At 36.7% G+C, this 72,089-nt stretch overlaps 1 protein-coding gene across 1 annotated transcript; it reads left to right on the forward strand.

Moving 5' to 3' along the window:
* The first annotated feature begins 4,312 nt into the window (after positions 1-4,312).
* On the forward strand, positions 4,313-39,618 carry postna (periostin, osteoblast specific factor a). Its single transcript, XM_053475938.1, has 23 exons — positions 4,313-4,465; positions 4,936-5,034; positions 12,089-12,153; positions 13,644-13,801; positions 13,957-14,121; positions 14,525-14,671; positions 19,053-19,197; positions 20,483-20,695; positions 21,405-21,539; positions 23,297-23,445; positions 23,775-23,911; positions 24,338-24,468; positions 24,581-24,711; positions 28,262-28,364; positions 29,328-29,395; positions 29,597-29,642; positions 31,097-31,129; positions 33,550-33,711; positions 36,785-36,862; positions 37,859-37,918; positions 38,039-38,113; positions 38,219-38,260; positions 39,006-39,618. The coding sequence occupies exons 1-23, from the start codon at positions 4,326-4,328 to the stop codon at positions 39,059-39,061; spliced, it is 2,538 nt and encodes an 845-aa protein (XP_053331913.1). The 5' UTR covers positions 4,313-4,325; the 3' UTR covers positions 39,062-39,618.
* The last annotated feature ends 32,471 nt before the right edge of the window (positions 39,619-72,089 follow it).

A 72,089-nucleotide genomic window follows, 5' to 3' on the forward strand; every position in this document is an offset into this window, starting at 1 on the left:
TTTTATTAGTGCATGTATACCATTAAGATAGAAAGTTTTCTCAGTATGCTGGAGCCAATATTGGACTGACTGCTTTACTTCTGAAATGCTGGTCTCAGAGGAACGACTTTAATAGCCCAACCATGTTGAAATGGCTTGGAATGAGGTCAGGACGGTATGGGGGATGTGGTAAAAACTTCCAGCCAAGTTCTTGTAGCTGTGCCAGTGGTGTTTGCAAATGATTATGTATACAGGTCCCACAGACAGATGCGTCTTTTCCGTGTGTTGGCAACAAGTTATCTATTTTCAAAGATCAGGTTTTCCACTCATGTTTACAGGAACAACTGCAGTAGGCTTCAGGCCACCTTGGCCAGGATCATCATTCATGGACACATGGACATCACATCTTTAAAACAGTTTAGATTGGCTTAGAGTCTCATCACTATACTGTGCTTGAAGTCTTCTGTAAATGGCAACCAATTTTCTGCCTTTATTTAAGTCCCGGTTTAACTTGAATGACCCTTGTATACGTTTTATAATGCTATAAGATTTCATTTTGATATATATTGAATATTTCAAATAAAAAAAACATTTGTAAAATTGTAAAATTTTAAGATAAGCAACAACAGGGATCCGGGCTGTTTAGGTGATTAGCACATGGAGGAAGTGATATCAATGTTGGTGATGTTGCAAAGTGCAAAGCTTATAACCAACATCCTCTGAACATGTTTATGTACACTTCGGAATGAAATGCAGCTTGACACCGTGTTTGAATACTAAACAGATTTTTTTTGGAATACCTTGCCCCCTTTGCCCCTGACGTAGCCTTCACTATTCTAGGTGTGGCAAACCATAAGAGTTCAAAAGGTCACTCAGGTAAGGCAGTGCAAGATATGGATATGATTAAACTTGATGAAATCGTGTTAGTCAGGGATCTAGTATTTAAGATAATGATTGTAAAACGACAAAAAAAATATATATATTGTAGCATTTTACCGCTGGGAAGGATGTTGGAGAGACAAGTGAGCTTAATTGCTGCCCAATGCGATAGCTGGGAGTACTTTAATATGCACACGGCATGTATAGCATGAGCAGCACATTCACAAGAGAACCTACCTCCAATTCAGCCTAAGCATGAACCGGAGCACATTCCACACGTCACACACCACACACAAACAGGGCCGAAGCCACTAACCCAAACACCCTTCCCCAACATGGTGAACACACAGACATCCCCGCACGGCATGCTGGTCGTCAGCCGCCGCCCCGCCCACACCACAATATCATTTAGTCTCTTGTATTCTATTCAGTCTAGAGGCATGTGCAGACATGGTTGTTGTTGTTGTTTTTTTTCCAGATTTTCTCCCTAATTTAGTCATTTAGTCATGGCCAATTCCTCCCCATCACTTGGGGGCTTCCACATTAAGGCTACTACTACCATTCAGCCGGGAGGGCCAAAGACTGTCACGTGTTTCCTCCGAACCGTGTGACGCCAGCCGACCGCATTTTTTCGAACAGCCAATCAGCGTCTGCTTGCTCACGCACCGTTAGGGGCGGAGTAACACACTCGGAGGAAAGCGCTAGCCGCTCCTTCCATGTGCGCGAGCTTACAGGCACCCCTGATTGGCTGTAGAGCCGTGATTAATGTGCAAAGTACAAAGTACTTCTCATCCCTCCCCTCTGAGAGAGCTCGGCCAGTCAGCTCTCTCTAGACCGTCGGCTGTGAGAGGTAACAGCATCACCCGGGAACCGAACCAGTGATCTCCGGATGATAGGGCGTCATATTACTGTTGGTTTGCCAGTTGTGTGCCTTTTTTCTTTTCTTTCTTTTTTTTTTTTTTTTACATTTGTTGAACTAGGCAGTATGTGGTGTTTCTAACTGCATCAATAGGCAGAGAATTTGTAAGGCTGTGATGTGCATCCGTCCACTTTAAGAACCAGCTTGCCCAGCTTCAACTTCATGTGGAATGGTAAGCCTCCTTTGAGGTTAGCCATCCACACTAGTCTTTATGACCCCCTTTCAGGTTACTACATACAGTACAAGTTTATCCACATATTCTCCATGTCTTTTTATAAAAAGATTTTCAGGGGGAAACTGTGCACTGGACCCTGCCCTCAGAGTGGGCAGACTTTACTTTTGACAACTACATTTGATGAAACTGAAATCCACTGAGCATGCAGCCATTATGGAAATGGTCAGTTCTGTAGTGTTCCCAGTTTTCATTACCGGAGTTGTAAATAATAAATTCCAGTCAGGCATGGCTGAATTTGAATGATGCATAGTCACTCACAATTTTATATCTGGTTCCATATTTATGTCGATTACTGTATGTAAATTCACATGGAATTGAAATACAGCCTCATATCATTAAAGGTTAAGCCAACAGATTCTTGTACTAACACTATCACTGACATTTAGTACTAACACATCCACCTGTGAGTTTAAGACGTGTCTGGCTCTCCAACTATGACTAGCACACACTGAGGTGTATTGCATTGCAACTGATATTTAAAAATGCATATTTGACATTTATATCATATTTGATTCATATTATATAGGTGCTTGCAATACATATGATATGCATAACAGACAATATAATTATAAATGAATCAGTGAGTTTTAAGAAGACATTTAGGATTCTATTTTATGGCACTTAAATTAAACTTTCATTTTAAGCATCTGCATGTATAATTGTTCAAATAGGCATGCACAATTAGGCATTTCATCAAAATATACAGTATATCCCTTGAGGTACCTAAACAATTATTTGAATTGCTTTATTTAGATGTTTTTATTTGAGCTTTCAGAATAAAATTCAAAACACTGCATCAACACTGATTAAATAAATAAACAGTAATATTTGTTTTATAAACAGGAAAAGGAGAAGAACAAACTCTTGTCAGTTGCTATAAATAATACAAACTTGCATATACTTTTAACATCTGAGCAGTCAGTAATGCAGTGCAAGGTATTAGTGAAAAATAATGTCATATCCTTATTTGGTAATCAATGTTAATATGTTAATGTTGTGTAATGTTAATGTTATGGCTGATCTGTGTTTGTGCAAAACATTTTTTATTCTAGTGTATTACTCAGTTTCAGTTATCGGATTGTACTAGATACTAGATACTATGTACTACAAAAATCAATGGAAAAATTCAAAACACAAAAAGCAATACAGGCTCAAGAGGCTATAATAAATTTTTGTGTAAGAGTTATATTACCCAAAAGGATACTAAAGAGTCATAAGTATTAAGGCAAGGAATGAACCCTCTAGGAATTAACCCAAAACACCCTGAAGTTAGAGATTGATTTGGTTTTCTCTGTTTATGGTCATAAACAGGTTTGTATCCACACCATCTGTTCAGGACTCTTCACTTGTAATTAAAAAGTTGCTGGCAAATAAAAAAAAATCTGGGTTGTTAATCTTATTTGAAGATTTATTATGAATAGATATAAAACATGGTTGTAGTTCAGATTGCATATTAACTGATAGAAATAGTGATCATAAAACAAAATATATAATAGGGGCTCTGCTTACTACATCCACTGTCTATAAAAATCAGGTACTTATCAAAGTTCTGGATTTTTCATTCATGATAAAAATGCTGTGGTGTTGCGATGCTACGTGTCCACCACTAGAGGTAGTGATGCACACAGTTTAAGTTAAACATTAACATTCATTAAAATGAAAAGCAACTCAATTTTCCCATATTGAGCATCAAAATTCTTCAGTCCCCTATTGTGCCTGTTCTAAGCACCTCTCAGACCCAAAGAGAGCGAGTAAAGTGTAACTATGCTTCCTAATTTTTTCTCAATTTTATAATCCTCTAGTCCCACTGATGCTTATCTGAAGCTCAGAAATAAGAAGAATGAGGTGGGAGTTACAATGAAGTAAGCCTCTTAAAATCCTCATAATGGTACTTCAGCAGGTTTTTGATAGGGATTAAAACTATATGGATCTCCAATATTTACATACAAAGACCAGGCAAAGACAAAGCAACTTAGTCTAACAAGAAGGAATATGGAAACAAATCACACAATTAGTATAATAAATAAAATGCAACTCATTTAAGTGTAAGTGTTAAAGCATAAGTCAGTGTAGCTATGTATAATTTACCCTCAGGTCTTATTAATGAGCATGAGATGAGCTAGGTGCTCAGGGCTTCCATGGAGAATGTGGTTCTGTACAGTATGGGACAGGTTGATATTCTCGCTCTGTGTTCATTCCCTCATTGTGTGTAACCAATACAGCAACTGTGTGAGGGTTAGAGAGGGGAGGGGTGGTATAAAAACTGCCTTGCTATAGTCTGCTCCCATTTTTCCTGGTTTGTCAGTGGTTTTGATGTGTGGGGCAGAAGCCAGGATGAAGCTTATAATTGTGGTCACCTTTGCTCTGCTGGTGCTTTTCTACCTGGACCAGGTAGACTCATCTGCTTATGACAAGATTTTGTCACACAGCCGCATCAGGGCCAAGAATCATGGGTAAGGGAATATTTTATGTAGGTATTTTTCATGGGAAATGCATAAAGGCCAAAATTTTGCTACAACAAAGTTGGGTATAGCACATTTGCCATATCAATAATACATTTTAATTGACTTTATTAGTGTTAGACCTCTAATTCATGTTGGTTAAAAAAAAAAAAGAAAAAAAATCTTATGTCTTATGTCTGTAACCGCAAATTTCATTCATCATGCTTAAAGAAGGATTTCAGGAAAAAAAATCACACTGAATCAACAATGAGACTTGCTAAAATGGTTTAATTGCTTCTGGCTTTTCACCACATTGCATGCAATTTGTCAAGAATGTCATACAATTAACCTGCCTAACTGCATGACTTTAAAATCGGTTAATCCAGGTTGGGGAAAAAAATCTGTATTTAATTAAAGGGTTCTTTCTTATCTCTTCATTTTTTTTGTTTAACTGTGCTTTTTACACTCTCCATTTTCGACAGGCCCAATGTGTGTGCCCTTCAGCAGGTAAGCGGTACCAAGAAGAAGTATTTCAGCACATGCAGAAACTGGTACCAAAAAACCATCTGTGGAAAGAAAGCGTAAGTGCTTAGACCAGGTGCCCCTGTAATCTGTTGTCAGTGAATTGCCCTTCACATTGGTGATGGGTGGGTCTTTCTTTCTTTCTTTCTTTCTTTCTTTCTTTCTTTCTTTCTTTCTTTCTTTTTTTCTTTCTTTCTTTCTTTCTTTCTTTCTTTCTTTCTTTCTTTCTTTCTTTCCATACTTTCGTTCTTTAATTAATAATGGATTATTCATACCAAACATTAAGCTAATGATATAAATGAAGAGTGTTATTTGCCCAGCTGTATACATTTCTTAGCTGTGCTACTGTATGTGTTCTGAAAAAGAGGTTGGCTGACTTTGTCTTTGGGGCAGGAGTTTCGTTGGATTTCCTCTATGATTCTAGGAATAAAATTCTAATCCTAGTTATAAAAATAGCCACAAACCTGGCCTCAAATCAGTAGCAAAAATCTTTAGAAAAAAAAAAAAAACCCACTACATTGTTTTCAGGAACATGGATCCCTAGGTTAATGGTCCACATCTTAAAAAAATACCTGCTAAAGACTAATTGATTTTAGTTTAATTCAGAACATTGTTAGAGAACTTAATTTCATTAAAATTTTCAGGACAATGTTGCTTTAGTGATATGGGATCTTAGAACTTTTCTATAATTATCTTAGCACTAACAATACAAGTGTACTGATCTGCAATATGCAATTTTGCAAATATGCCCTGTTGTACAATATTTTTTTCAGTTTGGTGCATCTTAGAACAATTAAATCAGGAGATTTAATGTGGAACCAAATTCTTATACAAAATGTGATCCTGAGATGGCTACCTTATGATATGATAAGCTTGGCATTTATCGTATCATATAATTATGCATACTATACTGTACTCCTTTATACATTTTAAATTAATGTTTAAATGTTGCACTTGTACTCATTTTTTAAACCATTTAATGAGGTAAAGATTTGTTCTAGTAGCCTAATGCAATAAGGTTTTAAAGTTAAAAAGTTAAGTTTACATTTAAGGTATATAATTTAGTGGCATGTACAGTCATGTTCCAAAACTAGTACTTACTCTTTTAATTTTAGTTTTTTTTTGTGTGTGTAAAAACATATTAAGAATCATATGATTGTAGCAGGTCTTAGTATCAGGTAAATACATCCTCAGATGAACATATAACTTCTTTTATGGTGCCATCATTTATCTTAACAAAAAAACAGCCAAAATAATAATAATAATAAATGTGGCAATACTAAGTACCCTTATGAGTCAATAGCTTGTAGATCCACCTTTAGCGATAAACTGAAGAAATAATTTACTGTATAACTTTATCAGTCTCTTCCATCATTTCATTAAGGTTTTTTGGAATTAGCTTAAGCACAACTCTCCTAACTCTCAGAATTTTAAAAGTGAGTATTAACTTTGGAATATGACTGTATGCCTTTTTATTGTTAATTACATATGTAGCATGTGTTTAAACCAACTAGCAAATGGTCAAAGAGTTAATTAGCACTGATTTAGTCTTCATAGCCTACTGCTCTGCTCAGGCCAGCCAATAGAAAGTATGGAGAAGGGACAACAGTTTCCTAATTCAGCGCCTCATCCACACTCACCAGCATACACCCACACTCTCAGCTTTAATACCAACATAATCGATTTCAAATACGTCTTTTAATCATGTAATTTGGTAAAGCTGAGCCATTTTGCTCCCATCAATCTAAAATTTATTACTAATAAACTACAATCAGTATGATAAATAAATGTAAGAACTTAAATATAGTAAGTACTGTGTGGAAATTGGTTACTTCAACAGTAGACACATTTTTTTTTAACATTTGGCCATTTTAATTAACCTATAAGATATTTAGCCTATAACAGAAACGTTGCATAAGGTAGCCTGTAGTTTCACACTCTATTCTATTATCATATATTATATTTTCACAAAGGGCGCATTTTAGAACCAGATTTTTTATCAACTAATCCCAGTCCTTAAATTGTTGCATCATCCCTAGCAATGGAGTCAACCACACCTCCTCAATAAGATAAAGTTTTTGTACTTTCCTTACTCAGAGTTGCTCTAAGAAGTTTCCTAAATCACTTTTAGGACTCCCAGCTCTGACTTTTTAAGCTAAGATATGAGCTCTCTGAGAGAATTCTAAGAAGCTTTGTAAATACAGGCCCAGCCTTGTAAAAGAATGCTAACAAAGAGCTCCTACAGTAACTTGGCTTAAAAAGCTCTAGCTAGGAATCTTTGCTTAAAATTGATTTAGGACCAATCTCAGAGCATCTTTGAGCAAATAAAAGATAAAAAAAAAAACTCATATCTTATTAAGGAAGGCAGGGTTGTCCCCCATTGCCAGATATTATGCATTCTTCTAAAGACTGTGATGGGTTGTACAAATTTTTTTTTAAGTGGGTCAGGGCAGGTCCGGGTAATCTTTACAAAAAAAAAAAAAAATCAGGTGGCGGGAAGGCACGTCCATGACCTGCAAAGTGTAATTTTATTTATTATAAAGGACAAAATAAAAAAAAATCTATTTCTGCTTTTATTCCCTCTTTCTTTTACTACCACCAACCACACACAGACACATGTGCAGACAGATTTATTGTTAGAGGCTGACTTTTTCCCTTAAATGGTGCAGTATCTGTAGCTTTTGTTTACACTGTGCTTAAACCACTACCATGAAATTTCTTTTAAGTGTTTGTCATAAGTCTGGAACAATGTATTTAGCATATGCTTTTTATTTTTTATTTATTATATTTATTAGATCCTCTCATTTACGTACATTCATAGCATTTGACATCCACCCTTTTCCAGAGCGACTTTTATCTTATCACGCATCTGAAAAGTTGAGGGTTAAGGGCCTTGCTCAAGGGCCCAACAATGGCAGGGAACAAAGAGTACAATTGTAACTCATTTCAAAGCTGTCTGATTCGTATGTAGCAAACATGGGCACAAGCACGTCATTTTTGTATTTCTGGCATATTCTCCTTTGCATAAGAAACTACTAAACCTCTTAAAAATCATCCCCACTACTCCTAATAGTTTTTCACCTTAGAAGATCTTTTACGGGTTAAGATGCTTTATGAATGACTTGTATTTTTAAGAATAGGATCTTCTCTTTAATTTTGAACCAGAATATTTGGAAAACACGGCCTAAAGTCTTGGAACACCTATTTGAATGTATTCTACAAAGAATTAAGGCAGTTCTGAAGGCAAAAGGGAGTCAAACCCAGTGGTAGTCATTTTAAGAGGTAGTACCCCATCTTCTAATTCCACATATAACGTTTTTTTATCATGCCATTATTTATTTAAGAAATATTAAGCCAAACAGAAAAAAACATGCAGCCAACTGCTACAAATCATTTGCCCTTGATTCATTAAACATCAGCAGGTGTGCAGACCTCTATAAAAGCAAAGTTTTGGCAGTTTGCTGGTCTGGAGCGTTTAGGTGTGTGTTAACACAATGCCAAGAGGGAAAGATATAATCGACGGTCTTAGAGATGCAACTGTTGCTGCACATCAGTCTGGAAAGGATTATAAAACCGTTTACAAACAATTTGCAGTTCAGTGTTGTAAGAGGAAAGCATTTAAAACAGTTGCCTATTATGTTTGGGGAAAACCACAGCATTTTAGCAGAAACACCCCATACCCAAGCACGCCGTTGGAGGGGTGATGATTTGGGCTTGTTTATCAGCCACAAGACTGAACTCATTAGTATTCGAAAAGCAAATATGAAGTCAGCTCTCCGACAGCTAAAGCTTAGTCGAAAGTGGGTCGTGCAAAAAGACAATGATCCAAAGCACATCAGTAAATATACAGTTTATTTAAATAGTTTTTTAAAAAAAATTAAGGTTTTGGAATGGCCAAGTCGAAGTCCAAACTTAATTTTAAAAATGCATTACAATGACAAGCCTTAGAAACTACCAATTTACAGGACCTTAGATTAGCGCCCACATAAATGCTTCAAGCAGCAGACATATTTTAACATCCACTGTTCAGAGGAGACTGCATGAGTCAGGCCTTCATGGTCGAATTGTGGCAAAGAAACCTTTACTTTGGAAGAATAACAAGCACCAGAGACTTTCTTGGGCCAAGAAACACAAGGAATGGAGATTAGATCAGTGGAAAACTGTCCTTTGATCTAATAAGTCAAAATTTTAGATTTTTGGTTCTAATCACCATGTCTTTGTTAGACATCTGGTTTGTAATTAGTGGGACCATTATTCGTTCTTCAACAAGACAATGTCCCAAGACATGTTATGTAAAAACAGATATGTTATATTTTGAGAGTTTTGGTGTGCTCCATCAGCTAAACCAGCCTCCACAACTACCTGATCTAAATCAGTTGAGATGGTTTGTGATGAGTTGGACCAGAGAGTAAAGGAAAAACAGGCAACAAGTACTCAACACCTCTCTTCAAAATTGTTCAAAAATAGTTCCAGGTGATGACCTCATGAGGCTGATCAAGAATGGCATTCTGACATCAGAATGCCAATAGTGTGCAAAGTTGTCATCTAAGCAAAATATATAACACTGGATGTGAGCTTTAAATATACCTGAATGAGACACTGGTCCATCTCAACACATCCTGCACAAACATTCCTATCCTATTTTGTAAAGCCAATCCACCTACAGACATATTTTTGTGAGGTGGGAGAAACTCAGAGAAACCAGAAAAAAAAAACATGTGCATGAAAAAAATGGCGAACTAAACCAACCTCAGTATCAAACCTTTGATGTTAAATGTTTACATAGGATTGATATAGCCAGAGACATATTAATTATTTTAAAACTGAGTTTTGTTTGAGATGATTGGATACTTTAGACAAAAGTCTTCTTCATCTTTTCACTTTTTCAGTAATAATTCCTTTTTTTTACCGCATGATTTTCTAAGAGGTTTGAAAATATGAGCATGAGTCTGAGCAGTCATTCTTACTTCACTTACTTCCTGTTATTGTATCCTGTTTAAATATTGGGAGAGCTAGCTACAGTATGTGCAAGCTGACCACATCTTTATGCTATTTGTGTTCTGGCATGTGCTAATAATAATAATATGTCCAAATATGCCTCTGGATATATAAAGCGAACACATACAAAAAAAAAACAAAAAAACAAGAACTAAAAGTTAAGTCTCTCTCAAGAATTTATTTCTTTTAAGAACTATTTTTCTTTATTAGAAATAACACTGATTATATTATACAGTGCTGTATAAGAGTCATGGTTTGGATGTAAATGAATATGTTAATATCTCTCCGAATCGAAACTAAACAGCTATGTGACCATTTGTTAATGAGGCTAACTGGTGCAGGGGAAAGCAGCTCTTGCTAAGGAATTTGTGGTCATATCAGGTGATGAGTCAAGATTTACACTTTACAGTTTTACACTGTAAAGTGTATTGAATGTCCAGGTTATTAGTTGATTTTTTTGTCTTCTCTGATGCCACAGGCATATTCCAGTATAACAATACCATTGTACATAATGTTTATGTTCTGGGAGCATAAGGAATAATTTTTACTCATAAACTCTCCACCATGGAGGTCTGAACTTAGCCCCAGTGTTTTTCTGAAGATGGCTTTACAGAATTATTATTCCCTCCTTTTATCAATGCAAGATCTTGGTCACAAAATTAATGCAGCTCTGAATAAAAATAAATGTGTTGACATTATGTAAGGTTGTAGAAATATAGTTACGTAAATGCTCAAATATCTGCATGTGCATTGTTTTTTAATAAGGCAGTATGTAAATATATACACAATATACAATATGTTAATATTTTCCTTATACATTTTTATCTATTTACAGTTGTTTGTTTTCCATAGGTTTTTCACCTCTGAGGAGTTGCATAAAGAAAACAGTGATATGTAGTATTTGATAAGAGTGTTTTATAACACTATACACTAATGATCCACACAGGCTGTTGTGTCAGGAAGTGCCTGGTTCTGTCTTTATTTGTGTCTATAACAAACTACCTCATTTACCCTTATCATATATTCAAAGAGTTTCAGACACTTTTACTCTCTCCCTCAAACTGGTCACTGGCACCATGCCAGGTTGTATACTTGTACCCTTTTACAAGGAGAAGGAAAAAAAAACATATGTATGCTTTCTTGGTAGTGCATTTTAGGAGCATGATAAACTAAAAACACACAGTTTTCTCTGGTGCCTACTGAACCCTGACTGCCTCTAGCCTGGAATTTTGATTTGTCAGCCTACTGATAGGCAGGGAGGAAAATGTTGAGTTGCCCATTGCCTCAGACACAGGGAGTATTGTCTAGAAACAGTGTAGCAAGCCAGGAGGCAGGGATGACAGAGATTCTGGATTTCAGAAAGAGAGTAAGGCAAAATATAGACATTAGCAGAGGCAGACAGATGTACAGTACAGTACATGATGTGCAGAAATGGGAAAGTAAGCTACTCAAAAGAAAACAAAGCCATTATTTTGGGCAATACCTGGATATACTTTTTTTCCCGAATATAAAAGGATTTCTGGGTGGTCTATTTAGTTTACACACATTAACGCACAGTTCGAATTTAGAATTTTGATAATGTTTTTTATTTCTTGCTTTCATGGCGGTAGTCTTTTCCTAAAAGTATGTTATAACCCCTGTTAGTAAGGTAGCATAGTGATTCAGATAGGAGGGTTCAAGACCCACCTTAAGGTCTGTGTGCTTGGGTGGGTTTTCTTTAGGTTCTCTGGTTTCCTCCCATAGTGCATGCAGATTAGGTTATCTGTCATTTCCAAACTGCCTGTAGTATGTGAGTGAATGTGTGTGTGCTTGTGTGCCTTATGATGAATTAGCATCCCATCCAGGCTATACCCCAGCTAGTGCCCCAAGTCACCTGGGAAAAGCTCTGGCCTTCCCACAGCATTTCACTTCCTACAGTGCTAATCATTACACTACCATTATTTTTATTATTTAATACAAATATTTTTTTTGTTTTTTAATTAAACAAGGTTTATTTTTATGAAATTCTAATCAAGAAATGAGCTAGACCAAATAAAGCTGAGAAAAAAACATGTTCCATTGAAACGGGGTTATGTTTGCCTGTAGGACTAATGCTTAATGCCACTTATTTTGCAGGAATGTCTTATATGAATGCTGTCCTGGTTATATGGAGCTGAAGGGGAGGAAAGGCTGCCCTGCAGGTAGGTATCGCCTGATAAGTAAAAATTTCAGTAATTATTTCAGTGCTGCTTTTATATACTACTCTTTATTATAATTTAATATATTATTATTCATTCACTGTAAGATTAACCCAGTGTAAAAACATTGCAGCAAAACCTGTCATTAGAGCAGAAACCACTTTTAGAGACATTATTCTTACTTGTAGTAACCCTCATACTGTAAACGCATACCCAAACTGGAGCACAAAACAATTGCTATATGTTTTTCTTGTAAACACTTTAACATGGACCTCAATATTCCACTTACAATGGAATGAAAACCCAATCAGAATAAATTGCATTATGTAAATGCTTCATACAGAACAGAAGGCTGAATTGTAATGAGAGGAGTGGTGTAAACATTTGATAATCCGTTCAATAGATATTTATCTTCTGTTGAAATTAATAAATTCTTTCCGCCCACATTTGCCCCACATGGGAGTAATATTAAGTGACATAATACTTAAAACCATGAAACCTACCACAGAAACCAAGATTTGCTAAAAAAGAGGAAAAAGTGTGACCTAATCTCAAAGTTGGAAAACATTCTTCTTCTTCGTTGTCTTCTTCTTCTTGTTCTGCAATCAGATAGAAGAAATAATGTCCATGTAAACATGGCTAATTAATGACTGCATATCATTGCAAATCCTGAAAAATTTCCTGAAACATTAAAAACATTTCAAACAATAATAATAATAATAATAATAATGATAAATAAACAAACAAACAATCACATTGTTTATTTCTGTCACTGTAAAACAAAACTAACAGCTGGGCAAGATGGCTGGCTGAAAACAAGAAAACATGACGTTTGTAACGCTGGTGGCATTGCAGTTACCCCAGCAGTCATGCACTCATAAGTTGCTATCATCAAATACCAAAGTGGTACCAAAGTGAAAATGGTAGACAGATAATACAGTATTAACAAAAAATTAGCTTCTTCCTGTTTTTATTTTGGCATATTTGTCACACTTAAATGATTTAGATTATTAGACAAATTTTAACGTTACACCAAGATAACCCGAGTAAATACAAACTGCAGTTTTTAAATGACGATTTAATTTATTTGTTAAAAGGTGTGAGAGTGTTTATGAGATGCATTAGAAGACCTTCCCATTTGGATAAAATTAATAATTGGGGAACTGAAAAGAAAACTAAAAACTAACACAGCTCTGCTGTCTCCTCGTGACTGAACTGTGCACTGAAAACTAAAAATATTTGTGCAAACGCTTAACTGGTGGCATCTTTTTCTCTCTCTCTCTCTCTCTCGCTCTCTCTCTCTCTCTCATAACTTCTTATTAAGACGATGGCTGGGTCTTTGCCTTGTCACTGTCTTGGTACATCCTTTGTCTTGTCTCTGCAACCTAAAGCCTAAGTCAATCGTAGCAGTTGTTGTTCTACAAAAAGTCTAGTGTAGTGAATAAAGTTGCCTTAAATTGAATATTTTATCTGCATTTTACTTTGTTTTCCAGCTCTCCCTATTGACACCATCTATGGCACATTGGGTCTGCTAAAACTTGATATTGCACATGGTTATTCTGACCTCTCCAAGATTAAAGAGGAGATTGATGGAGCTGGTTCCTATACCATGTTTGCTCCTAGTAATGATGCCTGGGAACAATTGGATGTTGTATGTATAATATAATAAATAAATGAAATAAAACTATATATATATATATATATATATATATATATATATATATTAGTTTTATTTCTTATTTTTTATATTTAAACTCTGTTAATGTTACTGTTGATAATATTGTTAATTTCTTTTATATTATGCAGAATGTTAGAGCTGCTCTTGTGAACAAAGCCCAGACAGAGTTGTACAACACTTTGCGCTACCACATGGTCAACAAACGTTACCTTACTAAAGACATGAAGAATGACATGATCCTGCAGTCGATGTACAACAAGCAGGGTCTGCACATTAACCACTATTCTAATGGAGTAAGTATTTTTGTTGACAGGTGTTTTTTTCTTTTTTTTTTGGTTATAAAAAATAAAATCAGCCCTTTACTCATGTTTATTTTTCAGTAGACATGCTTTAAATCTCAGAGATATGCATAATTTGTTGTTTGGGAAAAGCTTTTTTTATCTATAACCATATTTAACCATATAATATAGACATATATAAAATACCCATATTTAAATTATACAGTTTAAATATCCATTATTTATAAACAGATTTATACAATAGGAACCCAACAGCCTAATACAATAATACACATTTTATGAATGTGTCTGATATTACTATACTCTTTGTTTTATGCACACTGCACAATATTATTGTTTTATTCTCATAAGCACTGAAAAAAGTTTGGTCAAAGTTGTCTGTTTTTATGTTCTGCAGGTTGTGACAGTTAACTGTGCCAGGATCATTCATGCCAACCAGGTGTCCACAAATGGAGTAGTACATGTAATTGACCGTGTCATCAGTGCAGCTGAAAACAGCATCAGGGATGCCATTCAAAGCAATGAGGAACTCAGCATATTGAATGTAATATTGTCTACACTATCACGCGACAGTTGTAAACATTTCTAAACGTTTTTTAACATTCACAAATTATTTTTTTAAGATAAAGAAAATCCCTCAATTATGCAATTTATAGAAGTCCAAAATATTAAGAATAAAATTGTAGGTGTATGATCAACAATCACAAGCAATGGAAAAAACTTTTTTTCCCCCCTGCTTGTGTATATATACAGTATGGTTTATTCAATTCAATTCAATTTTATTTATATAGCGCTTTTAACAATGGTCATTGTCTCAAAGCAGCTTCACAAAAAATTAAAAAATTTTATTTTATTTTTTTTTAGAAAAGAAAAGAAAAGAAAAGAAAATATTTGGAAGTGTGTATGTGTGAGAAAAATGTGTCTAGATAATAATGAAATGAATGAATGATGAATGAAATGTCTCCGATGAGCAAGCCAAGGGTGACGGCGACAGTGGCAAGGAAAAACTCCCTGAGAAAACTCCCTTTATGCTTGTTAATGCAATCTCTTAGTAAAGGTTTAGTAAAGTAATGAAAATGTGTTAAAGATCAGGATTTAACACTTAGAGAGAATTCCCAGCATGTAGATATTTCCCATCTAAACTTTAACATGAAATTTAAAAGTTTGAAATTGTTGAACAGATTTCAAGAAATGCTTTAAGCTAGAAAGCATAGTCATAGTTAGGACAAAGGCTGCAAATGCAGGTACTGTAGACATACCTTAAATATACTTGGCAATAAAATAAAACACGAAGAAGCAGGAACAAGATGCCCCACTCCAATGCTGCACTGCTTGCGTGACTGGACGTCCTTCCAGACAAAATTGATCTGAAGAATGTTTTCGGTTCACTCATATTTATAACGTGCAGGTGCACTTCATCAGATGATGTCACCTGACCAAGGTCATATAAGCCAAAAATTTGGAGCGTTTGACACACACATGCTTCACAACCGGCATCACAAAAAGATGATCCCATAGCATTTTCACGCAGCATCTCGTTCCTGCTTTTTCAGAGAACAGGGTTACAGCAACGTAACCCAAAACGTTCCCTTTCAAAAGCTACACTCGATGCTGCGTGAAAATGCTATGGGAACGAGAATACCAACGCTGCCGCACTGCAAGTGTCTGGACCCGCAGGGAAGTGTTGTGTGTGCGCACAATAGCCAAGGAGGTCTCAGACCTAGCTCTGGGAGGCTGACTGGAAGACCTGTGAGCCCGGAGTAGCATGAACATCCAAACTATAAAATCTAACAAATGTGTGCGGAGAGGACCAACCTGCCACATCACACACTTGCTGCAAGGGGACTCTTGCCAGCGCAATAGATGAGGCAATCCCCCTGGTCGAATGAGCCGTAATTCCTAGAGGCGAAGTGTGACCATGCGCCTCGTAGGCTAGGGCAATAGCATCTCTCCAAAGAAGTAACCATAAGAAAAACCATCCAACCAAGGGTCAGAAGCTGACAGGCGCTGACTCTAGTGGTTCGAAAGGGGTGTCAATTAGACCTTCGAGCACAAGTCCCGAGAGAGGACCATCGCTCTAGTGGCGGCTTCAACCGTTTAGCTCCAGATAATAAATGGGCAACTAAAGGGTCCTTTCTCACAGAAACCCCATCAGTCAGAACATGACAAGCTGAAATGGCGGCTACACACGTTCTGAGGGTACTAGGGCATAAGCCCGAGGACAACCTTTCTTGCAGTAACTTTAGCACTGAAAAATTTGGCACTGGACTGGGTCTATATGCTTTGCCATGCACCAACTTTCAAATACACTCTATTTAAGGGCATACGTTTTTCTAGTGGCGTAAAGGTTTCAGAGCTTGGGCCGGGGGTGAAATATTGTCCCCTGCGCCTGAGACAAAAGATCCCTCTTTACTGGAATCACCGAAGGTGAGCCATCAAGGAGGGATATTAGAGACGTAATCTGGGCCACGTATGGGCCATCGAATCTAGACAGAGGAGTCAGAAGGAGTCAGAGAGTAGCAGAGGGGACATTGTGCTGTTTCTTGCAAGGCAAAGAGGTCCATCTCTGCTGCATAAAATCACTTCCAGATTTGACTGGTTACTTTGGGATGGGGTTTCCATTCCCCATGTGTCACAGCCTGTCTGGACAGCAAGTCTGCTCCCACCTTCATATGCCCTGGAATGTACATTTGCCCCAAGCAGAACCTGGTGCGCTAGGTTATTCAAGCGGCGCGAGCACAGTCCGCCCTGGTGATTGTGTATGGGACTACCATAGTATTGTCCACCCACTAGGACATGATAGCCTCTCAACTGCTGTGAGGAAGGCGTCTGCCATTAGCGTCTTGCGATGACAAAACGCAGATAGAGTGGGACCCAAAGTCAGAAACCGGGGTCTGAACCACATAGAAAGGGTACGAAGCCTCTGGTGCGTAGCTTGTATTTGCCTCTAGGGATTGGCCCTCGAGTGAGATCCCCTAGCTCTTAGCCACAACTGAAACGCTCTCATGTGGAGAAGGCCCAAAGGTATCACCGTTGACGCAGCTGCCATGAGACCTAAAGATCTCTGAAAGAGAAGAACAGTCACTTTCTGGTCTAGCGTGATTTCCTTGAGAGTGGATTGGACACGAGCAGGAGAGAGCTGTGTCCGCATTGCGATCAAGTGACACCCAAATATGTGTCCTCTGAACAGGCAAGAGCACACTTTTCGTGGCATTAAGTCTCAATCCTAAGGAACAGAGATGAGCTAGGACGACATCCTGATGTCGAAGCACTAGCACCTGAGACTAAGCCGGAATCAGCCAGTCGTCTATGTAATTCAAAATATGAATGCCCTGGAGTTGTAAAGGAGCTAGAACTGCATCCATGCATTTTGAGTATGTGAGAGTGAGAGAGAGGTGAGAGAGCTAGACCGAATTGAAGGACCCGGTATTGATAAGCCTTGCCCCCGAAAGGAAACCGCAGGAACTTTTTGTGTTGTGGCAATATTTCCATGTGAAAATATGCGTCCTTCAGATCGATTGTCACAGGGAGAACACTTCATCCTTGAAAGGAATTCTATGCGCCCTTCCCCGGGGGGACAAACCCCCCCCCCCCCCCCCCCCCCACGATCCTACATAGGTCTGACTTCTTTAAGACGGATTGCGAAGCGCGGCGCGTCACACCCCAGTCTTACGAGTGGGTGCCCGGCTCATAACACACTCCTTCTGTGCTTCACGCCTTGCGAGAGTCAGACCCGGTCGGGACTGGGTGGCCAACAGTCCCGACTCTTGAGCACGGCAGGGAAGAAATTTCCCGAAGGCTTGTTCATATAATTTCGCCTCCCGAAACCTAGTGATGACGGCGTCGCCAGACGGCGTCGGCCCTGTTCAGCAATTGCATGAGGATTATAGCCTAATTTCAAACTTACAAAAAATATCTCATTTTCCATAAACCCCTCTTGAGACACTGGATGTGAATGGCAACACAGTCTTCTGGAAAGCTGCAGGTATACTCAGCAGCAGCGTAATCACATTAAAAACTGGTTGAATCATTTTCATAATTATGGTTTTGTTCTGTGACATTCTGGGAAAATCAATGAAAAAGTTGAAAAAGTTGGGTGTGGGAAATCAGCTTACCTGCTGGCTGGATTCTAGATATCTTTTCTTTAACACATGTACATGATGAGTACTTTTACAGTAAGTAGACCGCATGCCAACACCAACTATTGTGGCTCCAGAAGTAAAGGCCCATGTTATTAGCCAAATTCAGTGGTGGCACAGAGCAAGCCGTTTCCCATTGGGGGAAATGTTTGAGGATCCAAGTCATGAGCTTGCTGTTAATCTCCAAGTCAACAACAAGTAAACTAACAAGAATCTAGATGCCCTTCTCTCAGTATTTCACTAGTACTTGGACACGGAGCCATAATCAGACTGCCTGCCTCATGTCATTGTCACTGTTGAAACTCAGTCCTCCCATGAATTCCTTAAATGCCTCTCTAATTTAATTAGTTGGAAAAAAAAACAGCCTGCTTTGACCATCACAGGGTATACTGTTTTGCAGGACAATGTACAACCTCATACTGCCCAATGCACCACTTGCACTTTGCAGGGACTTGGCGGAGGGTTATTGCCAAATCCTCAATACACTCCAGACGTATTGGAAATCACTTACTCCAAGTGATGTCCTCATGTATGAACCATTAAAGGAATTCCTGGGAGGCCAGCATTTCAAATGTGAACCAAGTAGTCTGGTCATATTGTAGCGCCGGCAAACTGAGAAAAATTTCCACATAAATACTAGTAAAATGCTAGAATAGGACATTAGATTTGCAAGGGATTATTTAGAGAAATAAAGGTAGTTTTTACTCTCATAACTGTGTTTTCTTAGTCTGTAATAATACTAATTAGATACTGTTGTACTAATACTATATCTTGTTGTCTATGCAGGACGCTATGAGTGTGGACTCAAGCGTATTAGAAAGTCTTAGCAAATCTGGACACTATACTCTCTTTGCTCCAACCAATATAGCCTTTGAAAAGTTAGAGTCTGGTGTCCTTGATCGGATCCTAAATGACAAGACTGTAATTCAAGGTAAGTCCTGAGCATGCTGGCAAATACAGACATTAACACCTAGTAGATATAGATGAGAAGATATAGACGACTTTGGATATTCAGTCTAGGATTGAATCAGGGTTCCCTCCTTTCCACACCACTGTGGATTTTAGACACTCCATCACTGTAGAGGTATGTACATCAAATATAGGGTTAGGGTTAGTTGCGGCTGGGCTTTACCACCCACTCATAAATGAGACATAATATAAAATAAGTTTAATGATTTTACATTGTTACAATTGCTGATGTGGACTTTTATCAATGTTTCAATGTTAATCCATAATGAAAAGTTCACCTGCCAGTTGAAGAGACAGAAATGAGTAGTGAGGGAATTGATGCAGCAGAAGGATTCATTATTTTAGAACTTAAGCCTTTCTCCAATTCCTGGCCAAACCAACTAGACACTTAGTCATCGAAAGATATCAGATCTGCATACTTCAGCATCTTGGAATGGAATAAAACACAGTGCTAGACCTCAATGAGATGGTGACTTTCTGTGTAATATATCAAGTTTGTTTTATGGGAAGGCATGTACTGGGGATGTTAATTACTGCAGGTAGGCAACTGTACAGAGAAAGGCAAATATACAGAGATATTGGATAGGACTTTCCGCTGCCCTCATCCTTAACCCCACCCACCTACACACACACACACACACACACGCACACACACACGCACACACAGTACATAAACAGACAGTGAGAATTAGCAGAGCAGACAGAGTTCCTGGGAAAGTGATAATGTGCATGCAGTAGTTACTGGCGATGTCCAGACAGCGTCAGTACAGGAAGGATATTGTGGGTGTTCACAGGATTACACTGGGCTTTGTGCACTTTGCAGAGCTTCCTGAAAACTTATCTTCCATATGAATGACAAATAATCGAATGTAATTTTAACTTTTTAGTTTGCATGCATTCTCCATTTGCATCCTTTCTCTATGGTAAAATGAGAGTGCCAGCAGGATTTTTGCACTATTTGCTGAAGAAGTTGGTGAATATAAGGTTGTCTGAGGTTAATGCAATAATAAAAGTTCCCTTATGTGCCCAGAATATTTTCTTGAACTGAGTTCAACTGGGTTTGGTTGGCAACCGAAGAATTGGCCAGGGGTACACATCATTTTTTTAAAGAGTTGCCAGATCGTTTTGATTATTAAAAAAGTTATAATTTTTTTTTACAGAAAATGCTTTTGGTGAAAGCTTAATAGCTAGGCTGTTGTTTTAAAAATCTTTCCTTACATGTTATGATTTTTTTTCTTTTTCTCTAGCCTTTTTAAAGTATCACCTTCTGAACACAGTCCAGTGCTCAGAAGCCATCATGGCTGGCACTGCATACGAGACACTGGAGGGGAGTGTAATCGAGATAGGCTGTGATGGTGAAAGCCTCACAGTCAATGGCATTAAAATGGTGTTGAAGAAAGACATCGTCACCAGCAATGGAGTTATTCACCTCATTGATCAAGTGCTCATTCCTGACTCAGGTTGGTGTTCCATTTCTTATATCATCCTTTATACACTATACGTGTAAAAAAAATAAAATAATAAAAAAAAGGACCAGGTAATTTCTAACAGGTTTAATAAAATATAAAAAAAAATTTTTGACCAGTCAGTCAATATTTTGAGCCCCTAAAATAGGTGATTTCAACTAAAAGGTGGTTGTTTAACACATCTAGGTATAAATATCAGCAAATAAAAGCTGAAATTCTGATCTTTTGTGTTAAATGTATTCATTTATTTCAAACCCAAATGTTTTCAGACAAACAAAAAAGCTGTTTTATTGCATCGGGAACTTTTGAGGGGACTACAGATTGAGGACCTTATTAATTTGCAGCAACAGTTCAAGCCACATCAAATTACAAGCACACACTCTTATCAGTTAATAATCACAGGAATGAAAAGTACTTTTAGTCTCTTTTGCTGTTTACTTCATCTTTTTTTCTACCACCTTTATTAGTTTATGCAGCCCATAGGAGTTGGACATTTTGTTTCAGATCAAAGACCAATACATTCTCCTAGGTGTAAATTAACCGACCATAATAACTACATATATACTGTATATAAATCTGTATATAAATATATTTCAGTACATTCAAACTAAATAAAAAAATGTTTAAAACATGATGTGATATACTGCAGATACAGTTTAATGGAATGCTGATGATGAATTAATGTTGTCCCCCCCCCTCCCAGCTAAGCAGGTGACGGAACTGGTTGGTGATTCCCAGAGAATGTTTGGTGACATGGTGTCTGAGATGGGCCTGTCTGAAGCCATGAAGCCTGAGAATGAGTACACACTCCTCGCCCCGCTCGATAGTGTCTTCACCAGTGAGTTTACTATATCATGAGGCACAGAAATAAACAGCATGCTTTTTAAGATTATATATTTAAAATCAAAAAGGTCTAAAAGTCTACTACCAACATAACCTTTTCTAGCGTATTTATATGTATTTTTTTTAAATGCATTAAAAATTATACAAGTAATATTAGGTCAGTTTTATTAGCTGGTGTTAAAATAATAAGCTCCTTAATAATTGCATCCACAGTAGGTCATTCTAGGTCATTTACAGTATGTCTAAGGTGAACTAAAAAGCTACTGTATCTGGTTTAAAACACAAAGGTAAATCCCAAATTCCCAAGTCCCAAATTGTTCTATGGGACCTAATCAATAGCACTACTTGTTGTGTGGAACAAGTGATTGTACACCCTAGCACACTAGCTTTCCACTTTTCTCCATGAAACTGGGAAATTAAAGTTACTAATATTCTAAGTGGAATAAGTGGAAATATAATGAGAAATTTAGGGAATTTACTGGTACTGGTAAGAATTTAGAACTATAGTACAGAACTCTCACCCCTGTTAATTACACTTATGACTTTCAGTCTATAACTGTCGGTCGCCAGCTCCACCAGACACAGTTAGTTAGTTCCACCAGGTTTGGAAGGATATGTGCTGGCAGAGCAAAGTAACTGCTTTAATAAACAAACAAATCTTAATCTGGTAATAATAAGTGGTGTTTATAGAATTATTATATGAAAGCATTATCGCACTTGGGGTTATGCTTGTTGCCTTTGCCTATGAACACATCACAGCCCTGCTGATGTTCAGCACAACATCATGTGCTGTCTTAAGTGATATTGCTCAATTTTATTTATTTACTTCATTGTAAGTGCTTTTTATCCATGCAAATACCAGCACAAATACTAGAGGCTGTGAATTCTCCAGTAATTTCTCATTTATTTATATGATGTCCAGAGATTTTTCTGGCATGATTTTTGTCCACTTGTGCCTTTAGAGGGAAAAATCCCTACCAATCAATACAAAGTTATTTCGACTTATCACCTTCATATCTATGATATGAACATTTTATTCCTGGTAGGAGTGGCCTCATCCAGGCTCATATCTACATTTACTGTACATAATTTGACAACTATGAAAATTGATTAATTAAATGATATGCTGTGTCCTTTACAGTCCCTAGATCTCTATTTCTCTGGAATTCCTGAATCTTTTCACAATATTTATACTCTACATGCTAAAAAGTCTTGAATTCTTTGCATAATTGTGTTGAAAAATTTTCTTTTTGAATGGATTGAAAATTTCCTCAAGAAGCTGACACACAGTGGCGAGCCACAACCCTATTCACCTGCTTTTTGTGGAATGTTTAAAATGTTTTTTTTTTTACCCCTGCCATAATTATTTTTATTTTAAGTAACAAATAAAAAAAAGTTTATATTTGCAAAATACAATGATTTTGTTCAGCCAAAACATTACAAGTCACGTTTTTGTAGTTTTTGCCAATTAAACAAAAATTTACAAGCTTTATTTTTTTTTTAGAGTTTATATTTTTATACACGAAAAACATGTTAAACAGAATCTCCCACAATTCATTTGAAAGGACCGTTAAAATACATTCAAATACAAATGAAAAAAATCTAAATGTTGTTTTATTCTAAAAGTCTACATATAAAATAACAATAGTATGGTAGTTGATTCAGACCTTTGTATTACAACTGTCCATAACAAGTAGCGATGATAACCGGCACTAATCAATACATTGTTTTGATGATCTGTATTTGTTTTAGGGGAAATAATGTCTTTGGATCAGCATCTGCTAAAGATCATTCTTGAAAATCACATCCTGAAGCTCAGGGTCACCCTAAACGAACTTTACAATGGTCAGCTGCTGGAGACCCTGGGAGGGAAGCTGCTTAGAGTCTTTGTTTACCGCACAGTTAGTATCTCTATGTGAATATGTCTTGAAGAACGTAAAGGAATGCGAGTATCTATTTGCTCTGTTCATTACACAACATAAAAGATGATTTACTGATTCATTTAAATCCTATACAATGTATTCTAATTAATTTAACTAAACTCTCTCAATATAACTGTTGCCTTCCCTCCATCTTTTCTTCCTTCCTCTCTTCTCTTATTATTTTTTTTACCTTGTTGAAAATGATTGATTATGCCAATATTCATCATCCAGCTGTTTAACTTCAGCTCTCATTTAATTAGCTATGCCCTAAGCATGTATGATTGATGCATTGCTTTTGTGTGTGCTAGGCTGTGTGCATTGAGAATGCCTGCATGATCCGAGGCAGTAAAGAGGGAAGTAATGGGGTACTTCATTTGATGCGATCATTAATCCAATTGCCAGAGAAGACTGTGTTTGAGCTGCTGAAGACTGATGGACGCTTCACGTAAGTTTACATCAGTTACAACAGTTTATTTCCAGTATTATCATTATCACATAATTACATAATCTAGAAAATGGTATCATGAGTTATATGTGTTGAAGGAGAAATCACAAAAAAGACTCTGTGTAAGTAGCAGGCCTGCTGCTGGTTCAGCTAAGGCAAAGTATTTTAAACAGTTGATATTGTTTATATAATTCTAAAACTTAAGATAAAACCAGGTCTAAAACCTAAAATTGATGCATATTTATTTACATGAAATATAAGGAAGACTCCTGTGATATGTGTAAAGGTGCATAACATCTTTTGCTGTTACCTAATAGCACTTTTCCACCATACTGGAACAATTTATTAGCAAAATGATTACAACCCCCACCACCAAAAAACAGATCAATTACATGAAGCTGTTTTTCCCCCCCTAAAATGCTATAGTATATTCCTGAAGTTGATGGAGAGAGCAGAACTGACTGAGATGCTCAAGCAAGAGGGGTCATACACAATTTTTGCTCCGACTGATGATGCATTCAAGGGGATGTCAGAAGAGGACATGTCACTTCTCACCAGTACATGAATTTTTTCTTTATACAGAGATGTTGAAATTGTCAGAGTAACGATTACAGGACAGATAGATTTCTTTTAACTAAATGACTTACATTTTTCTGCACTTTGATTTAGGTGACATGAACGTGTTGAGGACAATTCTGCTCTACCATTTCAGCAATAGCATCTTCATTAATGGAGGACTGGAACTTGGAGTGACCAACCTGCTTAAAACCATCCAGGGCAACGATTTGCAACTGCTTTCTGTGCGTGGATTTATACTGTATTTTAATTTTGCAAAACATATCCACATTATATATTCAACTACTGGTTTATCTCATACAAACCACTGGTTGGTCAGAACGCTTTTTGCTAGTTTCTGCAACTACTTTTTAGATTTACATTTACATTTAGGTATTTGGCAGATGCTCTTATCCAGAGCGACTTACAAAAAGTGCTTTAAAGTTTACATCACTGGATACATACTTACACTGGGTTAACTAGGATATTAACTAAGTGCCATTAGTTCAACACAACTGGAAAGAATTTATTTATTTATTTATTTTTAAGATAGAATCTGTACGAATTTGGACTTATTACCTATTGATCAGGGTTCGAAAGACATACTTAACTTTCTGAAAATTGACAAATTTGAGCTGTTACTCAGCATATATTTACTAATCAGTTTGTAATTTTGTGGTATACCCTATAACTTATTCTATTTGATTATTTATTTATTTATTTTCTTTACTATTCTTTATTTGTACAAGGCACATTAAACAATACAGTTAAAGTGCCTTAATAAATAGGTTAGTAAAATAGTCTTTAGATAACTTTACTTTATTAAGTAAAATTTTATTGTCTTTAATTTTAAAGGCTGGCAGAATGAAACTACAGGTGTCCAAAACATGAGCAATAGTTACTATATTATTTTCTGTAAATATTTTATTGATCATAACAAATATTACCAAATGCAGTGGACACTGACTTATAAAAGGAAAGAGAAAAAGAATAACCATCAAAGACATAACAGGCTGTGATAAAGGGCTTAGTAATATGACAGGCATAATGCTGACATAAAGGTCCAGGTTATTTAAAGGGCAAAATTGACCTTCTAATCATTTCATAGTCAAATAGGTCTGTATTGTGTGTATGTGAAAAAAAAACATACGTCCTCCTTTTTCTTCTTTAAATTAGTTTTTTCTTGCATTTGTCTTATAAACAAAATTAGGTATTCCCCATTAACCCCTGCTAGCTGTAACTGGTTTCTGCATTCTGATTGGCTAGGACAATGCACATCACCAAAAGGAGCATTACAGGTCATCTTAACTACTAACACTGAAATGGCACACCTGAAAAAGGTGTGAAACAGAAAGAAAATCAAGCATGACAGAATGCAGGATCTGAGCTGTATTTCAGGTGGAAAATTAACAGATACATTTTAGAGGTTCATCAAAAGTTAGTACCACCTCTATCAATTCTGTGTGTTTTTATGTAAAACATAATAAAAATCATAGCTTGTGTTAGTATTAGACAAATACAACCTCAGACAAGCATGCCATTTTCACCATGCAAAAATAAAACCAAAAAGAAAAACTGGCAATATTTAGTAGACCCTTATTGCTTCTACAGTATTTAAGAGATTACGTTGCATCTGGTTGGTGCTAAACATCAGCCAGCCCTTGATTAACTGATCAGCAGAAATCTGTAAAATAATGCATTTTGGCAGTTTGCTGGTCTAGAGCATTGAGGCAAGCTTAGAAATGAGGCGTGTGTTAACACAATGCCAAGAGGAAAGGACATAAGCAGAGGTCTTAGAGAAGCAACTGTTGCTTCACATCAACATGGAAAGAGTTATAAAACCATTTCCAAATAATGTGAAGTTCAACATTCTACAGTGAGAAAGATTAATTACAAGTGGAAAGCATTCAAGACGGTTGCCAGTCTTTCCAGGAGTGGACGTCCCAGCACATTCACCCCAAGGTCAAACCAACACAATGCTCAGAGAAATACAAAAAAAAAAATGATAAAGTATCATCTCAGACACTACAGGCCTCACAGAGCATGTTAAATGTTAAGATCCTTGACAGCAAAATTTGAGACTGAACAAGTACAGTATGTTTGGAAGCGTTGGCAGGAAGCATGACTGAGGTTCGCAAAACTGCATCTGGACAAACCACAAGTCTTCTGGAAAATTTTGTATGGACACATGAGACAGAAATTGAGTTGTTTGGCCCTGATGTCCAGTATCACGTTTAAAAAAAAAAAAAAAAACACATTTTAGCAGAAACGCCACATTACTGACTGTCAAGCACAGCGGACGACGAGTGATGATTTGGGTTTGTTATTACAGTCAAAGGACCTGTGCACCTTACAGTCAATAAGTTAACCATGAACTCCTCTGTATACCAGAGTATTTTAAAGGCAAAGGTGTGGCCATTTGTCTAACAACTAAAGCTTAGCAGAAATTAGGTAATGCAAAAGGACTAAAGCACACCAGTGAATCAACATCAGAATCGCTGAAAAAAAATAAAAAATAAAAAACAAGGTTTTGGCATGGCAGAGTCGAAGTCCATACCTCAACCCAATTGAAATGCTGTGGCAGAACCTTAAAATAGTGAAAGCCTAAAAGCCTCAATTAACTGAAGCAATTTTGTAAAGAGAAATGGGCCAAAATTATTCCACAATGATGTGAGAAACATAAGTCAGTTTTTTCTTTTTGGCGACATTTTTGTTAAATAAATAATGGCACAATGAAGAAAGGTTTATGTTGTTGTACGTCTGAGGTTGCATTTGCCTACTACTAAGACCCACTACAATCAGATGACACATTTATTATGTTTTTAAACTAAATCACATAGATTTATAAGAGGGGGTACTATGGCTCAGTCCCAGCCAGTGCCCAAACCCCAGCCACTGAATGCAGTGCCGGTCCCAAGCCCGGATAAAATGGGAGGGTTGTGTCAGGAAGGGCATCCGGCGTAAAACCTGTGCCAAGTTGTAGTGCGGACTGGGTATTTCGCTGGGTATTTCGCTTATAAACATGATTGTATATAAGACTTAGATTACATTAATGGAGTTCTGTGGGAGAGCTTTAAATGCATGTGTGAAATAAACAAAAGCCTTTAGAACTTTTCAATATTTAAGATTTTACACTATTTACATTACCTAAATTTTAAGGAAAAAGAAAAACCATGCTGGCTCACAAAGAAACCCATATCATACTGTGTTCCATGTACACCACATAGAATGTCTGCGCCATTGTGCCTTTTATATACAATACACAAATTTCAAATGGAATAAAAGTAAGCCATTGTTACTATTTTGAGGTTATTGATGTATTAAAAAAAACAGATGGTTTGAATAATAAATTAGTGATATTATAATAAGTGAGGTTGTTTTGGGCAGAACTGTGGCTAGCACAAAAGATCCAAAAAAACAAACAAACAAAAAAAAAAAGAGCCATGGTAAACTGCCACATTTACAAAACAAAACATTCACAAAACAAACTTTGTGGCAGTTTACCATGGCTCTTTTTTTTCTATTTTTGGATCTCTTGTGTTAGTACTGATACCTTGCACCTCCAGGGTCTGGGGTTGATTCTCGTCTAGGTCGTGTGTGTATGGAGTTTGCATGTTCTCCCAGTGCTTGGTGGGTTTCTTCCAGGTACTCTGGTTCCTCCAATAGTTCGTCGACATGCAAATAAGGTTAAATGGCGTTTCTAAATTGCCTATAGTGTGTGAAATGTGTAAGGTTGGTAAGTGTATAAAGGTTATTATAATATATTATGTAAAGAATGGATTTCTATTTTTGTAGGTCAATAAATCAATTAATGTAAACTCAATCAGCGTGAAAGATAATGACCTTATGGCCTCCAACGGAGTGGTCCACGTTGTGAAAAACTTGCTCTATCCTGCAGGTAAGTAAACATGCATTTACATTTAAGCTGATCAGCCATAACATTAAAGCCACCTGACTTATAGATCTTGTGTAGATCCCCCACCAAAACAGGTCTGACCCATCAAAGCATGGACTCCACAAGACTTCTGAAGGTGTTATAGTGTCTGACACCAATATAGTAACAACAGATTTTTTAAGTCCTATAAGTTGCGAGGTTGGCTCTCCATGGGGTGGGCTTGTTAGTCCAGCACATCCCACAAAGTCAACACCTTGAATTATTTTTTTATGTTACAAAGAATACATCCACATGAATGCAATGACACAAGTTTTCTAATAAAAACTTTGTCCAGAGCTGGCTTGCCTTCTTGGTGGCCTTTTCCCCAGGTAAGCAATGTCACCACTCCAAGCCAGCCACATGTTGTAAGACAAAAACCTGATTTATTAATCCAGGCCACATTTTTTCATTGCTCCAAGGTCCAGATCTGATCCTTACTGTACATGACCACTGTATGCACTTTCAGTGATGCATATGCAGTGTTTTGGTGATCAGTGACACAAATTGGCAGTATTTCCACATAGCATACACCTTCCATCTTAAATACAGTAAGATTATAGATTTAATTTGTGTTCCCATGCTCCAACGTCTGCAAGACATTGTTGTTTTTTATATTAAGTACAACCAGGCCTTACACTTTTGCACACTTTTCGCAAGATACACCAGACTGAAATACTTATCCAGATCAGCATTTGTCCAGCATAAATGTGTTTGTGTATATTGTAACATGAAACAATGGTTGGCAGCTATGGGATTTTTATGTAGTTTATTAAATCTACAGCTGTTAACTGCCAAGTACAGTATGTTTGCCAATAACTGTCATGTATTTTGCAATTGTACTTTTAATGGCTGCCAAATGCAAGGAATGAAATAAACTGAACTTTACTGAGGCAACAAATGTTTTTTTTTTTTTTTTTTTTTTGCCAGATCTACCAGTAGGCCGTGAGGATCTGCTCCATGTGCTGCGGAAGCTCATTAAATACATACAGATAAAGGTACAATTGTTCAGCAGCCAAGTCTAATATAGTTTAATTCTCTTTGCAGTTATTGTGAGTATTCTATTATACTGTTTGTTATAATATTATAACATTAGTTATAATAGAATTAGATAATACCATATGTTCATTTATTTATTTATTTAATTAATTTTTATTTGTCATATGTTTATTTGTATTGTCTGTCTGTTTATCTTTTAGTTTGTTCATGGATACACCTACAGGGAGATTCCACAAACCTTCATTAGTGAGTTTTTCATGTTAGCATGACCACATGTCTGATCTATCATTGCAAAACTGCAATTCACAAACCATGTATGCACAAACTATACTTCCTATAAATTAGCCATATACAGTGGAACCTCATATTGCGAGTAACGCGGTTTGCGAGTCTTCCGCAAGACGAGCAAAGATTTTTTATAACATTTTGTCTTGAAAAACGAGTAAGTCTTGGTTTACGAGTACCGAGTATCATGTATCATTCATGTGCTTCTTGTTTTGACGCCTAGCGTCACATGATCACAACTGAGCCAGTGTTTTTTCTTTCTCTTGCGGTGTGGAATTGTGGGTCATCGTCTCCCCTGCTCAGTCTTATTTCGCGTCTCTCACTGGTATAATGAACATCTGTGCATGCGGAATGACTGCTGTACTGTTTACTATAACACTGTGACCACGTGTGTGTGCGTAAAACATATTTTATTTTGTGTTTGTAAGCATGTGTACAAAGCATGTGTACTGTTACTTATAACACACGTGTGTGCACGCGTGTAAACCAAAAGAAACTCTCATTAGAAACTATAAAGATCCATTTTCTGTCTTTCTGCATCAGCCTGTCATTATGTGTGTAAGCGCGCAAAATTTGTCACTGTGCCTCTTCACACACACACTCTTGTCTTAACTCAATCCCCCACCCCCTGCTCCTCTCAGCTTCACACACACACACACACACACACTCTCTCTCTCTGCTCTATACAGAAACACTGCTCTGTTGCGATTCTTTTCAAAGGTAAAGTGCAGGTTAATTTAGTTTGTTTTACTTTACAGCAGTCATTCTGTTAGTATGCGCTCACGCGAGTGTCATAAGCAATGATAATTTCTTGATAATTTTTTGATAAAACAGTCTTTCTGTTAACGTGTGTGTGTATGTGTGTGTGTGTGTGTGTGTGTGTGTGTGTGTTTGTGTGTGTAAGAAACCTAAATAAGAAAGGAGAAAGGTTTACTGTGTAAGATGAGAAGGGGGAGATGGGAGGGGCTGATTTCTCCTCTCCTCTTTTTTTACTTTAGCTTCACTCACATACACAAACACACACACATGTGCGCATAAATGAAATCACTTATTTGTCTGGATGTAAAGGTACAGTGCAGGTTAGTTTGTTTTATTTTTACTTTATATTTTGTATTTTTATGTATTTCTTTTTTCTTACGCGAAAGTTTGCTTTGATTTAATAGTGTTTTGAAATATGAGCCCACTTCTGGAATGAATTATGCTGGTAATCCAAGGTTTCCTTGCACTTAGAATTTGTATTATTATTTATATTTATAATAATACAAATATATTTATATTTATATTATTATTATTATTATTACCTCTTATTGTAACTAGAACTTGTCAGGTTGTATTCAAAGGTATTAAGATTATTACTACAGACAGATTTACACATTCCCAAATGTTAACCATTCTCTTTCATTTTTATTTTGCAGAAAGATTTATCACCACTCATGTTATTGAAACAGGTAATGCACATCATCATAGTTCATAGTGCATACTTTTAATACCTTTGTTCCACGTACAGTAAGTGGATGACATAATGGGATTACTAGCAATGCACAAAACTTGTTCACTTGTCATTTTATTTCATTCAATTCCCATTTTACAAAGTGCAATAATATTCAAGAAAATCTATTGGCATAAATAAGCAACCAGAAGTAAAATGTGTTGGTTGATGTGGGCTGGGGCATTAAGCATTACAGCACTGTATATTCCAAGAAAATGTCCTAATCTACAATAAATGAATGTATTACTGTAATATTTATGAGTAAAAAAAATTATGTGAATTATTTAAGGGATATTAGGGTTAATAATTAGAATCAGTCTTAGATGTTTTCTGTATTCACCTGAAATTGTATCTCACATAATGGCATTTATACTTGTCCATTGCTCCTGGTAAATATGACAATTCTTTTATTCAACAATAATTTAACAATTCTTTAATTATTGGAACAGAAAATAATAAAAGAAATAGGAGCTCAGTAAAGCAGTGTTTACCAATTAGTCTATCTCTGCTTCATATAATGATAATAAACTTAATCTTTGTTTCATGAGCAGCATTGCCCTGTATAATGTATTGGAGGTAGCTACAGCACATCACTGTGCACCATTGTTAAGTTGTTTCTGTGAAACACAAAAAAAAGTGTAGAACAATATGTTTATTTCTTCATACGTTCAAATATTTTCGGTTAGTTCCAAGTTTTTTAATTATAGTTAGATTTAATACTAATGTTGTTGAAATCTTTACACACCTCGGTTATGGGTTTTCTTTAACTTATTTAATGTTCTTTTTCTTTTCATTGTCCTGTGGTATCCTGTTTTCACCTAATTAGAGGTTGGCAAGCAAACAACAAACAAAACAACAATGCAGATTGTTGATCAGCAGTAATTTTATCAATACTTGAGATGTGTAATTTTGGAGCGATGATGACTGATGTAGCTCAAAGACTCAGGAACAAGAATACTCTACACAGTGTGTGGTGCTGGACAGGAAGGGCCTGATATTGCCTGCCATTCTCTTTGGCATCTGCTCAGGAAACTACTGAGCAAATCAAGCTCTTAGGCTTTTGTTGATGTAATCAGGACAGGTGGGGACTTGTTCTTTTGAATTCAACACTAATCCTGTTTCCTGAGGACTTGTGTCATTAACTCAAGAGTTCAGCATGCTCATGAGTTCATTCAACGGCTTTGCCAAAAAAAAAAAAAATCTGATAATTTAACTGAATAAACAATAAGCAGTTCATATAATAAATATAATTCTTATGACTCAAGAACACCATTTAATGCAGTTAAGTTTAAAAGGTTATTATCACTCTGTAATAATACTTTGGAAACAGTGCCAAAAAAGAGTACAGTTCATCATTCCCTAAAAATCTGTTTTCTGCTGTTAAATGTTTAACACTGGAAAGGAAGATTTACCCCCAGCAACTGTGCAGACATTCTTAACTTTTCTTTGCAAATCCACACTGACACTTTTTAATACCACTAACACAACAGAAGCTGTTAAGTCCATTACAAGCTGTCATTAAGTAAATATAAATTCTTGGCAACAAAGCAAAACATTGTGTTTTATTTTTAATCATGATTGCTGTTAAGGTCAGTTCATAAAGATTATTGAACTGAAGACAACACATTTTTACTACTGGTATTGCAAATTTGTAGAATATGTTTAAAATCAAATAAAAACAATATCTATTTAAATGTACAATTACATTCATGTAGGTATGTTGTGAGTTAGCAATTTAGACAATTAAGTATTTTCACTCATTTTTTTACTTTTCCAAAGCATCTACACAGTGAGTTAATATGATGAAGATGAAGATGATGATGTGATGCTACATATAAAATAACAATGAATAGATGTGCCCTACAAAAAAAAATGACAGCATAAAATGAGAGTTGAGTATGTGTAGAGGAAAAGTGAACGTGCATTTGCTGTTACACTGAAAGGTTGATTTTATTAAGGTAGGTAAAGTCAGCATAAGTTAACATCTGTAGTTATGGATCCTTAATACCAGTCGAAATAAGTAATAAATAATTAATAAATAATTCTTTAGATAGAAGTTGTAGATTGTGATGGAGAGAGTTGTCCTAAGTAAAGAACAGAACATGAGCTGAGTGAGAGGCTTTTGTAAATATAGACTGGGCTTTAACCGAACATCTGAATAAGGAGATCTCTGGAAATTTATAGAAATCTGTGTAATAATGTTTGACTTAGTTTTCATTGTTCTGTGAAACATTGAGTTCCTTGTGTGCAAAGATTGCCAAAGCACATGGTGAAGCACATAGCCTGGGGACTCCTTTGTACGAGCTGCACTGGCACAATCTAAATGAATGAAATCAGATATTAAATAATCTTTCTTAAATCTCTGCCTTTTTGTCCTAGGTCCTGAAATTAAGGTTATCGAAGCTGAAAAAAAATCAGAAACAGTGGTGATGGAGGGAGGTCATGTGATCACTGAATACAAGTTTGAGACCAATCCTGTGGTAAAGAAAGTGGTAATTGAGGGGGAACCAAAAATTACCACAGTCAGGAGAGTCATTGGAAGTAAGCTTTCTTAATGTCACTCCTTGTTATAATCAACAGTTGTTTTTTTTAGCATAATATTCCTACTGAAACAGAAGATATGCATATGTAACTATGGTTCCAAGGCTGCCAAAGTGGTTTCCTTTAGAAATAATGGAGTCTTGACCCTTGTAAAAAAAAAAAAAAAAAAACTCGTCACATTGTGCTGCCTGGAAAGATCTGCTTTTATCAACTTGCAGAGTCAGTTTGGTCTTGTATTGTCTAACCAATGTACTGTATTGTGTGACTACATGATGAATTAGCTCTAATAACAACTTTCAGCATTGTATTACTGGCGCACACTCCTGTGTTTCATTTACTATGAGCCAATGTTGGGATATTAGAACACAAATGGGAAAGCATCAAGTATAGAGATTTCAAAACACACTGAGAATGCATTAAGTTTTTCCTACATCTAAGGGAGCTGTACAAATGTCCTTTACTTCTGCAGATTCTGCACTTAGGCTTACAGTGTTGGCTAATTGGTACTGTACACAGTAAAATCCCCAGTGTTGACTCACCACATTCAGAGTTCATTTGAGTCAAACTGGAACTACAGTATATAAACAATGTATGGTGTTAATTTAACACCTCAGGTGTTATTTTAACACTGTGGATTTGCACTATAAGAGCTTCTGCCCACTGGCAACTGTTTCATCAGCATTCCAGCGTAGTAAACATGCACACATTTTCCCTTCTAGGTGCTAGATACAGTACAGATCCTTCTTTTAATTTCTTATGAAGCCACACAAGAGCGGACCTTACCTTTTTCTTCCGAGAAGACTCAGCATGCTGTGAACATAATGCGTCTAAGAGGGGGGTAATGAATAGTTAGTAGCACATACATGTTGCTGTTGATATCATTCTCCAGTTAGGGAAAGACATTGTAACTGCTTCTGGTAAATGCTTAATCCCCAAAGAATTTGAGTACAGATTTTGTATATTCACGCCATCAGCAGGTTTTCATAATAAATAACCTGCTTTCCTGTACTTAACCCAAAGTTGTTGTAAACGCTTATCTCATTTATCAAATATAAATATCACAATTACAAGTGGTACGGTGGTGTAGTGTTTAGCACGGTTGCCTTGCACCTCCAGGGTCCGGGTTCAATTCCCGGCCAGACTCGCCTCCCGTCTCTGTGTGCATGGAGTTTCTCTACGTGTTTGGAGGGTTTCCTCAGGGTACTCCGGTTTCCTCCCACAGTCCAAAGATATGCAGGTTAGGCTAATTGGCATTCCCAAATTGCCCATAGTGTTTAAATGTGTATATGTGTGTGCCTTGCGATAGATTGGCAGCCTCCTGGGATAGGCTCCAGGTCCCCACGACCCTGAATACATGACAAAGCAGTATAGAAGATGAGTGAGTGAGATAAAAAATATTTCTTATTTCAATTTTTTTTTAAAGTTAAGACAGTATGTAAATTGGCAATAAAACAAAAAAAATGGTTAAAAAGTCTCTTCACCTTGTACAATATTGGACAACTTTACAACAACTCATTATTTGATGCTGTATCATGTCAATTGACATTAGTTTTCTACTTACAAATGTGTAATATCACCATTTCTGTTAAAACTTTTTAATCATTTGGGGACTGAGGAAACCCGTTGGCCAAGTTGAGCTAGCGGGAGTTTCCCTATCTTCCATTATTCTGGTCTTTAGCTTGCTTTATTTTGCACTTTATAATGCATTTGCTGATACATCTGATGGCAAATCATTAAGCCATATCCATCCTTTCACTAAAGGATGAGCCCTTTTTTTAAAACGTCTCATGTACTATAACTGAATTGGTTTACCAGTTTAACAGGTCATTTCTACACATTGATATTAAAATTACAGTAAATTGGAGGATGTTGTAGCCACCTGTCGCCTTGCATCTCCGGGGTCCGGGTTTGATTCCCGGCCGGGCTCGATTCCCGTCTTTATTTGCATGTTCTCCCAGTAGTAATAATAATAATAATAATACTTTTTATTTATAAGCGCCTTTCAAAACTCTCAAGGACACTGTACAAAAACAATCAATAATATAAATGTGGAATAACAACACAAAAAATAAGCTTTAGAGAACAAATAGGTATTTAGTCTGATTTTAAAGAGAGAGAGAGAATTTAAGTTACGGATGTCTGGTGGGAGGGAGTTCCACAGAACGGGAGCAGAGCGACTAAATGCTCTACTTCCCATTGTACTGAGACAGGCAGAGGGTGTGACCAGGCAAATGGAAGCGGATGATCTAAGAGACTAAGAGGAAGTGACAGTACTTGGTGGGTTTCCTCCAGATACTCCATTTTCCTTCCACAGTCCAAAGACTGCAGATTAGGCTAATTGGCATTACCAAAATTGCCCGTAGTTTGTAAATGAGTATGTGAGTGAGTTTATAGTATGTGTGTGCCCTGCGATGCATTGGCACCCTATCCAGGGTATACCCCACCTTGTGCCCTTAGCCTCTTGGGATAGGCTCCAGGCCCCCCGCAACCCTGAATACAGGATAAAGTGGTATACACAATGAGTGACTGAGAGTAAGTGCGTATTTTTAATGAATAAAGGGTTGTATTTTTAGGCCATTCATAGGAAGTTACATATTTAAAGTGACATGACTAAAAATGCACAAACACAAGCACAAGCACTTTACAAGCACAAAGTAATCTCTGATGTTTCTAATTGAGACTCTTGAGCTTTGGAATGTATAATTCAGAGGCTTGCCACTTTAATAGCACTGTACATCATTAATTTTTTTTATTTGTTTTCAGCTGGTGGGAAAATTCATGCTGAAAGTGAGGTTAAGAAGATTCTTAGTGAAGATTAGTGACAGTTCACTGTCATATACAATATGCTGTGTGTCAGCATCATTAAAATCTACACATTATAACTAATGCTATAGACTAAATTAGTTTTACGTTATTTCTCCATAAAAAAATGAAAATAATGTGAAGATGTAAAATGTTAAGATACATCCTGCAGTATTTTAAAAAAACCTATGAGGGAAAAAAAACCTATGATTGCGATTTTCAGCTCTTTGTGAAGTGTTTGTTAAATGTTTATGGCACATTTTTATTACAGACATGTCGACCGTTTCAAAGGTTCTGGAAACTGAGCTACATACACAGGAGGAGAAGATCACAAAAATGATTGAAGGAGGTTAGTATAGAGTAATTTTTATAGTCTGTCTCCTTGTTACTGTGTATATTATTGGCAATAATTATAGTATAGTACACAAAAAAAATAAAACAGGATGTGTTGGACAAATGTCTATTAGTTGTCATTGAGTTATTCAGGATATATCGCCCAGGTCAAATTTTACTTACACCGTGTCAATAATCGAGCAAACATGTGTCATTTTAAATCAGTTTAAGCTTTATACAAGCTACAAGTTCAGTCATTCTGAACAGGATACCACACTGCAAAAACGTATAGTACATAAAGAACATATAGTAAACCCTGTACAATTAAACCTTGGATTTTAAGCATAATTCGCTCTGGAAGCATGCTTGTATATTTAAGATGTCGTATATCAAAGTAAATTTCCCCCATAAGAAATAATGTAAACTCTGATGATTTAATAAATGTATGTATGCATGCAGACAGGTAGGTATGCATAACACTGCATTTGCTTGCTAAGGCAGCACATCTTACCTTGCTTTTATAACACGCCTAAGACAGGGACAATCTGATAAATATAATTCATACATACAGTTGCACTGGAATTTCTTCAACCCCCATTGATTTTTTTTATTTTTTATTATTAACTTGCAGCTGTTTGTAATAAATCAGGAAAACAAAATAGCTTAACTTAATTAATACAACAAGTGGTTTCTCCAAATGCTATTTTTAATGCCTAAAACAGTACCAAAATTATTTAACCCCTTGATGTGAAACATTTTTAGTACTTAGTATACCTCAGTTCAGCTATTATGAACTGCTGCAAATGTCATGTATAGCCAGGCACTAGCTTTTGGCAGTGCATCTAAGGGGTCCCATTCCTCATGGCCAATGGCTTCTAGTTCAGTAAGATTCATGTTTCGTGATTCATTCAAATTTTTCTATTAAGTTTAAGTCAATTATAACCTAAAGATTAGTTGTTTATGTCTATTGCCAGTACATTATTAACATTTCTTGTCTTCTTTTGTATGTTAGGTAGTGGAAAAATCACCACTGTCACTAAAGTGATTAGGCCAGATCCCCATATTATTGAAGGTGAGATATACGATTAACGAAATGTACTAAAATAAATGAAATCAACATGTAATCAGTAGTTCTTGCTTTCTCTGGTAGTTTTTAGAGATGTTTAATTTCCATTCTATTCCCATGTTGCAGGATCAATCACAACTTTCAAGCAGAGCCCAGAGCGCTTTAAGGAGGAATCAGAGAGAATCACCAAAATTATAAAACGTTAGAAACTTACATTTTTAATTTATTCAAAAGTATAAATAAATTTGGTTAAGGATAAGTGCAATTATTTATTATAAGAATCAGTAAATTTTGTTTTCTTTTCAGATGGTGGCTCTCAGAAAAGAGTAGCTGTCCGAAGACATGCAGGTAAAAAATGATGAATGCTAAATAGGTACAGAGGGCGGTTGCATTATAAAGAGAGCTGTATTGTTTCCACTACAGAGCAGCAATCAATTACTTTTGAGATTTCTTTTCTTTACCCCTTTCTTGCCCCTTAAGTGTCTGGTCATAAACACTTTGTGACTGAATTTTAGGTTATTAAACTAATTTGTCATATTGCCTTGTGTTGTGGACACCATTGTGTAACTAATTTCACAGTTTGTTGATGTTTTTAACCTCAATGAAACCAAATCTTTTCAAACAGCTGAATTTGAATTTCCCTTTCTTGTTGGCCAGAGTTTATCTTTCCACCATCTTTTTTTAAGCTGAACTAAACATTCTTTAAAGTTGATAGGTTCGCTAGTAAAACCTGTCACATTAGTTAAATAATCACTACAGATTTGTCCCTTTATTTCCTGTTGAGGATCTGTATGAAAACGCCATACAATGTTAGGAGGTCTGCTAGGATGTAAATATGTCTGACATTATTTTTATTTAATAAATATTTACTTAAAGACCAAGGACTATTAATGATTCACCAAGATTGTCTATCTACTATGTGTGTTTGCTGCTAGTTTTACTGAATAATAACATAAAAAAAAATTTCATTCATACTACTGATGAGGAATGATCATGTTTTCTACAATTTTTGAAAAAAAAAAATGTTTTAATGCATGTAAGGTAAATGGCATATACTGTTTGCTAATTATATCATTTATATTTTGATATGCAGCAGGAATGAAGAGGCAAGCAAGACCTGTAAGACGTCCCTTAAAGCCTAGTCAGTGAGGCCAAAAAGGATGCAGATGATCCAGTTATTCCAACTAAAATTTGCATTTGGGGCTTATACATTAATATTTCATTTTTTTAAGCAAATGTAATTTCCAAGTGAGGTTAGAATAAAAGACATGCATAGAGCGGAGCAGTTGAGTCTCGAATGAAAGTACATACAAAAGCACAGACAGAGCTTTATTCTAGGTATCATATAGAAAACTATGATACTGATAGACTGGAACTGATTTTGGCTCTCCAATATTTCGTTTAAATTATTTCTTTAGACTGATTTTGATCACTTCTCTATTTTTGACCATACTAAGTGGTCTTAATAAACATGACCTTGCAATAAAACAGGGTTAAACTGCTATTAGAGTAACTTATGACAACATGCTGTTTTTTCACTTTATTATATGTGTATAGAGCACTAGTGATAAACATTAATTTGTTGTAAACTGATGACCCAGTAACACAGTTCATGTACAGCATCGGACATTGCAAGCGCCGATTCGATTTTCAGCCTTTCCATGTAAAGCTTATCCGGCGAGGATGGGTAGTAAGAAACAAAATATTTTTTTTTAATGATTTTTTTCAAAGATTTTTAAATCTTTGACCGTGTTTGGGGAGTGGTTATACTGTACATCTTACCTGTGCATGTTTGCTAATTTGTGATACTGTATTCCATCATATGCTGCCTGTTTTCGTGTTTCCAAATTTTATTCAAGTGTATGCTCTCAAACTCATTGTTCTTTTATGTCACTCATTTAAGTATTTTTTTTATTTTCATATCTTGCCTAACCTAAACAATGTTTCATTTGTGTACATTGTGCATTCTCAGTAGTATTCCTCTCTTCCTATCTCCCATCCTACAATACAAACCCTTCTCCAAGGCTGTTTTCTTACCCCTGTTTGATAAATTGCTTAATAAAACTGAATTATAAAAATTTGTATATGAAAATCTTTATGATATTAATAAGTGGATTTTCTTTTTAAATTTTTACCTCAATGACCTGCTTATATGGCCTTTTGTGTTTGTGGAAATAAAAAGAGGTGTCATTACATTTGGCAAGTCACCTCAAGTGCTGTTTTTTGTGAACTGCATGCTGGACATGCTCAGGGAGTGTCTGCAAGAGAAGTGTATGATTTTTTTTTTTCCTTTCAGAAACACAGCTTGAATTTATTTTTGTGCATGTTGAAATAGAAGGGAGGCAACGAATGAAAGATACTGTAATGTCTTAGGCATTCAGTTTTGACAAGCTTTAAAATGGGATCTTTCTTCTGATCTTTTAAACCAAGAAAATCTCCCACGTCCCCTGATACAATACAAACATGGATTTGATCACGTTTTGCCAATTCACATGTTTGTTAGAGTGCAGGAAAATATGGAAACTTGATTTGCTTTCTACTATTGTTGGATGTTTTTATCTGTTTCAGAAGGGGCTTATCCCAAATCCAACACAATATCAACAAATCAAAGCAAGGACCAAAGTAAAGCATCAGCTAGTTTCTCTTGGCAGCAGTGGTTACATTTGCCATGCTATCCAGTGTGACTGATGCCTCTCTTCAACAAAAAGTGCTTTTGACACAGGTTAATACTTGAAAATTTCACCTAAGAACACTACAAGCCTGTTCAGAAAAAATTTAAATCATAAGTGCCTGGAAACAATCACTCCTCACTAGACAGCACATGGTTGAATTTATGTCGCAATACAGTAACATCTTTAAGACTCATCAAATGTTTTGGCTCTTGTTTGCAAAGATCATGTTTTCTGCATTTACAGTACCATAAATAGACTCTGTCCAAACATGAGTTAAAGGGTGCTGCTTAGCAAAAAGGAACAATACGTTTCATATTTAATTCTGATCGTATCTAAAACTGCACTCAGGAAAGTGGCTATTATTCATACATTTGTTTGGTAATACATAACATATACACACTAATAATGACAGTTTGGGAAATAGCATAGGGTTTACAACAGATTTTCATTTCACAGTACACACTTAGTAAGGAATAAACTGTATACTATCTACTATGACTCTAAAAATTATTTGCCCCTTTAGTATTTATTGTTTCTCTTGTAGTGGTGTTGCAACATTAAACCTGAGCCTTTTGGACTGACTCCTTTGTGTCACTTTTTAGAAAGTAAATTAAATGTGTTTTGATTTCAGCAAAATCTTTAAAAATGGATCATTTTGGTGACAAGAATTTTCATATCATGGCACAGATTTCTTTTTTTTTTTTTTTTTTTAAGATATTCCTGTTTTGTTTTTTTCTTGTGCTGTTGGTCATCGTCCTTTTGGGATATAAACTTTTACCCTAGAGATAAATGTCTGGCTGACTAAAACATGCTCTTCTCAAGAGTTTTCTTGTGTTTGATTCCATCTATTTCCCCTGATAGAAACAAGATTTCCAGATCCTCTTGCTAAGAAGGACATACAGGACATAAATAATTTGCCTTTAGACTAAATGTCTCAAGCGATTTTTCCAAAAGCTTTACGACGTAGATGTTCTCAAGTTACAGCCAGTGAGCACTTTAACCCCTAAAGTGTTATAGTTGGTCTCTTCTACTTTAGCTTTAGCTTCTCTAACAACTGCCCTGTTTCCTCAGTCTTGATTGTGTGTGGATTGGGGTAATAGTTCACAGTGCAGTTGGAAGGTCCAGACATTCATTCTATTAATTTTGTTTCATCATCTTCCTTGTCTTTCGGCTAATCCCTTTCAGGGGTCGCCACAGCAAATCATCTGCTTCCACCTAACCCTATCCTCTGCTTCCTCTTGTCTCATCCCAACTAACTTCATCCCAACTAACTTCATCTCACTGCATACATAAATCTCCTCTTTGGTCTTCCTCTAGACCTCCTGCCTGGCCTCTCTGACTTGATCTCCAAAACATCTAACATGGGTTGTTCCTCTAATGAACGCATTCTTGATACTATCCATCATTGTCACTCCCAAGGAGAACCTTAACATCTTCAGCTCTGCTACCTCCAACTCTGCCTACTGTCTATTCTTCAGTGCCACTGTCTCTAAGCCGTAGAGCATCGCTGGTCTCACCACTGTCTTGAACACCTTTCCTTTCACAAGTCCTCATATGCTCTTTGTTTGGCCTTTGCCACCTCTACCTTCACCTTACTCTGCATCTCTCTGTACTCCTGTCTACTCTCTTCAGTCCTCTCAGTGTCCCACTTTTTCTTAGCTAGCCTCTTTCCCTGTACACACTCCTGGACTTTCTCGTTCCACCACCAAGTCTGCTTGTGCACTTTTCCCTTTCCTAATGATACACCAAGTACCCTCCTACCTGTCTCCCTGATTAACTTAGCTGTAATTGTCCAGTCAACTGGCAGCTCCTCCTGGTTGATAATTTTTCTCATAGTTTCAATCATTTTTTGACTCACCCTGATTTAAAATCTTCATACAAATTCCTTTTTTTTCCACAGCAGCTACATCATACTGTAACTACTGACAAAGCTTACCGTCCAAATACAAGAGGGCTATTCATTAATAAACAATGAAAGTCTCATAGAGTTAATAAAACATTTTATGCAACAAGGTTTCAAAGATTTTTTTAAAGTTCAATGTATGTATGTTAAACTTCCAATGTAAGATTGGTTGAAAAAATTAAAACAGACAAATACTCATTTTTTTCAGTCTTTAAATCATTCTTCATAAACTCAAGAGTCTGAGAAAATCCCAAGGGAGCAGTTTCAGCTGCTCTCAAACTACTTTCTGCTTCGACAGCACCCAATGATTAAAGACCTTTACAGCGCACTCATTCACTTACTCTTTCTACAAAGACCTATCTATTTTTGATGGTATTTGAGATAACTTCTCAAAAAAAAGAAAATGTTCCCAACAGTATTGACTGACTTTACTTCTAGCAACCCCGTGTAAGGATATATCTAATGACGAAACCTTTAAAGCACTTTTGTAAGTCGCTCTTGATAATAGTGTCTGCCAAATGCCTTAATGTAAATCTAAACAGCGCTTATTATGTAAAGGGTTGTGTACAGGAGTAGCAATACTTCAAGCACAAGTACGCATACACTTAATAACACACCACAATTTTAAAATGCCACTTAGCCTAATCTGCATGTCTTGCATGTCTGCATGGCATGTGATACCTGGCACATGCTTGGCTAATTGAATGATTGCATGGATATTAACTTTCATCCTATAAACAATATATTATACTTAAAATCTGTCTTTGTAAGCTTGTTGTATAAAATGTTTTATTGGCTCCATGAGAATTTTGTTTATACATTAATGTTAATATGATATAAAAGCAAATAAAATTATACAATACTATAATTTATACATTACACAATCTGGCTATAAACAATCTGGCAAACATTATCAGAAAATAACAGTAGTTCATTGAAATTTCTCATAGGTGCAATTCTCCAGGTGTTCATACAGGCTCCCATCTGCATTCTCTGGGTTCCTCCCACTGTACAAAAATGATGATGTTTATGCTTGAATTCCCCTACATGTGATTGGGTATAAATTTATTATCATGTTTCATAAAATGTAGTAACAAAGTTTAAAAGATAGAAAAAAATAAAGTTTTGAATGGATGAATTTAAAATTTAAGAAGTATATTTGATGTTAACTAAACATGTCAAAAAATAAAATGCAAATTTAAACCTTCACCTTTATAATTTATGATATGGTTAAAACTATGCATTTGGAAATTCTTATAGACACAGAATCTGCACATTTTTTTCTCTTTTAGCCTTGTTTTTAAATAAAAAATAAAATACTGCAGTGCAGACTTGTTGTTGTTGGTCTTTTGGCTGCTCCCGGCAAGGGGTCGCCACAGCGAAATACCTAGTCCACACTACAACTTAGCACTGGTTTTACGCCGGAGGCCCTTCCTGATGCAACCCTCTCATTTTATCCGGGCTTGGGACCGGCACTGCATTCAGTGGCTGGGGTTTTGAGCATTGGCTGGGAATCAAACCCAGTCTGCAAAAGACTTAAAAAAAAAAAAAAAACATTTGAATGATTGATAAATAAAAACAAAAAATTATTAAAACCTCTCAAAAATTCATAAAGGTACAGTTTTCTGCCTTTAAATTGTATTATTTTTCTTTTTATTTGCTGTTTTCATAATACATTATTTACTAAATTCGACAATGATACGAATGTATTCTTCGCTCATTTATTTTGTAATATTTTTACTACAATTTGTTGATGACTATGACTAAAGTATATTTATTGTAAAGTAATTACAACACTGTTAAGTTTATATAGTAAATGAAATCCCCCTAAAGGTTTGCAGGTAAAAACCAGTACAAATAAGCTGCTTTACAGGGTTTACAGGGGACTGCATTTTTCACGTGACCAAAATATACTCTCTCTCTCTCTCTCTCTCTCTCTCTCTCTCTGTGTGTGTGTGTGTGTCAATGCTTACATATTGCATATCAACATATTAATAACAATTAATATATTTAAATTAAATGAGCATTTACACTTAATTAAAATAAAATAATAATAATAATAGTAATAATAATAATAATAATAATAATAATTAAAAAAAATCATTTTCCTATGGCAACAAACAATGCAACTATTCTGTGAGATCGCATGTGGAAATGCTCTTACATTCACTATTAAAAATAGCTGTAATTTCTACTGTTCATTTTTTAGTAATTGCTGATCATAGCCATTCAACCTTTTTTTTTCTCCTGCTACATTTCTTCTATGAGGTTGATGGTTCAGCATTACCCTTTCAGGTTTGAATAATGTGTTAGTGATGTGATAGTTGATCAAATTGTAGTCATTTCAGCAATTTTTAGTTTTTCCTCACTTGATGAAGATAGGCAATTTTCCCTTTTTAAAAAGCAGTAACATTCTTTCCATGACCAAGGGATACTTTCAACCTGGTTGTTTAAGAAATGAGAAACCACTTACAAGATTGTCACCACCTAAAACATATTAACCACTACAATAATTACCCAATCAAAGGCTTCAAAAAATTTTATTATTTAAATGTAAGCAGCAAATTTCGCTGGTGGCATGTGTGCCAGGCTCTGTGTTGGAACATGTTTTAAGAACTTACCTGGCAAGCTGATGCTCAGTTGTCCTCTAATTTGCAGGCTCAAGAAGTAGTTTGACCTATTCACCTTAGGGATATTAACAGGGACCATGACATGCGTAAGCCAGCATATTATACTATCTGTAAAAATAAAAGATAAATCTTTTAAACCCTGAAAGATTAAACATAATTATACAAATAAAATTAATCACACTTTTTAGATTGTCTATAAATATAAACCATATAAACTATTAAAGTCTGAATCTGTATCCTTTAACCATCATATACAGTAGTAAGACAAAGAGACATCCAGACTATTCTTTTCTTGTTTAAGTTGCCATTGCTTGTAAACTTTTTGGTTCTTTTAGAAAGAAAATAATTAACACAATGGAAATTGCAGATTTGAATTAACTTGATAAATCCTAATAAAGAGCAGCTGGGTTTGTTTTGCTGAAAGACAAGCTGAAGATCTTTCTATAGACTTACCTAGTATGGAAACCCATTTGCTACCTTCAGTCCCCTGCTTTCATTCAAACCCTCTCAGTGTAACTCAATTTTAAGTCATTTAACATTAAAAAGAACGTTTTGCGAACATTGTACTTTTTAGTGAGGCCTTTTTTTTCCTTCACATTGCCTAATGAGGAATTTTCACTTCTTCTGTGAAAAGCTTACTTCAGGTCAATAATACATTTTCTTCATCACTCACAATCTTAAATTTTTTTTTTATTTGTTTAAAAAACATCTGAGATTATACTGGTGTGGGCACATTGGGCATGTTGCTGCTTTCAAAGCACAATAGTCTCTTGTGTGTTTTGCCTAATTTTGAGAAGTGCTGCAGGTCTACCTGATTAACTGCTATGTAGTGTAGCGTGAAAGCTAGCTTAAACTGTTTTTCCACCCATGGCCATGGTGCTACAAAGCCAACACAGCTTGAATGTGGAAAAAATGAAAAGTGTGATATATATCTGTGGAGTGATGGAAAGCAGATGAACCAAAATTCTCACAACAGTGTGTTGAAAATGTGTCTCTGTCCGAAACCTATATTATTTGCAAAGAGGACTGTGTTAAGATGTAAAAGACATTTTTGTTAAGACTAGGCACAAGAATTTCTGTTTATACATAAACTTCATCAGGACAATATGACATTTTCTTGGCAAGTGGTACTAGTATGAGCTTATTTATATTTCACAGTTCATGGACTTTTCATGTTCTCCCTGTGTGTTATAGGTTTCCTCCAGGTACTCTAGTTTCCCACCACATTCCAAAGACATGTGCTGTAGACTGCTGTCCAAATTGTCTTGTGCTCCAAGAGGTGTTTTGCAGAAAATTCTGTTTAGGCATTATAAGGATAAGATTTCTCCTACACTGCTTGTGACAGATATTTTCTTCTGTATGTTGTATGGTTGCCTTTAAGGCAAAAAAGTGAATCACCAGATGTATTTAATATATTCTATTGCAGATTTAAGTCATTATTCACCAGTTTTAGGAAGAAGGCCAGTGTTCCAGACCTGCAGCTGTTTCATTAAAGGAATATTGAAAGAAATAAAATTGTGCCAAAACGGTATGAATGAAGGAGTATTGCATCCATTAAACTCTACTGAAATAGTAGATATAAAAAAATGCTTTAAAGGATTGCAGCACAAGACAGTTAGTGAACAATCCTAGGTCATTTAAATTTCAAAAACAGTGCCATAGCAACCTGAAAATGAATTTTTAATGTACATTACTGTAACGTTTCTGTCACCTTTATGCTTTTATCACATGTCAAAAGACTTGGAAGCATCACTTGTCTGATTTATTGCTTCTGTTTGTACTTTTTTTTTGGCACAAAGAAACTTTTCTAGTGGTTTGCTGGACTGCTAAAATATGCTGAACACTTCCCAAACTTCTGAACCTCAGTGCCAGGAAGAAATAAGATAATAAATAATACCATAGTTATGTTGCAAAAATCTGGGTAAGTCATTTAATACATTTATCAGGTGTGTTCTGATGGTCTACGTGCATGTGCATGTCTTACTGTTCATACATATTTCCGTGTTGAGTCTTGGCTGTTTTTTTCTGTCGTGATGACAACTTTGACATACAGGTAAGGACAGGCGTGATATGATCAAGGAGATGCAGGCCATCACAAATGCTGTCATTCTTGTGTAAACTGATAAAAGACTGGGATAAGTGTAAAAGAATGCGTGGTATAAAAGATTGAGGGGGTATGTGAAGGATGGAACATGAGATGCCCCTTTTACACTATACATTACACTGTTTAGAAATTTCTATTTGCAGCTTCATTTACAGTGAAACTTCAAAACACACATAATATGACAGGGTTTTATTCATGTTCATAAAGACATGACACTTTTTTATTATATATATATAGAAGAGAACCTCAACATCTTCATCTCTGCTACCTCCAGCTCTGTCTTCTGTCTTTTCTTTAGTGCCACTGTCTCTAAGCCATAGAGCATCGCTGGTCTCACCACTGTCTTGTACACCTTTCCTTTCATTCTTGCAAGTACTCTTTTATCACATGGCATACCTGACACTTTTATCCACCTGTTCTAAGCTGCCTGTACATGCCCTTTAACCTCTCCGTTGATCTGGACTATTGACTTAAAATCCTGCACCTTTTTTACCTCTGCTCCCTGTAACCTCAACATTGCACTTGGGTTCTTCTCATTTACACACATGTATTTTGTCTTGCTATGACTAACCTTCATTAATCTGCTTTCTAGAGCATACCTCCACCTTTCTAGATTTTGCTCCACCTGCTCCCTGCTCTCGCTACAAAGCACAATGTCTTCTGCAAACATCATAGTCCGTGGAGACTCCTGTGTAACTTCATCCGTCATCCTGTACATGACCATAGCAAACAAGAAGGGGCTCAAAGCCGATCCTTGATGCAGACCCACCTGCATCTGTTGTACTCTTTCTAGGCATGAAACCATACAGTATTGCTGCTTACAAATGCTCACCTCTGCACTTAACCTAGCTTCCACTTCTCTTTCCCAAAGCTTCATTGTATGGCTCATCAGCTTTATTCCTCTGTAGTAGCCACAGCTCTGCACATCCCCCTTGTTCTGAAAGATCGGCATCAATACACTTCTCCTACATTCCTCTTGGATCCTCTCAGTCTCCAAAATCTTGTTAAACAGGCTAGTCAGAAACTCTACTGCAACCTCTCCTAAGCACTTCCATACCTCCACAGGTACACAACTACACAATATTATTCCTTTTTAAACTTCCACCACTTTGTCCTCTGCTCTGCCTTTGTCCTCCTCAACTTCCTCACTTCAAGGGTCATTTAACACACCAATATCCTATGTTGTCTGGCTATTCTATCAGATTACAACATTGACACAACACATAAGTCACCTAAATGCTTCTGCCTCCACTCTTATATGTAGCAAAGTCCACCACCATCTGTCCTTCTAAATTCGTATCCTGAAGACCAACCCTGCCCATGACATTCTCATCACCTCTGTTCCCTTCCTTAACATGTCCATTAAAACCTGCACCAATCATCACCCTCTCACCTCTGGGCATGCTCTGCATCACTTCATCTAACTCACTCCAGAATTTCTCCTTCTCTTCTAACTTACATCCCACCTGTGGGGCATAATCACTAATAACATTGCACATCATACCATCAATTTCCTGCTTCAGACTCATCAACCTATCTGATACTCTTTTCACCTCCAAAACATTCCTTACAAACTCCTTTTTTAGAATAACTCCTACTCCATTTCTTTTCCTATCCACACCATGGTAAAACAACTTGAACCTAAGCTTCTAGCCCTGCTACCTTTCCACCTTGTCTCCTGGACACACCATATATCCACCTTCCTTCTCTGTGCAAACGTAGAAAATGTGCAAACAAGAGAAACAATAACAGCAACACAACACATTATGGTACCTGACAACAAAATGGATTATTACAATTAAAGTCATTTATTATATCTAAGCATAATTTTTTCAACAGAAAAAATGGGGATCTGAGCATCTGTGCTGGCAACACAATGATGGCCATTGATGATTAAAAAAATATATGTGCTTATATGGAAGCCTTGCCAGTGTGTGCTGTGTGTGGTGTGTGTGTGTGAGTGAGTGAGAGAGAGAGAGAGATCAAATGAATCCAATTAATTTCTATTATTAGTCTTACAGGATATTCATTAATTTAATTTTCTATCAATTCATTTTGCATTTTTAATGTTTTAAAGCTGGCAATATAAACATTTCTGATGTTTATTTTTTTAATTACTGAATAGGCTACTGCTATAGTAGGATTTTCTCATGTAAGGGAAACCCACTATCATATTTAATTTTCTTTAGACAGCTGTATGGTATTGTTCTCTTACCTGTCCAATTGTGACCATCAGGGAACTAACAATTTTGGAAAACTGGAAAGTATTCCTGAAGTAGATTCATAAATTCCAATATCCGCTTCGTGGAAAAGTATGACTAAATGTTTCTAGGGTACCATGAGGATTCGTTCTGGGTCTCATTTCTTGTTCATGCTAATATTCCAGTTTAACGCTTCACTGACTTCTGCAGCTGATTTCTGGTTTACCTCATCTTCATTTTCACTCTGGTCTCCAGTAAGGGTACTGTCTGCTTGCATAGCCTGTAAAGACTATTAGAAAGTGAATATGAAATATGCACTGTCTGTGTTCATTTATTTACTCGTTCCTGGTATCATTGTTGAAATGTAAAGTATAGTGCTGTCTAGAATTACTGGCAGCTTTATAAAAAATATGAGCAAAAACCCCTTTTAAACAAAGTAGAAACTTTTGATTAGCTAACTGTCTGGTCTGGAGTTAATTGGAAGAGCACATGTAACTGTAAAAGTCCCTACATTTGAAGAGTCGTTGCCTTTTTGCTTTTGATACCATGGGAAAATTCCAGCAACTCAGCCAAGATCTCAAGAAAATATTGTGTACCTCCACATGTCTGAAAGAGAGGCTTAAATTCTCCAAGGTACAGGCACACTTTGCTTGTAAAGTTCAACTAAATCTCAAAACAAAAAAACACAAGTATTAGTAAAGAAGTTTGACATATCAGGTACCTACTAACTTACATTCACCTTTTAAGACACGGTGTTTTACATCATCACAGCTTTAAAGGCAAGGAAAAGGCCCTTACTCTGGCAAGACTGGCATGAAACCCTGGTGACCCTGGTAAAAAAAGTGTTCTCTAGTCAGATGAAACAATATGCAAACTGTTTGTCCATAATGATTACCATCATGTGTGAAGGAACATGGCTGAGGCTTTTGTTCCAAAGAACATCATCCCAAATGTGAAGCAATTGCATCATGTTGTAGGATTATTTCACTGGAAAAGCAACTCGGGTCCTTCGGAAAGATTCTAACATCATTATGTTATATAGAAATACTGAAGCAAACCCCAAGGCATCTGCCAGAAAGTACAAACTTGTGTTGTTTGATAAAATGATAAAATTCTGGCCTAAATTCTAAATAATTGTCTTGGAATGAACCGAGAAAGCATGTGCAGCAATCTGAAATATGTGGAGTTTAGCATAATGTGTATAAACCTTTTAAAGTTTAAAGGATTGTTTTAAATTATTATCTACAGTGTTATGTAAATTTTTATACAATTATTTTAAAGGAGTCTATTTATACTGTAAACAAGATATTAAAAAAATAATTGATGAATCCGATTCTGTAAGTGGGGAAAAGATGAAGTTATTAAAAAACTAATATATCAAATGATTTTGGATGACTATGGACAGTGCCTTAAAAGTAAGGGGGACAAAATTAAAAAAATGCCACCACTAAAACTAAATGACCCAACTTATTTTACTGTACATACAACTAAAGTGTAAAATATATATATATATATATATATATATATATATATATATATATATATATATATATATATATATATTATGGCAAGCCAGAGAGAGAATCTAATGAAAACTCTATATATATTGAATGAAAAGTCTGAATATATTGAATGAAACTCTATATTATCGAATGGATTCTTAATATATTAAACGAAACACTATATACAGTATATTGAATGAAAGTCTGAATATATTGAATGGATTCTGAATATATTGAATGGATTCTAAATATATTGAATGAAACTCTATATATATATATTGAATGGAAGTCTGAATATATTGAATGAAACTCTATATACAGTATATTGAATGAAAGTCTGAATATATTAAATGGATTCTGAACATATTGAATGAAACGTCTGAATATATTGATTAAAACATGACGTCATCGAAACACAGCGCCATCTTTAGAAAGGATGAGTGAGTCAGCAAGAAACTTGGTTGCTGCGATTCTTACAAATGAAGAAATGGTCAACACGTTAGTGAGTGCGTGTACGGCCCAAAGTGATGCCGTATGACGCACTCAATATCAGATTTCACAGATATCACATTCAAATACGTTTAAACCCGCCACGTGCTGTTATTACTTTTTCCTTCCTAATGTGTCACAGCTGCATTTGGTTGTCCCAGTTAATTTGCGTTGTATTTAAGCCCAGTGTTTCGTCGTGAACTGGGCTGTTACGGTCAGTTTCTTTGTGGCTTGCTCTAATTAATTTCGCCCTCTGTAAATGTTCTTGGCTACGAGTTCGCCTTATGCCTAATTCTGTTGTTTGCACATCAACTGGACTTTTAACTGCTTCGGCTTGATTGCCTTTGTTTTTGGTTTGAATACGAATCAGTGAGTGTAACCGTCTTCACTCTCACTACCTAACATCACTTTATACAACACTAGTGTAAGTACTCGAACGTGGAAAAGAAGAGGAAATGGACTTTGGGCCGTACACGCACTCACTAACGTGTTGACCATCTCTTCATTTCTTAGAATCGCAGCAACCAAGTTTCTCACAGACTCGCTCATTCTTTCTAAAGATGCCGCTGTGTTTCGATGACGTCATGTTTTATTCAATAAATTTAGAATCCATTCAATATATTCAGACTTTCATTCAATATATATAGAGCTTCATTCAATATATTCAGAATCCATTCAATATATTCAGACTTTTCATTCAATATATATAGAGTTTTTATCCAATTCTCTCATGAATATTTTCTTAAACGTACCCCCTCTCTGTTTCACACACACACAATCACATTAAAGGCGAGAGAGAAAGAGAGAGATAGAGAGAGAGAGAGAGAGACTGTGTGTGAACCGGCACGGTGTCAAATTACACGCGCGCACACACATAACACACACACTCAAAAACTGACACACACTAATGACGAGAGAGAAAGAGAGCGTGTGTGTTTGTGTTTGAACAGGCGCGGTGTCAAATTATGCGCGCACACACATAACACACACACATTCTGCATGCTAGATAAAGAAAAACACACACACACACACACACACACGGATTGATTATACCAGTAAGAGACGAGCACTAAGACCCAGCAGGGGAGATGAATACCCGCAGTGCCAGAGAGAGAAAAACCATTGGCTCAGTTGTGATGACGCGACGCTCGGTGTCAAAACAAGAAGCGCATGCGTTATACATGATACTGGGAGCTTGTAAACCACGACAACGCTCGTTTTTTAAGTCAAATTTTATTAAAAATCTTTGCTCGTCTTCCGGAACACTCGTAAACCGCGTTACTCGTAATTCGAGGTTCCACTGTATATATATTTATTTTATTTATTTATTTTTTTTTTATATTTTGGTATTTAGTATGTATATTACAAAATATATTTAAGTAAAAATTTACTGAATCCAAAATGATATTTTTGTGTTGTAGCCTGTTTTACACAATATAGACATCAGAGCAACTGGTGTTCATAGATATCACTACCTGAAACTTTTGAAATTCAATTTGAACTAATTCAGCAACATATAGGATACATTGAGATAAAGGACATTGAAATGCAATGTGTGTGGAAGCAGAAACACAGCAAGTAGGCAGGAGTCTGTGCTAGGCTAAAAACAAACCCTAGATGGCTCTTTCAATCCTTCTATCCAATGTCTGCTGCCTGGACAATAGATTGCACTACATCAGACTCCACAGACTACACAGCAGGAGTTCAGAGAATGCTGTCTTTTCACTGAGACATGGCTCAGCAACAGAGTTTCAGACGGGGCCATTCAGCTAAACGGGCTAGCCAGGTGGTGGATTGTGCGTTTACACCAACATAAAATAAAACTCTATACAGACCACTAGACAATTAGCTAGCTAGCTATTGCTCATCATCACTAGCTATTGCTCATCATTGTCAAGTCAAGTCGCTTTTATTGTCACATCACGTTACTGGTACACTGGTACCGTACACGTGAGTGAAATTCTTATGTGCAAGCTACACAAGCAATAGTGGTGTACAATTATAAAAATAAATATACATATGGATAATACAGTAGTAAAATAGTGTGCAAGTGTTATTAAAAAATAATAATTAAAAAAAAGTGAGCATAAGATAAACATATATCTACATATGCACATACACACATATGCATACATGTATATACCCATACACACACGATTGTGGGAGTGTGTCTACTTGTGTATAATGTATAAGGAATGTCCGCAATGAATGTTGTGCAAAAAGGCAATTATGTAGTATGAAGTGCATAAAGTGGCTTAGTGACTATAAAGTGACAGTGTGAAAGTGACAGTGTAGTGTCAGTGGAGACTTATTGGTCATTGTTCAGTAGTCTGATGGCCTGATGATAGAAGCTGTCCCTCAGCCTGCTGGTCCGGGACCGGAGCAGTTTAAATAGGTGGTTACTGGGGTGACTGGAGTCTTTGATGATCCTCCTCGCTTTCCTCAGGCACCGCTTCCTGTAGATGTCCTTTCGGAACACCGCACCACTCTCTGCAGAGCTTTGCGGTTGTAGGCGGTGCTGTTGCCGTACCAGGTCGTGATGGATCCAGTGAGGATGCTCTCGATGGCACAGCGGTAGAAGGACCTAAGTATCTCATGCCAAATCTCTTTAGTCTCCTGAGAAAGAAGAGTCGCTGCTGCGCCTTCTTCACTGTTTTGTCAGTATGAACTGACCATGTGAGATCCTCTGCTATTTGGACACCCAGGAAGCGGAAGGCTGCTCACTCTCTCCACAGCAGCGCCGTTGATGATGATGGGGGAATGTGCACGCCTACACCTCCGGAAGTCCACTATCAACTCTTTGGTCTTTCCGACATTGAGGGAGAGATGATTCTCCTGGCACCAATGTGTCAGGGCACTGATCTCCTCCCTGTATGCCGTCTCATCACCGTTGGTGATAAGACCCACCACTGTTGTGTCGTCCACAAACTTCACAGTTAGTGCCCGTGCAGTCGTATGTGTAGAGTGAGTACAGTAGAGGGCTTAGTACACACCCTTGTGGAGCACCCGTGTTCATTGTGACGGGGGATGAGGTGATACTGCCCAGTCTGACCATCTGATTGAGAAATCGAGTTGAAGTTGAGTTGAGTTGAAAGCTGAAGTTGAGAATCGAGCTGCAGAGAGAGCTGCTCAATCCTAGATCTTGTAGTTTCCTGTCCAGCTTTGAGGAAACGATAGTGTTGAATGCAGAGCTATAATCTACTAGCAGCATTCTCACATACGTATCTTTTTTCTCCAGGTGGGTGAGGGCAGTATGTAGAGTCAGGGCTATGACGTCATCAGTGGACCTGTTGTGGCGGTATGCAAATTGTAGAGGGTCCAGTGAGTCCGGCAGCGCAGAGCAGATGAAGTTCCTGACCAGCCTCTCAAAGCATTTGCTCACGATGGGAGTCAGGGCTACTGGTCGCCAGTCGTTCAGGGATGTGATGATGGAGGATTTGGGTACAGGGACGATGGTGGCCATCCTGAAGCAGGCTGGGACTACAGACAGAGAGAGAGAGGTTGAAGATGTTCATGAACGTCATCCATGATGCGTTCGCTGTGCAGTCTCGTGTTGTTTCCTGTGTTGAATCTAGCGTAAAATACGTTTAGATCCTCACACAGAGAGGCCGTGGTCTGCGGTGTGCTGGTTTTCTCTCTGAAGTCCATAATTGTATTCAGTCCCTGCCACATTCTTCTAGGATCATCAAATTGTTGTTCCACTTTGTCCCTGTACTCACGTTTCGCAGACTTAATAGTCTTCCGAAGTTGATAGGTGGCGTGTTTATATTCCAATGTGTTAGCAGAGGCAAAGGCAGAGTTCCGTGCTGCCAGTGCCATGCGAACATCACTGTTTATCCATGGTTTCTGGTTTGGATAAATTTTTACTGTTTTGGATGGTACAACATCATCTACACATTTCCTGATAAATCCACAGACTGAGTCTGCATATTCATCAATGCTGTCTGCAGCCATTCAAAACATTTCCAAGTCCATGTGATCAAAACAGTCCTGTAACATGGAATCTGATTGGTCCGACCAACAGTGCACCGCCCTTAGGGTTGGAGCTTCCTGTTTCAGCTTCTGCCCATAGGCAGGCAGAAGCATAATATAGCGATGATCTGATTGGCCGAAAGGGGCGCGGGGGAGGGCTTTGTACGCATTCCGGAAGGAAGTGTAACAGTGGTCAAGCAGCCGCTCTCCTCGTGTGTTGACCTGAATGTGTTGATGGAGTTTTGGTAAAACTTTCCTTAAGTTGGCTTTGTTAAAGTCTCTAGTCGTAATAAACACTGCCTCTGGGTGCGCGGTTTCCTGACTGCTGATTGTGTTGTACAGTTCCCTGTGTGCTCGGTCAGTGTCGGCTTGTGGGGGAATATAAACAGCCGTAATAATGACTGCTGAAAAATCCCTCGGTAGCCAGAATGGACGGCACATAAGCATCAGAAACTCAAGGTCCAGGTCTATTTGACTGATAATGATCAGGTATTACAATAGATTCTAAACAGGGGTTTACCTATTTAATTGCATTACCCGCTGTTAATATTATGCTTTTCGTTTTAGATTTCCTTGACCGCCATAATGGCTGCAGGGTAGACCTTACTGGTGGATAGCAGTGCTGTGGTGGTGAACAGGAGGTAGTTGGTGGCTTGATCATTTTATTCTTTTTTCATAGCTTTGCAGTGCGATTTGTTGTAAGCTGGATTTTAGTGAAAGCACGTTTGCCCCTACACCAATATAGGTAACCTGTATTTACATGAGAGGCCTATTGTGTTTTTTAAGAATATTCTTTTTATGGTCTTATATGTAATAAAATAGTTTTTGTTTATCAATTTCGCAACCCCGCCTTTTGCTTGATCATTTATTATTTCCTTCCTTTAAGGGGTGTCACGGTCCTACAAATTGGCGTAATCGGCAGGATCATTTCTGGCAAAGGTGGTTACCTTTTTGTTTAGTTTTTTTCTGTTCTTTTGTCTTATTTTTGCCTCTGCTTCATGAGACCTTGTCACCTTTTCTTTTGAACTGCTTTTCAAGATTTGCAGACTGAAACTTTATCTTGCCTGGATTGTCTTTTTAAATAGTCACCAGACATGGAACAAAAACTACTAGACCCGCGGGAGCAGATACGGCACCTGCAGGCACAAAATTAGCAGCTGATAGAGCGCTCCTCATCCAGTAGCCATGCTTTCAACCAACCATCCCCTTCTATGACTAATGCTAATTCCTCATCTTCAGTTCCTTTTAGTAGGGTACTTTATGTCCCTCGAGAGAAGTGGTGTACACATTTTTATGGATATATGGACTGAACATACTGTAGGGCATTGAGGACTGGACTGAGGAAGCCAAGGTATGTATTGGGGTTGGTCTGATGAGAAAAAAGTGGTGTTTTTACTTGACCATCTGGGGGGGGGGGAGGTTAGAATAGAGATAAAACTCCATCCATCAGCTAGTAGGGAAACTCCAGAATCTGTTTTTGACATTTTGAGAGACTTGATTGGGGGTAAATAGACATTAGTGCAATTACAACAGATGTTCTATAAACAAAAACATAAAACGTGTTCTATGAGCAAAAACAAAAAGAAGGTTAATCATTGACTGGATTTTCCCATGCTTTAATCTCCTTAATGGATTTATGCCTCAAAAGAATAAGTCTTCTGGTACTTCAGCTCAGCCAAATAGTACACGACGATGCCTTCATTGTAAAGGATTTGGCCATATAGCTAGATGTTGTGGCCAACCCTGGCCAATAAAATTAAACTCCAGATCACCTCAAGTGAATGTAAATGAGACTTCCGTGGTGGATTCTTATAGTACAGCCTCCCCTACAGTTTTAAGTCATAGTGGGGAGGGGTTTATTAAAGTTTTATAGACACCTGTTTGCCCTACCATTTTACAGCATTTGGTGAGCCCGATTGTAACTGTGCAGATGAGGGGAGTAGTGATTCCCTGCTTATTGGGTACGGGGGCGATGGTGACTACTGTAACATAGTCATTTTTTGAAAAGCATTTCCGACAATTTAGGGTGGATGTATTTAAAAAATGTAGTTGGCTTCAATTAAAAGCAGCTAATGGTCTTGAGATACCCTATGTTTCCCTACTGAGAAATTCTCTCAGTCAGTTTGAGGCTGTGAAGGTACACATTAAACAGTTGTTGGACAGTCAAGTCATTACGGAGAGTTGTAGTCCATATGCTACACCTATTGTTTTGGTGACAAAGAAGGAGGGTTCCCTAAGGATGTTTGTTGATTATGGCCAGCTTAATTCTAGAACCCACAAGGATGCCTATCCCTTACCAAGAATTGAGGAGTCACTTGATACCTTAACTAGTGCAAAGTGGTTTTCGAAAATTAGACCTGGCTAGTGGATATAACCAGGTACCAGTAGATGAAGTAGATCATTTTAAGATGGGGGCAAATGTCAACAGTTGCATTTGCTAGTCGAGGTCTGCGACCACGCAACATGCAGAACTTACAGCTCAATAAAGCTGGAGTTTCTGGCTTTAAAGTGGGCTGTTGCAGAAAAATTTTGAGAGTTTTTGCTTAGTCAGAAGTGTCTGGTGTATACAGACAATAATCCACTTAGTCATTTGCAGACTGCAAAATTAGGGGCGTTAGAACAATGATGGCTATAACTACTGTTGTGCCAAGGGAGTTATACCAGTGTGCTAATGACTGTCCGCATGTGGTACAGTGGTTACTTAATCGGAATGTAGGTTCTACCATCGCGGCGCTCGGCGGTAGCATTTGGCTTTGTGCGTTTGCTGGCTTTTACAGCTGAGTGGCGCTATATAACTACAGACTGACGCCTCATGCACTAGTTCATTCTCTGCTGGATTAATGAGACACGGAGTTTTAGAACTGCATGTAGTAGCGGATAAAATCAAGTAAAACATTGTAGTTAAACAAATTTATAATCACAGAACTAAAATTACAGTACAAATGTAGAATTCTAATTAAATCAAATCTTATTAGGATCAAATTTAAGCACAATAAATGTTAACACAGTGAGCCTTTAGATTTTATCACGTGTAATTAGAAAAGACGCGTGTGGGGTTTTGTGTCATCTTATTTTTTGTGTTCTTTAAATTTATAGTAGATTTATTAACTGAAATTAATGACCATAAAATTAAAACATTGTCAGGACGTTCTACTGCATCTTTCAGCCCCGCTTGTGTTTTTGCGTTATTATAAGAATGAAATGCAGTATACTGTTATGATTTGTAACGGGTTCGACCCATGTTACCCAAACGACTCAGTTCAGATGTAAGTAAATGGATAGAAAGTAAATGGCTGTGCTGTTTGGGGGAGGGACGTGCTAATGATTTGGTCGGCTATGTGTGTGTGAGAGTGAGGGGTGTCGCGGTCGTTGATTATTCAGTGAAACAAAGGCTCAGCTGAAAAATGTTAGGCACATCAGTCACTTTACCCCCAATAAATTGTATTTGAGTGTTATGATAGTTGTAATATAACAGATGCGCACTGAATACCGAACCTAAACCCATTTTTTTTATAAAAATAGCAAAGAATATTATTGTGTATAGACTGATTAAAAACAATGCAATTTACGCTATTATGAGGAAATGTCAAGTTCTTTCATTCCAAGGATTAAAAAAGGTAACAATGTCAACTTTAGAATCTAGAATACAGAAGATTAAAATTACCCAAATTTAAATCACTGAAAGTCAGCCTCAGATTCAAGAGGTTTGAGAGAGAAGTGCATTTCAGTTTCTCTGAATGCATAGGTGACAACAGCTGATTCACACCTGGGGAGGGTGAATAATTTGTATTTGAATGTTGTCTGGCATTGTAAAGCACTATAGTGACACTAAAAGAACAATCCAGGATTAATAGGAATAAGAGGCCCTGATTATACTGCATAAATATTATTTAGCACAAAAAACTATGCGTGCGGTTGAGCGCTGATTAGACTTTAGGAAATTAAAGCGGAGGATTTTTATTTAGACTATAAAAAAGTTAACCTGCGTCTATTTTTAGGCGTGCCAGCTGCCACTTTTTAGTTAGAAGTTTTCAATAAAAATCTTATAATGCCCACATGACATGACAGAATAAAGCACGGCTGGTGATGATCCCGGGCTTGCACACCGCACATGTATAAAAAACTTGGGGTTTGTTGGGTTACAGTGGAATTTACTACGCGGTGTGAGTGCAATGGCCATCCGTCCGCTTGCGCTGACTCCCACCTCTCGCTCCTTTGAAGTCCCTGGGGCGTGTTCCATTTGCCCCGCTTGCATGCCGCACTTCCGCGTTGTTGCACGCGCGCTGCATACACAGCGCGTAGTAAAATCCACTGTAGCCCAACAAACCCTGAGTATTTTATAGCGCAGGGTGCAAGCCCGGGATCATTAGCAACGATAGCTCACCAGTCATGTGTAATTCCACGGTCCCGCTGCTTCACATGTCTGAAGGGGAGCCCACCTAACTAGTGAGCAAGGAGCGATATTGATTTGGGCGCACCCCATGACTGGAAAAACTGTTGTCAGATTAATGTGCAAAAACTATATAATAAAACTATATAAGACTACATGGCCTTTATAAGACTCAACTTTTATTTAAGCGCACTCACAATAACGAAAACACTTAATGATTTTGTAAATGTTTAAAAGCAAATAAGGTGCGCTGTGTTGTATTGTTTTTGGTGAACTTGAGCGCGTCAGAAAATGAACTCAAACGTTTTTTTAAATGGTCAGAGTCAGTCTGCTTGCTGTTTTCCCGACGGGTTGTTAATCATTAGTCTACTTCTGCCAGTGCGCTCTGGAAAACTTCATGCATGCGGCTGAGTGCTGATTTAGACCACGGAGTAAATTAAAGAGGAGGATTACGATGCCGAATCGAAGTCCTAAGCCCAAACTTTATTTAAATTAAATTCATTTAAATTAAAAAACAATAGCCCACGCTTAGAAAACGTTTATAAATTCTTTCCGACATGACTTGGCCTGGTGTTATGCGCAGAGTGCCGGGAGATTTCCTGAAGCTCCGAAATTCGTGTTTTTTGTAAATAGACGCTATCTTTAATAACTGATGGAGGTTTTGAGCTGTATACAAAACCTCTTAAAACTAAACAACTCTTAAAACTACACCTGTGACACAATAACAGTAATATTTCGAACATTCTGCAGGCTGATATTTGGAGAAACGAAAGAATAATGAATAAACCGATAAAGTATTAGTTATATTGTTCTTTGATCATGTTACTTTGTTTGTTTTTAGTATTATGGCTGAATGTTTGCCTGTGTATTACAAACCTGAATAACGGATGGTAGAGGTATTGTTTGTTTTTTTGTTTTTTAAAGGAGTTGTAAAAGTAAGTTTTAAATGTTATCATTTAAACATGTTAGTACAATGGAACCTTGGATTACAAGCATAATTCATTCCGGAAGTGGGAATTTTCCCATAAGAAATAATGGACACCCTCAAAAAAAATAAATACATAAAAATAATTAACACAAAATATGAAGTAAAAATGAAACAAATTAACCTGCACTTTACCTTTTAAAAAAAGTAAAAATAAATTCCAACAGAAAAGTGTTTCCATTTGTGTGCGCAGGCGCTGTGTATGTGTGTGTGAAGCTAAAGTAAGGAGCCCCTCCCCTCTCCCTCTTCTTGTCTTACACAGTTACCCTTTCTTCACTCTTTTCACACACATGCGCGCAAACAACAGAAACAGTCGAAAAAATTAAACAAATTAACCCGCACTTTACCTTAGAAAAGACAGAGCAGTGTTTCTGTGTTCTGTTGTTTTTCTCTTTTTGGGGGAAGTATTTGCATTAGAGGCCTGTTGTGTTTTTTTGGTAATACTTTTGACTTATGTCTTATATATAATAAAATTGTTTCTGTTCATTGATTCCGCAACCCCGCCTTTTGCTTGATTATTTATTTCCATTTAAGGGGAGTCGCAGTGCTAAATATATATATATACAGTGGAACCTCGGATTACGAGTAACGCGGTTTACGAGTGTTTCACAAGACGAGCAACAATTTTTAATAATGTTTGACTTGAAAAACGAGCATTGTCTTAGTTTACGAGCACCGAGTATCATGTTTCACGCATGCGCTTCTTGTTTTAACACCGAGCGTTACATCATCACAAGTGAGCCAACGGTTTTTCTCTCTCTTGCAGCAGAATTGTAGGTAATCGCCTCTCCTGTTGGGTGAATACACACACACACACACACACACACGCTGTGTGTGTGTGTGATGTGCGTGCGCGCGCACACACATTAACGGAGAGACCATTTTTAAAACCTTTTAAAAATTAGCAAGGAACATTCCTAGTCACACTCACGTGAGCGCATACTAACAGGATCACTGCTGTAAGTAAAACAACAACAAAAAAACAAATTAAACCTTAAACCTCCTCACCTTTGAAAACAATCGCGACAGAGAAGAGTTTGTGTGTTTATTTGGCAGCCTGAGAGAAGGGGAGCTGTAAAGCCGAGACCTATTGTCTCCCCTGCTGGGTCTTAGTGCCTGCAATGTTTTTGAGTGCGCGTGTGTGTTTGTGTCTGTGTTAGGCAGAGAGTTTGTATGTTTGTTTGGCAACCTGAAAGTAGGGGGCCGTAAACGCGAGCGAGCCCCCCTTCAGCCCCCCTCCTCTCAGGTTGCCAAATAAACACACAAACTCTTCTCTGTCGTGATTGTTTTCAAAGGTGAGGAGCTGTTTAATTTTTTTTTTGTTGTTGTTTTACTTACAGCAGTGATCCTGTTAGTGTGCGCTCACGTGAGTGTGACTAGGAATGTTCCTTGCTAATTTTTAAACGGTTTTAAAAACGGTCTATCCGTTAATGTGTGTGTGTGTGTGTGCGTGCACATTTTACACACATACACCCTGCGTGCACGAAAACCCTCATCTGTCGGGATTTATTTTTAAAAAATTTTAAGGTAAAGTACAGGTAAATTTGTTTTATTTTTACTTTATATTTTGTATTAATTATATTTATGTATTTATTTTTTTGGGCTGTAGAACAAATAATTTAAGTTTCCATTATTTCCCATGGGTAAATTAAATTTGGTTTACGAGTGTTTTGGAATACGAGCCCGCTTCCGGAACGAATTAAGCTCGTAATCCGAGGTTCCACTGTATATATATTGTGGCGTGGGCGGGGCGGCGGCTGACGACCAGCATGCCTTGCAGGGATGTCGGTGTGTTCACCCTGATGGGGAAGGGTGTTTGGGTTAGTGGCTTCGGCCCTGTTTGTGTGCGTGGGGGTGTGACGTGTGAAATGTGAAATGTGCTCCAGTTCAGGCTGACGCTGAATTGGATGTAGGCTCCTGAGTGAAGGTGCTGCTCATGCCATACCTGCTGTGTGCCTAATAAAGTACTCCCAGCCATTGCATTGGGCAGCAAATAAGCTCACTCGTCTCTCCAGCATTCTTTCCGGCGTAAAAACGCTACAATATATATATATATATATATATATATATATATATATATATATATTACAATAAGGTTACCTGCATCATTGTAAGGTGGTATCGTCTTTATCCATTAACTCACCAATGCTGAAAGTTATTCAACATTTTAGCTCTAATGTCATTTATCTAAAAACGTACATATTCCTTTCCATCCAGCCATGTCAATTAATTTATATAAAATGTTAAAGTTAAATAAACTGGCCCAAAACATTTGGTCACTTGTAATGATTAAACAAGGTTTCAAGAACTTGTAAAGCATCTGAACACATCTTGTTGATCATATTTATGGATGGATAATATTAATAATTAAAAGCTCAAAGCATTTTAGCCCTTATAGGCTTTCCCCTTTTTTTTTTTAATAAACATATATAGGGCTCAGGACTGAATATATCAATAAAACATTTCGAGAGTTCAATATTTTTGTGACATCATTTCGATATTCTGGCAGTGGTAAAATTTACCCTTTATAAAAGTAATAATAACTCCATGCACATCACATCTACACTACATGTTTACGTTTACATTCTGGACCATTGCACAAAGACACTTTAATAACCATTGCACAAAGTCACTTTTTCTATGCATATTTGCACACCATTATAGTTCTATGTGTACAGTATATTTCTATTTTCAGGTTCTATTTTTTTTAGTTAAATTTTATTTTAATTTTTTTATTTAAATTTTCTATCATAATTCTTCTATTGATATTTATTACTTATTATAAGTTTTAATTCTCTTTTTAAGGTCACTGGCGGTCGTGTAAGCATTTCACTACATTTGGTCTGTGTATGACTGTGTATGTGACAAATAAAATTTGAATTTGATTTGATTTGTTCTACCTGACATTTCCGAAAACCCAAATACACAGTTTAAAATCTGAAGCCTCTTCGTTAACACACAGCAAAGCTTCCATATAAGCACTTTTTTTTAATCGCCATTGATCTATGCTGTGTTTCCAGCACATATCTGTATCACTTGAGCTTTAAAGGTTATTGATGAATCCGGCTCACCAGGAAACACATTATTTGAAAAATTTAAAAAGCATTAAAATGGAAACATGCAGTGAAATAAAACAAAAATGTAAAACTATTGAATTGTTAATATAATGGTGAAAATCTGTTGAGAAACTCGCTACAAAAACTTGCGACACCTGTCATTTAGGAAGGTTAACATGATAATAACTTGTGCTCAGCCTAAATTTTATTCCGTTAATTTTCAGATATCCCCAGTGAACAATATGCAGACAACAGGCAGAAAATCATGAGGTAAAACTTTATGTTAAGGAACTTATGTTATCTAACTTGTTAGGTTATGCAACTTATGATAGGTCTAAGATCTAAATATAAGGTTATTTACTATAACTTCACTGCTATTACTAAACACTTATTAAATTATTAATTATGAGGCATTATTAAATTATTTTATTATGCAAACAACCAAAAATTATTAATAATATAATAAAAAGATAATTCATATCTTATCAGTATAAAACTAGGAAAATGTTTTAGATTGTATTTAGGTTTTGGTGGCTTTAAGTTACTTTTATACACTGCAGGAGGTATTTATATATTATTACTCTATTTGTATAGAGTACATTTTAATATTAGTTCCTTAAATTACAATACAAATGCTATCTCCATGCTAACATGCAGGCAAGTTCAGGTGATCAACAAATGATGTGAACAGAACAAAGATCAGAACAAAAAATACCAATAACAATAATAACAAATAAATAAAAAAAATAAACAAATAACTACTTGGTAATAAATGATTTAAAATTAAGAGACAACCAGTGAAAATACATGGCAGGAGACAAGATATGAATCAAACAAAAACAAATGGCTCTACAAGCTGCTATGAGCACTAAAAGCAACAGGATAAATGTCACAGCTGCACTGAATTCCCAAAATAAAGCATGGCCTACAAATGGGGCCAATACACACTCTTCCACCTTCAAGATCACCTGACTACTACTTGTGAACACCTGGTTCTCATCACACTCACAGTATGAAAAAAGTCTCAGTGCGCATACATGATAAGCCCTGTTTCTCTATGCTTCCCAAAGTGTTTGATGCTTCTGTTGCTAATCTCTGCTCCTGTTTTATGGATGTTAATTAGTTCATGTTTTTGCTAATTATTTGTCTGTTCACTGGATATCAAATTTACCCTTTAAAGCTTGTGTGCTAAAACTGTTGAAAAAGTCAAACCTAAATGCTTTAGAAATGAGCACAGCTTGGGAGGCCACCATGTCAGAGCTGTTTGGCCCCACAAGGGAGACCTACAGTACAGTACACAATATTAGGTAGGTAATGTTATTGTTATGGCTGATCCATGTATGTACTGTGTGATCTAACGCACCAAGGAATGAACTTCATAAGATCCCAAGGGAGTTTTGATGACAACAACAAAAAAAAATCAAACTGACACAAATTAAGACTAGGAATGGCCTTGTACACTTCAGCAATGTTGATGTAATCATGATCAAGGGTGTTATTTTCTCTGGTAGAGCAAAAGGCATTTAGGTGAAATTTAGGAAATGCAGTTCGCATGTTGGAGTGATTTAAAACTCTACAAAAATGTGTTATGTTAACAATTACAAAGATTCTTTTTGGTCACAGGGGTTTTGTCTAATTTATTTTTGCTATACTGGTAATTCGTAAGAGTAATCCAATACAAATACCCAAACATGCTAAAGGTTTTGCTAAAGCAGCTTTGAACTTTTGATAGATTATTTTACTACAGGGGACCTTTGCTGATTCATGTGGTCTTTGAGGTTCAGCAGTGAAATAAGACCTTTTAGAGACATTTCTTTCATTATCTTCATGTCTGGACTTGATATGATTGATGATATACGCTCATACTGTATGTGCTCAAGCAATGCTTTTGTCACTGTTTCCACTGGAAACACACAGATCACCCAAGTATGGCAGATAAAGAAGAGAGTTTAACTTGAGATAAAATTGTTAAAGAACCTTACAGACATTTTAAGCCTCTGATTAAAAAAATAGTGATGCTTCAGATTTATCACATGTATCATATCTATGATATTTATATCCTTTAGTAAAATTTTACCATCCACATTCCTGCCACATCAGAACACTGTGAACATGTCAAATTATTCAATATTATCAGTGCCATTTATAACGTATTGTAAGCAAAATGAAAACAGCCTTTAAAAAGGTAAGTAGAATGTTTTCACAAGGCTTTATTTTAATCAACCCATGATTCAAATCATTGTTCAGTGCATTTTGTATGAGAAGCAAAAAAATTGCCAAGATAGCAGTTTATGTGCTCTTGAAAAGCTACACTGATTAATATTAGTTGATTACAAGTTTCAGTGTAAGTGTGCATCGCCAGCACAGTTACAAATTTTACTGTGTATGAACAAAACTGTCTTTACACTGACAGCACTGCAACAGCTTAAGGGGCTAATAAAACAGGGCTAGCCCAAAACAAATATGGCAATTGCTAAATTTAGCTAATTATTCTTCCTATAGTTATGACATTCCATTAAATAAATAAAAAAGATTAAAAGTGTGACACACTAAAAACTAACATGTATAAACCACCATGTTTGCAGCAGTGTTATTTAATTGTGAATTATTATCACAATATAATTGTGAGTCTGTATATCTACTGTAATAAATAATGGGAAAAAATGTGATCTGTAAATGCATGATACGATGGTCATACGATATGCTTTTTATGTTTTTACTATTTGCGGTTTTAAATATTTATGTAGGTGGATTTATTTTCAAAAGAAGAACTTTTAACACAGTCAACATCATCTGATGCAAAAAAGATCTTATTTGTCCATTTTTGTTGTCAGTACTGTGCACTAGAGCTGCTGCAGCTGTTTCTTATTGACATTTTTTGTGATTAATTACAATACTGTATTTAATGGGATAAAAAGCATAGAAATTAATGATTCTGTATTATAGGTTTAAGAAACCTGCTACTGTTGTTTAAAGAAACTCATCCATAAGGCATTTGTCCATCCAATTCCAGTCTACTGAAGATAAATGTTGGTTCAGGTTATTATAATCTGGTTTTAAATTCCTATCTTAATTTCCAAATAAGAATGGGATAATCATGAAACAATGCAAATCCTGTAGTAGATGCTGGGTCTGCTTAGGATCTCTGTCCAGTAATAGGTTTGTAATCCCGAATGTCTCTTCTTGCTTCAGAGGAGCTCTGGATCTACTCCAAAGCTAACAAGAAAGTTAGACCAACTACCATGTGGGTGAAACCTTATTTCTGTCCCTTTTACTTGTAACATTCCTCTTTAGGTCACAGTCTACTGCACATGGCCATTAATAAAAAGAGGGACACACAAAAAAAATTACTGTATATTAAATAATAAAACAATCTCCCACCTAATCTATTAGGATTTACAATTTCATTCTCTCTTATTTTCTGTCAAACATAAATAAGATCCCATGGTATCTACACTCAAGTGAGCAGCGCACACCTCATTTGTGCAGAAAAAAGCCCAAATGTGTGTCATGAGACTACTTTAGAGCGTGCCAAAAAACATCTACGAATAACAGTGGTGTTATATGTATCTCCCAATACTAGTCAGTTCTATGTCCTTGGCTTTGACTTATCACCAAGAATGCAGAAACAACCCTCACAACTGCTCTCATACACAGAATGAGTTACACAAAATAGCAGCTCAAATTCCTAATACTCCTGTAGAACATTCCACAAAAAAATGTCAAGGCACACAATCACAGGCCTTCTTCAAATCCACAAACATGTGCAACTGGATTAGCATAGTCCCATGAAGCCTTACATTGTGTAAAAGGATTAAACTGTTCCTTGGTCTAGTTAGAACACACATCGTTCCTCCAGATTCCCAGTTTAAACTATCAAGTGGAGTCCCTCATCCACTGTTTTTTTTCAGTCCTAGTGCAGCAGATGGCATATCTGTGTTTCTTACACTCACTTACTCATCGTCTATACCTCTTTATCCTGTAAACCACACACTACATGCAATTTGGGAACACCAATTATCCTAATCTGCAGGTCTTTAGACTATGGGAGGAAACTGGAGTACCCAGAGGAAACCCACCAAGCAAGACGGGAATTGAACCTGGCCGGAAATCGAACCCAGACCATGGAGGTGCAAGGCGAAAGTGCTAACCTACATCACAGTGCCGCCGTGTTTCTTACAATTCAATTTCATTTTATTTATATAGCACAGACTCACAGACTTCACCGATCAGGAACAGAAGCAAAATTTCCTTTCTGGAAATTTATCTTATGTCATCCCCAACATAAGGCAAACATGTACAGAATGAATATACTGTATTTATTCCAATAGAAGAGGAAACCATCAGGGCAGTGTGTTTTGTTTGAGGTGATTTATAATAATTATTTTGATTATTGCTGGAATATTAGGGTCTTTGTTAATGCAGCCCAAGACCAAAACCCATGAAAATCACTAAATGCTGAGTTCCTCTCATGAGATGCTTTGCCAGGTTTGTGGGTCTATCTGTTTTTAGATTAAGTTAAGAGTAAGTTAAAAGCATGCTCAATTGTGTTAACTTGCTATTAAATATTATTCCATTTATTTGCCTTAAGAAGCTCTTCCATCCAGTACTTTTTTTTTTTTTAATTTTCTATCTTTAGCACTTTTTTAAAGCAGTGTTCTAGCCAAGATCTTGCAGCATTTTACTAATTCTAAACAGGAAGTATAGCTCAGTACACTTCAGAATTCATCCTCCTACTTTTACCAGCAGTCACATAATTGATAAACCCCAGTCACATAGTTCCACTGGCAGCTATACATGTTCATGCCATAACGCTGCATCCACCATGTTTGACAGATGATGTGGTATGTTTTGGATCATGAGCCCTTTTACTTTTCCTACTATTCTCTTCCCATCATTTTGGTACAAGATAATATTGGTTCCATCTGTCCAAAAAATCTTGCTCCAGAACTGGGCAAACCTTCTCATCGGTTTACTAGCAAGTCTAAATTGGCCTTTCTGTTCTTGTGTTACCAGTGGTTTGCTTTTTAGACACAATGTCTAAATATAAAATAATTATAAAGATATGTTTTGAAATAACAAGAAAAACTATTCTGAGGTTTTAATATGGGGGAGATACCACTGACATTGTTCTGGTACAATTGGGCTCCTGAAATACAATCTTCTATATCACATTATTCTGCATACAGGGTCACAGGGTGATTGGAACCTATCCCACATGACTTAGGTCACAAGGGGGGGTACACCTTGGACGGGGTACCAATCTATTGCAGAGCATACACACACTCATTCACACCCTATGGACAATTTGGGAATGGCAATTAGCCTAATATACATGTTTTTGAACTGTGGGAGGAAACTGGAATACCCAAAGGAAACCCACTAAGCACAAAGAGAACAGGCAAACTCCATACACACAGAGGCGAGCATTTTTTGTGTCTGTGCCTCTTGTTTTCTTAACAATTATTTGTAATTGTGGCCAAACATATTAAGACAATGTATGCCATGTACTGATGAGTTGTGCTAATTAGATTTAGTTCATTGATAAAACAAATATGTGGCGGGACTTAAATTTTCTAAAGACATTGTATCTAGAGAATCTTCAAGTGGATTGCAAACATATTTTGCACATTTCTGAACATGATCTTCAGCACTTAAGAATGCATAAATTGAGCAAGTGAGCCAGGGTACTTTAGACAGCTTTTTGAATCTATGCCCAGCCAGATCCCGCAGGTTTTATACAATAAAGAATTTCTAACATAATTAATAAATATTGATTTTTTTTGTTGTTGTTGTATAGCAATTTCATTGCATGAAATAACAAATTGTAATTATTTACATTTTTAGAGAATGTCATTACAACATAATTTTACAATTGTCTGAGTGTTTTTGGGAACTATATGTGTTAGCATAAGGCTTTGGAGTTGGAAAGACAACATGGATAAAAAAAATTATCTTGGATTACTATGTAGAATGTGGGTTGTCTACTGTGTCTGTGATATGTGAACAATGACCATTGTTAAGTTTGAATTGAATTGTTATTCTATGACAAATTATGAAGATATGTCACCATTTCAACTCATCTAAGGTTAAGGCCTAGCAAAGCATGTCATTTGATGAAACACAGAATTTAGGTATATTTATGGGTTCCAGACATCAGGATTTACAGGGGTTGGACAATGAAACTGAATTTTCATGGCTACATTTGACCAGCCTGGTGGCCAATCTCCATTGATTTCACATTCCACCAGTAAGAGCAGAGTGTGAAGGTTTAATTAGCAGAGTAATAGCACAGTTTTGCTTAAAATATTACAATGCACACAACATTAAGGGTGACATATCAGAGTGCAAAAGAGGACAAATTGTTGGTGCGCGTGTCGCTGGAACACCTGTGACTAAGACAGCAAGAGCCACGGTATCCAGGGTATTGTCAGCATACCACCAAGAAGGACGAACCACATCCAACAGGAGTAACTGGGGACGCAAGAGGTAACTGTCTGAGAGGGATGTCCAGGTTCTAACCTGTATTGTATTCAAAATGCATAAAACCACAGCTGCCCAACTCACTGCAGAATTAAATGTGCACCTCTACTCTCCTGTTTTTACCAAAACTGTTCGTCGGGAGCTCCACAGGGTCAAGTTACATGGCATTCCCTTGGACCAATACTTGCGCTAGATGGGCGCGTTACTGACAAGGACTACCGAACCATTCTGGAGGACCATGTGCACCCAATGGGTCAAACATTGTATCCTGAAGCTGGATGATAATGTACCAATTCACACAGCAAGACTGATGACAGAGTGATTTGATAAACATGAAAGTGAAGTTGAACATCTCCCATGGCCTGCACAGTCACCAGATCTAAATATTATTGAGCCACTTCAGGGTGTTTTGAAGGAGCGGGTCAGGAAACGTTGTCCTCCACCAGCATCACATAGTGACTTGGCCACTATTCTGCAAAAAGAATGGCTCAAAATCACTCTGGCCACTGTGCAAGACTTGTATCTGTCATACCCAAGACAAATTAATGCTGTATTGGCCACAAAAGGAGGCCCTACACCATAGTAATAAATTATTGTGGTCTTAAACCAGGCGTTTCCGTTTCATTGGTTAACCCCCTGTACATTCCAGTATATACATTTTCCTAATATTTATAAATGCTAGTTTGTCCAATTGCTGTTGTACCTGTGAAAATGAAGGACTATAGATAAAAATGGCTGTAATTAAACCACATGAAGTAAGCCCACCTGAAAGTCTACAATTCAAGAACATCTTGTGTGCTTAATTTCAAATTTAATGTCAGTAGTGTGGGATACATTAGCCAGGAGGTGAACAGTCAGTTCTTAAAGTTGTAGCACAAATTGCTAAATAAGGTCTTTCTGGCTATTATTATGGAAAGTGCTACAAGGGCCAAGAACCTGGAGCAGTAAAAGAAGGTGTATTGGTCTATCATGTTTTCATGTTTCCATGTGGAAAGCCAGATGTTGAGTGTGTGTCACTTCCCTAAGAAAGAGATGGCAACAAGATGCAAAGAAGGCAAGCTTTCAATCCAATTGAACATCAGCAAGATGTACAGGACAAACAAGTTTGATCCATGGAGGCATCATGTTTAAATTCTAAGAGTTTATAATGTCTTGGTGCCAGATACTACTGCACACTTTTAAAGGTTTTATTGATATTTCGAATAACAACTTACTGATTAATATAATGATATATTAAAAAGGAGTTCAGTAATATACATATATATACGCACACACCACACTACTATTTGCCCATGACCTAATCAGGAATAGTCTAGCCAAGCTCTGGGAAGGTGCCATGGATTGAGGGATTGTATATCTTGAGAGACCGAGTTTCACAGCTGGATACACATTGGCTTAGCAGAAGCAGAGTACTGCATGCCAGTCTTTTCAGTGATGTCATTAACTGTTAGTGGAAACCTTTTCTGATCTTCCTAGTTTTAACCCTTTACCAAGGCACCAGTGTGTCCTGTCTATCCTGCTTTAATCAAATTACGCATTTTTAGTGCTATTAAATTTTGATCCATTCATTCATTCATTCATTCACTTTCAGTTTCTGCTTTTAGTTGTTTCGTTGTGGCTACTGAGTTTTCAGGGAGCAAACCAGAGAACCTGAAGGGACAAGGGAGAACATGCAAAACAATTTCACCCTGAACTAACACTGATTTTATTTTTTATAAAAAAAAAAAAAAATTATATACATAGATTAATTTATATAATTTAGATTATAAACAATTTATATATAACTAAGG

The sequence above is a fragment of the Clarias gariepinus genome, chromosome 17, assembly GCF_024256425.1.
Source record: "Clarias gariepinus isolate MV-2021 ecotype Netherlands chromosome 17, CGAR_prim_01v2, whole genome shotgun sequence".
Taxonomy (NCBI): Eukaryota; Metazoa; Chordata; class Actinopteri; order Siluriformes; family Clariidae; genus Clarias; species Clarias gariepinus.

Coding starts and splice junctions, on each gene's coding strand:
- postna (XM_053475938.1), top strand. CDS start 4,326: ATGTGTGGGGCAGAAGCCAGGATGAAGCTTATAATTGTGGTCACCTTT. Junction 20,696..21,404: donor AGTGCTCATTCCTGACTCAG/GTTGGTGTTCCA, acceptor CCCCCCTCCCAG/CTAAGCAGGTGACGGAACTG. Junction 23,912..24,337: donor AAGACTGATGGACGCTTCAC/GTAAGTTTACAT, acceptor AAAATGCTATAG/TATATTCCTGAAGTTGATGG.